General features: G+C 33.2%; 1 protein-coding gene across 2 annotated transcripts; it reads right to left on the bottom strand.

Moving 5' to 3' along the window:
* Positions 1 to 16,681: 16,681 nt before the first annotated feature.
* LOC148596459 (SMAD family member 3-like) lies at positions 16,682 to 61,806 on the bottom strand. Of its 2 annotated transcripts, none has more exons than XM_088564505.1 (9): positions 61,461 to 61,806; positions 47,078 to 47,271; positions 44,985 to 45,116; positions 26,412 to 26,471; positions 25,339 to 25,371; positions 24,034 to 24,246; positions 22,109 to 22,246; positions 20,714 to 20,858; positions 16,682 to 19,535 (listed from the first exon to the last, which is right to left on the bottom strand). In XM_088564505.1, the coding sequence occupies exons 1-9, from the start codon at positions 61,664 to 61,666 to the stop codon at positions 19,412 to 19,414; spliced, it is 1,245 nt and encodes a 414-aa protein (XP_088420631.1). In that variant the 5' UTR covers positions 61,667 to 61,806; the 3' UTR covers positions 16,682 to 19,411. The 2 variants fall into 2 exon arrangements, with proteins under 2 accessions (XP_088420631.1, XP_088420632.1); XM_088564506.1 differs by lacking the exon at positions 61,461 to 61,806 and adding an exon at positions 49,561 to 49,708.
* Positions 61,807 to 72,089: the final 10,283 nt, after the last annotated feature.

Here is a 72,089-nt window from a genome sequence, read left to right as displayed (position 1 = left end):
ATCACATGTCAAAAATCCTAAATCTTTAAATTTTCACAAAAGGTGATATAGTTGGCTTTAAATTTGTAAATACAGTGTTTTCACATTAGAACATGACCAGTAAAGGGCACCTAAAGCAAAAAAAGTGCTCAATAATGGATTTTCCATGTTGCCATAGGGGAATGCTTATATGGCCTTAACCGCAGTAATGAAAGTGAGTTTTTCCTCATTTCTAACCTAATTTTTGCTCAAATCTACACAAAACTTGATTTCAAGTGCTTATTACTACCATATTTAGGTAAATATAGCCCTCAAAGTTTAATATTTGATATTTTTACTAAATTTTCTACACTTTTTACAAGATAGGACATAAAAATCAGCCAAAAAGACCAATTTTCCATAATTTGGACCTATAACTTAAAAAAATGCATATTTTGAAGGATTTTTGTAGTGTATTCCTCTCATGGCAAAGTTAACAAGATCTTCAAGTAGTTTAAAGCTATTTCAAGAAACTTTTCATTTTGCCATGGCTTCAGCTTAAGGCTAAAAACCACTAATTCCACTTCCCATAGGCTTCTATGCTAATTTCACAATATTCAATGGCTTCTCTGGACTTTACCTTAACTTTAACCTGCAGATGACTATATATCAGCATGATTCTACATATGTCAGCTCACAATCCTCAGAATGGCATGTGGGGTTAGCAGACTTGCAGTGCAGTACTGGTCACCGGAAGTGAAGGGTCTATAAATAGCATGGGAAATCCCAGTGTTTTCACAAGATAGGGGTATATTTAAAAATCATTATGGAGATTAGGCTTCACATCACAAGAAGCAAAATGCACCTATAAAATGTACAGAAATGTTTTTCCTTTCAGAAACTGTTTGAATTTTTTAAATAAGATGAGAACTTTTTTCACAGCACTATGAGGAACAGGGGTAATTTCTGCGTAGGACTATTTTTGCGTACGTTCCAAATGCTCATTGGTTGAATTGGTGGTCTGTAACCTGAAGAGTCACTTTTTGTCTTAGAAAAAATAAATAACTATACAGGTATCTTCCTACACACATACTGAATGCATTTGCAAAGTTTCAGTGAAATGTGACAAGCACTTTTTTAAATATTTAATTTTTAAATATAGGGTAACCAAGTTGTGCGAGCAAAAAAGTGAAAATATTCTACCATACTGAAATGCATTAAATATTTGCAAAGAACTTTTTCTGACTTTTCAAATAAAAAATATCAATCACAACTTGTTTTTTAACAATATTAATGAAGAAATAGTTTTAAAAGTAATCATTTTCTGAGAAATTGGTCTATTTTTAAAAATTTATTTCTGACATGCCTCCCCCTTTTTCTTGATCACATGTCAAAAATCCTAAATCTTTAAATTTTCACAAAAGGTGATATAGTTGGCTTTAAATTTGTAAATACAGTGTTTTCACATTAGAACATGACCAGTAAAGGGCACCTAAAGCAAAAAAAGTGCTCAATAATGGATTTTCCATGTTGCCATAGGGGAATGCTTATATGGCCTTAACCGCAGTAATGAAAGTGAGTTTTTCCTCATTTCTAACCTAATTTTTGCTCAAATCTACACAAAACTTGATTTCAAGTGCTTATTACTACCATATTTAGGTAAATATAGCCCTCAAAGTTTAATATTTGATATTTTTACTAAATTTTCTACACTTTTTACAAGATAGGACATAAAAATCAGCCAAAAAGACCAATTTTCCATAATTTGGACCTATAACTTAAAAAAATGCATATTTTGAAGGATTTTTGTAGTGTATTCCTCTCATGGCAAAGTTAACAAGATCTTCAAGTAGTTTAAAGCTATTTCAAGAAACTTTTCATTTTGCCATGGCTTCAGCTTAAGGCTAAAAACCACTAATTCCACTTCCCATAGGCTTCTATGCTAATTTCACAATATTCAATGGCTTCTCTGGACTTTACCTTAACTTTAACCTGCAGATGACTATATATCAGCATGATTCTACATATGTCAGCTCACAATCCTCAGAATGGCATGTGGGGTTAGCAGACTTGCAGTGCAGTACTGGTCACCGGAAGTGAAGGGTCTATAAATAGCATGGGAAATCCCAGTGTTTTCACAAGATAGGGGTATATTTAAAAATCATTATGGAGATTAGGCTTCACATCACAAGAAGCAAAATGCACCTATAAAATGTACAGAAATGTTTTTCCTTTCAGAAACTGTTTGAATTTTTTAAATAAGATGAGAACTTTTTTCACAGCACTATGAGGAACAGGGGTAATTTCTGCGTAGGACTATTTTTGCGTACGTTCCAAATGCTCATTGGTTGAATTGGTGGTCTGTAACCTGAAGAGTCACTTTTTGTCTTAGAAAAAATAAATAACTATACAGGTATCTTCCTACACACATACTGAATGCATTTGCAAAGTTTCAGTGAAATGTGACAAGCACTTTTTTAAATATTTAATTTTTAAATATAGGGTAACCAAGTTGTGCGAGCAAAAAAGTGAAAATATTCTACCATACTGAAATGCATTAAATATTTGCAAAGAACTTTTTCTGACTTTTCAAATAAAAAATATCAATCACAACTTGTTTTTTAACAATATTAATGAAGAAATAGTTTTAAAAGTAATCATTTTCTGAGAAATTGGTCTATTTTTAAAAATTTATTTCTGACATGCCTCCCCCTTTTTCTTGATCACATGTCAAAAATCCTAAATCTTTAAATTTTCACAAAAGGTGATATAGTTGGCTTTAAATTTGTAAATACAGTGTTGTCACATTAGAACATGACCAGTAAAGGGCACCTAAAGCAAAAAAAGTGCTCAATAATGGATTTTCCATGTTGCCATAGGGGAATGCTTATATGGCCTTAACCGCAGTAATGAAAGTGAGTTTTTCCTCATTTCTAACCTAATTTTTGCTCAAATCTACACAAAACTTGATTTCAAGTGCTTATTACTACCATATTTAGGTAAATATAGCCCTCAAAGTTTAATATTTGATATTTTTACTAAATTTTCTACACTTTTTACAAGATAGGACATAAAAATCAGCCAAAAAGACCAATTTTCCATAATTTGGACCTATAACTTAAAAAAATGCATATTTTGAAGGATTTTTGTAGTGTATTCCTCTCATGGCAAAGTTAACAAGATCTTCAAGTAGTTTAAAGCTATTTCAAGAAACTTTTCATTTTGCCATGGCTTCAGCTTAAGGCTAAAAACCACTAATTCCACTTCCCATAGGCTTCTATGCTAATTTCACAATATTCAATGGCTTCTCTGGACTTTACCTTAACTTTAACCTGCAGATGACTATATATCAGCATGATTCTACATATGTCAGCTCACAATCCTCAGAATGGCATGTGGGGTTAGCAGACTTGCAGTGCAGTACTGGTCACCGGAAGTGAAGGGTCTATAAATAGCATGGGAAATCCCAGTGTTTTCACAAGATAGGGGTATATTTAAAAATCATTATGGAGATTAGGCTTCACATCACAAGAAGCAAAATGCACCTATAAAATGTACAGAAATGTTTTTCCTTTCAGAAACTGTTTGAATTTTTTAAATAAGATGAGAACTTTTTTCACAGCACTATGAGGAACAGGGGTAATTTCTGCGTAGGACTATTTTTGCGTACGTTCCAAATGCTCATTGGTTGAATTGGTGGTCTGTAACCTGAAGAGTCACTTTTTGTCTTAGAAAAAATAAATAACTATACAGGTATCTTCCTACACACATACTGAATGCATTTGCAAAGTTTCAGTGAAATGTGACAAGCACTTTTTTAAATATTTAATTTTTAAATATAGGGTAACCAAGTTGTGCGAGCAAAAAAGTGAAAATATTCTACCATACTGAAATGCATTAAATATTTGCAAAGAACTTTTTCTGACTTTTCAAATAAAAAATATCAATCACAACTTGTTTTTTAACAATATTAATGAAGAAATAGTTTTAAAAGTAATCATTTTCTGAGAAATTGGTCTATTTTTAAAAATTTATTTCTGACATGCCTCCCCCTTTTTCTTGATCACATGTCAAAAATCCTAAATCTTTAAATTTTCACAAAAGGTGATATAGTTGGCTTTAAATTTGTAAATACAGTGTTGTCACATTAGAACATGACCAGTAAAGGGCACCTAAAGCAAAAAAAGTGCTCAATAATGGATTTTCCATGTTGCCATAGGGGAATGCTTATATGGCCTTAACCGCAGTAATGAAAGTGAGTTTTTCCTCATTTCTAACCTAATTTTTGCTCAAATCTACACAAAACTTGATTTCAAGTGCTTATTACTACCATATTTAGGTAAATATAGCCCTCAAAGTTTAATATTTGATATTTTTACTAAATTTTCTACACTTTTTACAAGATAGGACATAAAAATCAGCCAAAAAGACCAATTTTCCATAATTTGGACCTATAACTTAAAAAAATGCATATTTTGAAGGATTTTTGTAGTGTATTCCTCTCATGGCAAAGTTAACAAGATCTTCAAGTAGTTTAAAGCTATTTCAAGAAACTTTTCATTTTGCCATGGCTTCAGCTTAAGGCTAAAAACCACTAATTCCACTTCCCATAGGCTTCTATGCTAATTTCACAATATTCAATGGCTTCTCTGGACTTTACCTTAACTTTAACCTGCAGATGACTATATATCAGCATGATTCTACATATGTCAGCTCACAATCCTCAGAATGGCATGTGGGGTTAGCAGACTTGCAGTGCAGTACTGGTCACCGGAAGTGAAGGGTCTATAAATAGCATGGGAAATCCCAGTGTTTTCACAAGATAGGGGTATATTTAAAAATCATTATGGAGATTAGGCTTCACATCACAAGAAGCAAAATGCACCTATAAAATGTACAGAAATGTTTTTCCTTTCAGAAACTGTTTGAATTTTTTAAATAAGATGAGAACTTTTTTCACAGCACTATGAGGAACAGGGGTAATTTCTGCGTAGGACTATTTTTGCGTACGTTCCAAATGCTCATTGGTTGAATTGGTGGTCTGTAACCTGAAGAGTCACTTTTTGTCTTAGAAAAAATAAATAACTATACAGGTATCTTCCTACACACATACTGAATGCATTTGCAAAGTTTCAGTGAAATGTGACAAGCACTTTTTTAAATATTTAATTTTTAAATATAGGGTAACCAAGTTGTGCGAGCAAAAAAGTGAAAATATTCTACCATACTGAAATGCATTAAATATTTGCAAAGAACTTTTTCTGACTTTTCAAATAAAAAATATCAATCACAACTTGTTTTTTAACAATATTAATGAAGAAATAGTTTTAAAAGTAATCATTTTCTGAGAAATTGGTCTATTTTTAAAAATTTATTTCTGACATGCCTCCCCCTTTTTCTTGATCACATGTCAAAAATCCTAAATCTTTAAATTTTCACAAAAGGTGATATAGTTGGCTTTAAATTTGTAAATACAGTGTTTTCACATTAGAACATGACCAGTAAAGGGCACCTAAAGCAAAAAAAGTGCTCAATAATGGATTTTCCATGTTGCCATAGGGGAATGCTTATATGGCCTTAACCGCAGTAATGAAAGTGAGTTTTTCCTCATTTCTAACCTAATTTTTGCTCAAATCTACACAAAACTTGATTTCAAGTGCTTATTACTACCATATTTAGGTAAATATAGCCCTCAAAGTTTAATATTTGATATTTTTACTAAATTTTCTACACTTTTTACAAGATAGGACATAAAAATCAGCCAAAAAGACCAATTTTCCATAATTTGGACCTATAACTTAAAAAAATGCATATTTTGAAGGATTTTTGTAGTGTATTCCTCTCATGGCAAAGTTAACAAGATCTTCAAGTAGTTTAAAGCTATTTCAAGAAACTTTTCATTTTGCCATGGCTTCAGCTTAAGGCTAAAAACCACTAATTCCACTTCCCATAGGCTTCTATGCTAATTTCACAATATTCAATGGCTTCTCTGGACTTTACCTTAACTTTAACCTGCAGATGACTATATATCAGCATGATTCTACATATGTCAGCTCACAATCCTCAGAATGGCATGTGGGGTTAGCAGACTTGCAGTGCAGTACTGGTCACCGGAAGTGAAGGGTCTATAAATAGCATGGGAAATCCCAGTGTTTTCACAAGATAGGGGTATATTTAAAAATCATTATGGAGATTAGGCTTCACATCACAAGAAGCAAAATGCACCTATAAAATGTACAGAAATGTTTTTCCTTTCAGAAACTGTTTGAATTTTTTAAATAAGATGAGAACTTTTTTCACAGCACTATGAGGAACAGGGGTAATTTCTGCGTAGGACTATTTTTGCGTACGTTCCAAATGCTCATTGGTTGAATTGGTGGTCTGTAACCTGAAGAGTCACTTTTTGTCTTAGAAAAAATAAATAACTATACAGGTATCTTCCTACACACATACTGAATGCATTTGCAAAGTTTCAGTGAAATGTGACAAGCACTTTTTTAAATATTTAATTTTTAAATATAGGGTAACCAAGTTGTGCGAGCAAAAAAGTGAAAATATTCTACCATACTGAAATGCATTAAATATTTGCAAAGAACTTTTTCTGACTTTTCAAATAAAAAATATCAATCACAACTTGTTTTTTAACAATATTAATGAAGAAATAGTTTTAAAAGTAATCATTTTCTGAGAAATTGGTCTATTTTTAAAAATTTATTTCTGACATGCCTCCCCCTTTTTCTTGATCACATGTCAAAAATCCTAAATCTTTAAATTTTCACAAAAGGTGATATAGTTGGCTTTAAATTTGTAAATACAGTGTTTTCACATTAGAACATGACCAGTAAAGGGCACCTAAAGCAAAAAAAGTGCTCAATAATGGATTTTCCATGTTGCCATAGGGGAATGCTTATATGGCCTTAACCGCAGTAATGAAAGTGAGTTTTTCCTCATTTCTAACCTAATTTTTGCTCAAATCTACACAAAACTTGATTTCAAGTGCTTATTACTACCATATTTAGGTAAATATAGCCCTCAAAGTTTAATATTTGATATTTTTACTAAATTTTCTACACTTTTTACAAGATAGGACATAAAAATCAGCCAAAAAGACCAATTTTCCATAATTTGGACCTATAACTTAAAAAAATGCATATTTTGAAGGATTTTTGTAGTGTATTCCTCTCATGGCAAAGTTAACAAGATCTTCAAGTAGTTTAAAGCTATTTCAAGAAACTTTTCATTTTGCCATGGCTTCAGCTTAAGGCTAAAAACCACTAATTCCACTTCCCATAGGCTTCTATGCTAATTTCACAATATTCAATGGCTTCTCTGGACTTTACCTTAACTTTAACCTGCAGATGACTATATATCAGCATGATTCTACATATGTCAGCTCACAATCCTCAGAATGGCATGTGGGGTTAGCAGACTTGCAGTGCAGTACTGGTCACCGGAAGTGAAGGGTCTATAAATAGCATGGGAAATCCCAGTGTTTTCACAAGATAGGGGTATATTTAAAAATCATTATGGAGATTAGGCTTCACATCACAAGAAGCAAAATGCACCTATAAAATGTACAGAAATGTTTTTCCTTTCAGAAACTGTTTGAATTTTTTAAATAAGATGAGAACTTTTTTCACAGCACTATGAGGAACAGGGGTAATTTCTGCGTAGGACTATTTTTGCGTACGTTCCAAATGCTCATTGGTTGAATTGGTGGTCTGTAACCTTAAATACATGTAAGAAATGACCTTGATATTGATAAAAGTGATACTTTAGAATGGAGCGACTAAAAGAAAAGTGATTGTAATGGTCATCTTTTTGTTCGCAAGGACAAATTCAACGGCTGATTCGGCAGGTAAAACGGTACTTGACAATTTTGACTTGCTGCATGCATATGTTTTCATAATTATCATGTATTCTTCTGAATTAATATCATTACTATCAAATACAGCTGCAGTACGGAGAGTTTCTCTAAACCAATGACATTGTAGCTATTAATTGACTTATTTCCAGTTATATACAGTAAGTGTATATATATTCATTCTCCTAACAAAAATGTGAGAAAAGTCTTAGCTAAACCGTTTAGCAATATTTTGCAGTCGTACATGGATAATATTATGGCGCAGTCGTCGTCGTAGGTGGACACTTCGCTTCCGTGTGATAACTTAAGTTGTTGTGGTCCAATTGTTATTAAATTTTGATGTGGTTTTACTAACCACTGGCAGACACTTTATATTATGACCAGGCTGGTGATGGAACCAATACCCTCCCGTACTCGACGTGTGTTCGCTATGATAAGACCACCAATGCGGTAAGATGAACACAGGGCGAGTTGTTTGTTTCCCCATAACTAACCGCTGTAGATAAGCCTTTCGAAATCCTCTGATATTATTCAAATCAAACGTCCTTGGACAATCGGATAATGTCGTGCAAAATCATTCCCACGGATCTCGTAATTGACCGAGTATATATGAGAAAGCTTTTCCGAAAACCTAGATCTCTCGCTGTTTCGGAGCTTACCAATGTGATTGTAAAGTCGACGAAAAGAAAATTTGCGTGACATTTTCCCGAAAGAAGGTATACTTTGTATTTATTTACTCTATACACTCAAAAGGATGAGTAGTCTTTCCGATCTGCAATTGAAAGTATAGAGATTAATGCACAGTTCTAAATTAATTAATTTTAAAACCAGATTTTATTTACAAAATATTCAGAATAGGTAAATCTTCATTCAAAAGGAAAGGGAACACACCCCAATTCTCACAACGTGGTGGGGGATCTAAGGGGAGGGTACAGGGGGTTTGGTACTCCTCCATTTTATTGGACAATTGATAATTTTCTTGTGTAAAATTGACAAAAATGGCATATAATGTTCTGACAACCCCTTTTCCTGAGGAAACCCCGATGGCACCCCTCCTTTTCTAAGTGCCTGCAACGCATGTACCTCTCTTTTACTTGAGTAAAAGCTGGGGTGGTATTAAGACATATCATTTAAAAGTAATAAATACCATTTTTCTATTAAGAATGGATATTAAATAATTCATTTATAACCTAAAATCCATTTGACATTTCAAGTTTATAAAATTCTATCAAAACTCGAAATGATAATGGGTTTCATGCGCCGGTAATGACTAAATTGACCCTCAATGAATGTCATTCGAAAGAATACAGCTATTATTTAAGAGTTTGAAAATTTTGAATTTTTGACAATTCAAAACTACTTAAATATTATTTAATAAAAAGTTTTGACAATTTAAATTACAAGGCACGAGGTCATATCGATCATGTAAGAGTTCCATTGTTGTATGATATACTGAGTTTAACATCGAAGTATTCTTTGCGGTTGGTGACCGACCGACCATTCCTCCATTGGAACTGGTCCCGACTATCCCCCTTTTTTCTTTGAGTTTTTTCGGTTTACCAATGTTTAAAGTTTATTTAAACTACTTACATGTACTAAGGGACAAAAACTGCAGTGGTTTATACAGATTCCGTTTTTTTTCAGGGTCCAAACTGATCTGTATTTTTTTCAAAAGCGTTCGGTTTAACTAGGTTTAAAATATCTAAAGTAATACATGTACAAAAGGACTTAAAAAAGCCCGGTTTAGACGAATTTTTGTTTATTTAGGGTTCAGACGTTTTATTTTCGAATGAAGTAAATCACAGTTAAAGCAATCTTAACTGAATCATGAACAACCCCAAAACCTGTCTATACCAGACATTTTTTAGTTCCTTTATAAATATCATGTCTTGTACGTTTAACTTTTTTTTAACCGAACACGTGCTTAAACCAAATGAAAATCCAAACTTGATTCGGTTAATACAGATCTGAATGTTTTACATGAACGGCCGTCGGAATATAATTTACATAACACATGTAACTCATGATCATTGACAGAAGGGTTATCGTTTCGCTTGAAAATAAAGAAAATAAGAAAAGAACTTCACAAAAGAGTTCAAGTGACATGTTGTTTTCTGTTTGTTTATCAACAACCCCATTTATTCACTTCCCGAGTCAAGAAATCGAAGAAATCAATAACTGTTTCACCAATTTAAACTGACCACAATGGGCAGGTGGCTTTTCCCACATTTGACATTTAATTAATTAACTTTACTTTAACAGGTATACACACATGCTGGGAGGTATTGACACTCTGTTATTTGATGTTTCTACAGAGATGGAACTAGTTTTTAGGCTTTTATGGGTAGCGTTTGTAGAGCCCCCTCCCTCCCCCGAACACCATGTAGGATATCCCAGAAAATAAAGAAAGTGGTGAATTAAGAATCTGCGAAAGTTTCACCAAAATCCATTCAGCGGCTTCCAAAGTGTTTCGAAGTAGAACAGAACGGATGAATAACACCATAAATACATCTCGCTTTTCAAGCCGACGCAGTTAATAAATAGGACTGAAAAAATGTTCGCGAAACGCTTTTGTACGCTAAGAACGATAACTCGATTTACGCTTACAGTAGACTGTAACAGAACGCCAGCTTTAATGAACAGTATACATGTAAATAATATATATTCATTTGTTGACTTTGCAAAATTGTTTTGTCTATTTCTAAATAAATTAATTTGAGATAAATACTATATTCTGATTGGTTAAAATAATTTTGTTATATCTCAATGGATAAAAAAAATATTGACACGCCCCTATTCAGTCAAATTCAGAGCTACTTTTCTCATGGTTTATAGATAAAAATGTTTTGAAATTAATTTATAAGAATTGGCTATGATAAAAATTTTGTATATTGAAAAATAACATAAATTTTCCATGTGCATATTTTGTTTATTGCACTTCGCGCAATAAACAATATGCACATGGAAAATTTATGTTATTTTTCAATAGACAAAATTTTTATTGTCAATTCTTAACTAATATTCATATATTGAAATGTAATGACCGACAAAATTCATTGTAAATGTGTTTGTTCATGCACTATTTAGTTCATGTATTGTATCATTACTGGGCGGATCCAGACACTTGTCTCTGGAAAGATGGGGTTCCAGCCAGGTTCCAACAGAAAGCGGGAGGGAGTGGGGTGGGGGTGGGGGTCATTATGTGCCATTGAAAATGATATTTTTTTTTCAATAAAAAGGAGGAGTGCTTACTGCTAGGATCCGCCACTGCGTTATGTCTCATATGAGGCCTTTAGTGTTTTATAAAACTAAAAAATTTTCAGCGGTAGCATTTCTGCATGACGGAGGTTGATAAACATTTCTTTTCTTTTGTTTATTTTTAAAACTGCAAGTAATTTTGAACTGGAATTTTAAGTAAATTCATGTATGTATCTAATTTTCTATTTTCATTTATAAAAGCAACGACAAGACCAAGTTGACAAGTACAGACCATCAAAATTAAAGTAGAAAGCATACATCAAAATGCAAGTAGAAAGAACAAACCATCAAAGTGGAAGTAGGCAGCGCACAGCAAAGTGAAAGTAGAAAGCACACATCGAAGTATAAATAGAAAACATGGGACTTCATGTGCGGATGCAGACACTTTGGAAAGGAAGGGCGTAAGCCGGGGTTCACCAGAAAATTGGGGTGCTAAGACATTATTACCATTTTTTTCTATTTTACATGAAAACGACAAATTTTCCAATAAAACGGAGGGGTGCCAACCTCCTACACACCTTCTAGATCCGCTACTGCACTTTGACTTCAAGGATAGTAATTAAACTTAACAGTAACTGAATCAAGCCAAATACAAAAGAAAAACCGTGGATAGTTTTGAGTATAGCTATGCTGTTTTTTTTTGTACATATATTTTTTCTGTATTTTTAGGCCATGCCTATAACTCTTTAAATCTGGAATTCCCCGTGCATCCGAACCAATTTGGTGAGCCACAATAAGGATGCATTTTGATTAACAAAGAATGGTTCAGTAAGGGCAAAAGAGTAATCAAGGGAACCAAGGTTATAGCGGTAATCAAAAGAATGCAATCCAGGGACAAAGACCAGACATGGAAAACAGACATACACAACAAAGAACATAAAGTAACTAAAATCATACATACAAAGTAACAAAAGTAAATGAGCAACTCGGACTCCACTAAAAACTGGGAGCATGGACCAGGTGCACCGGTAGGGTAAGCGTCCTCTGCTTTTCTAGAAACACCCGCTGAGTTGCTCATAAAAGTCAAGTCCGGGGTAGACAAACGAGGAAAGGAAAACTATGAACCGTTGAATAAATCAGTTTTCATGGTGCAGATGGATACACCATAACGATCCACGATTTCAAGATGATGACCATAAAACTTCTGTAGTGATGACTTCAATCTTGTAGCAACATAACCCTGTTCCAGAAGCCTATTTGTTAGAGTTCTAGCGCAATACAAAAAGTCTGCGTAGGCAAGCTCTGGCTTAACGTATGAATTGTGATATGAAAACTCCATACGCAGGTGCTGAAGGGATGTTGCCACAGATGAAAGGAAAGTTGACAATTCTGAATGAAAAGTCATCACGTTTGTCGTAAAGTTTGGTCAATAGTTTTCCTTTACCATCGATTTTCTAAGTGTAGGTCAAGATATGAGGCTGACCTTACAGTGTCTATAGTATCCTTTTTCTCAAGTTCTTTAGGGTAGATGCGATGTATCAAATCCCCGAAATTAGGATTGTTTAAATATAAAACATCATCTATATAGAGGAAACTGAGATTAAAGGATTTAGCCAAACGATATTCTTTCTTTTGGATCAAATCAGCTATAAAGTAAGCCTCATAAGAGTGAAGGAATAAGTCAGCAAGTGAAGGAGCACAATTGTTCCCATTGGAATGCCGACCGTTTGTTGAAAAACGCGTCCACCACACTGGACAAATATGTTGTCAATTAAAAATTCCAGCATTTTGTAAACATCTTCCTTTGTATGTTTGGAAGATAATTTGGAATTATTTCTTACAAAGTATGAGGAATCTCTACCAAGAACTATATATTTGTATCCAGGTGTACCATCTTGTTTGAAAAAAAAAACAACGATATAAAATGTTTTTAAGTCGGGATTTTAACTGAGTATGGGGAATAGAAGTATACGGTGTTGAAAAATCATAGGTTTTAATGCTGTTATATTCAGATAACAGTCTTGAACCGATTGTCTCCAAAAGATCTTTCGGATTTTCAGGATCCACATTGAATTAATACCACTACGGGAGTAACAAGCGTTGTGGTAGGACTGCAGACTCTCTTTGACAGTTGTGAGGCCTCGTGCAGATCCGGGTGTTAAAAGAATAGGCCTGCAGCAGCGCTAAGCTTGTCGTATAAGGCGACTAAAGAGTGCTCAGAAACCTAGCCGGGGACTAGGCGCTCTGCTCACAGAGCAACTGGGATGTGTGCCCCAGGTGGTGGAATGGGGTACCCCTGGCGTGTTACATGCTGGGGTTGTCAGGCTATAATACGGAAAACCTGACCGCAAACCATAGTGGTGCACCGTGTTGGGAAAGATGCCACGTTCCTCGCACGTTAAAGAACCCTGCTGTGGTATTCGATAGGAGTAGGAACCTTTGCGCTCCGCCACAGGAGGCTAAATTGCCCGACCTTACCCATCCCCCCTTTTTCCAGTGGCAATCAAAATTTGTCGAGCCTATTATCCTTGTGACCCATCCTTTTTTTTCATTTCATGTTCATTTTATCATCCATTTCATTTTCATTGTCTGAATATAGCTGAAATATTGCTGCTCGGACGTTAAACCCCAATAAACAAAGACAGTTGTGAGTATAAAAGTTAAAGGTTTTGAAAGAGGTTTAGTGGTACATTTTTCAGATCCAGCTATGAAACGTTGTTTGTATGGATTCTTGTGGAGTTTAGGAATCCAGTACATAGACGATAAATCACAATCATCGTCCTTGGTAGAGAGACCAAAAGAGGATAGCACAGATTTATGGTTTTCCACAATCTCTTCTTTGGAGAGTGTGGTAGCAGTATATGTCTTATAACTGCTATTATTTTCTACGTCTACCTCTGATAGTAAACATTTGATGTAAAACATTTTGCAGACAAAAACAATGTTGTTTTGGGCTTTGTCTGCTGGTACGACAACATACTTGTCATGTATAGTAGATAATGTTTTTGCTACATCGGGGTCTTTGAAAACTGATGTAGCTTTGGCACTCATTGACCTACTTAAAACTTCCGTTCGTTTCAAAATTAAAGACCTCACGGCATTTAACCACTCAATCAATCAACAATGTCTTCTCTTGTTCTCGTTTTATCCATTTTCTTACATAGTCCTCGACGGCATCCATAAGAACTTTAAAGTTATAATTCCAATTTATGGAGCGTGGTTGACGGTACTTGGGACCTTTAGAAAGAATATTACCCAGAGATTTGTTTTCGATTATGGTTAAATCTCTCGTAACGACGTGACCAGATGGACCATATTTGAATGGAGAGTTTTTGCAAGAACAGTCAGGTGGTTTAGCCTTGAAGTCCTCAGTCTCGAGGTTCTACAATAGCCTTTTATAATTGAAAATTTTGGATGCAATGGATGAAGTATAGGAATATGAAATAATTGGTGTGGATTTGTTTTTGAAATATGGGGGATCTTTGTTGGTGACGTTTTTGTGATGGAGGATGTTAGCCAAATTAATTGTATCTATACCTTTGTTGACAAACGGCAGTGGAAGAAATGATCGTTTTTCTTCATCTTGACTTTTCACACAAACTGGTTTAAAGAGTCTGTGGAAACCAATATCCAAAATGATGGCAACAAGTCTGTATAATGATGAGGTGGGATCAGAAACAGGTGTGTCAAAATTTGGCCTCAAAAACGAAGTCTACATAAAGAAAATTTGATGTTGTTTTTTCAGCTCTTTAACTTGGCTGAGATTGGGAAAATATATTTAAAAGGCTGGAAGACACAAAATTTATGCAGTTTTTCTTTCATTTAAAAAAGGCCACATGTGTGTTGACTCTCGTGCTTCATATATTTTTGTATATAATTGTCAGTTACAACTCATGTTAAAATATTTTGAGGCAACAGATGTGTGGCAACTTCCGTTCCACGCAAAAAGCATCTCAAAAACATCTTACATCCAGTGTTTGTGACCATTTTGTTGTACTTTTACTACCTAGAAATCAGCTTTCATCAAATTTTCAAAAATTCCCAAATTACATGTATGTGGCCAAAAGGGGTCCTTATCGAACTTTCTCCTTTCGTGTAACGCTGTTTATTGATGTTGGGGTATGTACTCCTCATTTTACACAGTCCATTAGCATCATACAAACTGGTAAAGCTTGTTGTCTTTTGCCCTGTTTATAAAGGTGTTTGTATTCTGTATTCCAATCTCGAGTGAAATCCGAATTCGACAGATTTTTATAGTTCGTTTTTATTTTCCCAGCACTGCCCAAAGTTAGGGGAAGGTTGAGCGCTCACAAACATATTTAACCCCCCTACGTACTTTATGTGCCCGTCCCGAGCTAGTTAAGAACCTGTAGTCCAGTGGTTGTTGTCGCTTTTTCATGTTCATTGTTATTCGTTTAACGTTTTTTCTATAGGTTATGTCCATTTTCATCTTCGGTGAATAGTTTCACATCATTTATTTTGCGGCCTTTTACAGCTTGCTTTATGCTATGTGTTAAGCCCATCATTGAAAACGTGTGTTGACCTGAAGTTGAATTGCTCGTTGCTTAGCATTTGGTTGACGACTATCTCATTAGCAAATTATACAACATCCATACATGTACCTGTTATCCTTTTGAATGCTTAAATGAGGAGATCTTCCTCTTCTCAGCTTTTATAAAAGGGAGATTTAGCGTGACGAACCTCTACAAAATAAGAGGCTCCCAAGAGCCGGAATCGCTCACCTGGTTTAATTTTGTCTTTCCAAGGGCAATAAAGTTAACAATGAGTTGACCAGAAATTTTGACTAAAGAAGACTTTGATATGACTTATCATAAGGATCAATTCAGCAATTGAAAATTTCTATCTATCATAGTTTACATGATATTGGCTGAAACTAAAAAAAAAAAAAAAAACGCCATTTTTCATCTTACAAGGGCAGTAACACTTATAAGGAGATGTCCGATAACTTTGATCCCTTAAGACTTGTGTATGCCTTATAATAAGAGTCATTTCAGCAATTAAAATTGGGCAAAACTTAACGGTTTTTGGAGATATATATGCTGAAAACTACTGTCTGACCCCTATGTTCTATTTTTAGTATCAGCGGCCATGTTTTTCGACTGATTAAAAATCCCCATACCAGTTCTATGCAAGATACCCCAAGGAACATTCTTATCAAGTTTGGTTTCAATTGGTCAAGTATTGTCAGAGGAGAAGAGTTTTGAAAGACAGTTTGAAAAACGACGACCACGGAGGCCAAGTAATGGAAATAGTTCACATGGCCTTTAGCAAGGTGAGCTAAAAAAGGATTGTTTTACTAAAAATCCAAGTACAATGATAAGACAAAGGTATAAACTCTCGTTAATCTAATTCTACTGAAAGTTTCTAATCTACATTTGAGTACTTAGTTCAACAAACGGATTACTTGTAGATTGTTTCTCAATAATTATTGTTACATAAACAAAATGTAAAAATCAATTTAATATGCTAATTAGAACAGACTTTATGCAATATCTCTGCAAAGAGGGATGTTTTTTTGGCGGGGGGATTTGTGAAAGAGGAAGATTTTGTTTATTGTCTGTATTTCTCAACAATACATTAATATTGTTAAAGTCAACACCATCATCAAAGAATTAATTTGAAGGATATAAAAACCAACTCTTTGCTCAGCACAGATACATTTATTGGGTAATTAATGATAATAAATGTACAAAGATAGCACAGGTAATGTGAACTATATATATTAACAATGTTAAAGGTCATCACAATGATGAAGGTCAACTCCATAGTAACAACTAAACAATAAAAATTTAAGATAAAAGACATGATGAAAAGGGGCTTGCTGAAAATGTTTTTTTTTCAACAAAAAAATTACAAAAGATTACTTTATTTCCAATCCAAATTATCTTGCTCTTCTGTAAATGAATGTACTAAAATCTCTTATTTAAAATATGTTAATTAAAATCACCTAGAAAATTTAATTATTAAGAATTTCACTACAAATAAAGAAATTTGTTAGAGAATATTTAACATTGTACTAAAAAAACAGCGGCAATCCAGAAAAGGGGGAGTTCTGAGGATCAATCCTCTTTTATTAGGATTTTTTTTCAAATTTTGGGCAAAATATAAGCAAAATGAGAAAATAATATCCTTGACCTCTTAATACTGATTTCTGGATTTGAACCCTCATTTTCTATTAATTTCTGGATCCAAAGTCTTGTATTGTTTGTATAAATTAAAGATTAAATCCACTGGGAAAAAAAGGGGGGCATTGGACTAAAAAAAGTGCAATATTCAATTATTGTAATTTAAGAAGTGACAAGGTTGGGTTATAAATCCCCTCTCCTCTTGGGGTTGTCCTGTCTTGATACAGAAAAAAGGCTTAAAACATGATATTCTATCACACTGGCATAATATAGAACTGGTCCTTTTGTACAACCCCCCACCCCACACACCATTCCAAGCTCTCTGGATCCCGGTCTTGAGCATGAATTCTCAGCACACTAACATGAATGGTACACCATCCCTTTCAAGGAAAACAAGATGAAACTTGGTTTTCCACGTGTCTATTCAAAATACTCAATTCTAAAAATAAATATAATGAAACTGGTCTAAACTGAATCCTAAATAATTCCAAAACCTGTCTAAACCAGACACTTTTTTAAATATATTTTGAACTTGGGTAAATTTAACATTTCAAAAATTTTCTATCAAGGAACATAACATGCAGAATTTTTCAAAATCAAGGGAAACAACTCTACTGTCACCGGTTTATCTTACATTCTGAGGCACTTTAAAAAACTTTTTAGAGTTATCTCCCTTTAAAAATTTTAAGCAGAAGCAAATTTACAGCAGCAATCCGATACGTAAATGAACATTATGAGATTTTCCCCAATGTAATGAAAGTTGTTTTATATGCATGCAATATTTGACCACTAGACAGTTTAAAAATTTCTACACATTACATGTACTCCCACCAATAGTTTCTTTTCCTGACTTATCTACAAAAACATTTCAACTCTTGATAATTGATATTATATATTAAACAAGCTTGCTAGGCTTGCATATTAATAAACTCTTGGTAATTAAAGTCAAATTTCAACAAGCAGGCTAAAACTAATTTGATAGTTAAATTTAGATTTTAACACACTCACTAAGGCTTGCATATTGAAATCTAAACACAAAGAGCAAATGGACAATAAAAAATGCTCACAACTTCAACAGTATTACTGACAAAATAACAGTGTAATCAGACTGTACCAGAAATCTACTGTAAGTTTTAATGTATATACAGAACACCCCTTGTTCCACCTGTAGGGGGACATGCACCATTTATCATGCTCCAGTTGAAAATGTACCATATAATTAATATCATTAACAATGGATGTTAAAGAATGGCACATTATCAAAATTATAATCCCAATTTTCCATTAAGTAGAAAAATATTCACTGTGAAAAAACAAAACAATACTTGTACATGTATCTCAATGGATTGATTGATTGATTGTTGGGGTTTAACCTCCGAGTAGCAATATCTCAGCTATATTCAGACGAGTATCTCAATGGAAACAATTATTTTCAGGTTAGGAGGTCTTCTGTTACAATTAAAAAAAATATATTTTACTCTACTCTTTATATATATTATGGTGTAAGTCGGGAATTTCTTGAGCATATTTACTCGAAATTTTGGCATTGTGGTGACATTATTATTCAGAAAATACTGTTTTTATCTTGATGCAGATACAAAGTACTAAATATGATTAGATTTGTCAGTGTAAAGTTAAGGGAACAGACATACAGACAGTAGATTTTCTAATAAGCCCAACACAGAGACACTGACAGAAGGGTACAAAAAAAGAAAATTAATGGAATATTAAGTGACACCCCACCATGTAACTGGTGAAAAAAGGGGAGTGGCAAATAATCATATCGGCCGTACTCAAAACTGCACTCTGAATTTTGCAGAAAGTTGAAATTCATTCTGTATTTTATGGTACTGAGAAACTTTGCAAAGTTAAAAAAGAAATAAACTTAACACCAGTGCAAAGTTTCGAAAAAAAAAATTTGATCTGTTGGGGGACAGACAAGACGGACGAATGGACATACAATTTTTCAGGGGTAGCACATAATACCTTGCCACTTTGTGTGGTAAGGTATAAAAACACAGAGTGATGTACGACACAATTACAAGTGTATGGGGCTAAAAATAATCACATTCAAAGCACAAATACTACTCCTACCTCCAATTAAGGAGAGCTAAAATAACAAGTCTATCTTCTTTACAAAAGTTCACACTACAACCCTTATCGTTACCATGACTTCGTCAATAACAATATAACAATGCCACTTCTCAGTTCATTAAATGACTATTTTGACCTCTTGACCTTTAACCTATGACATGCTAGAACACGGAAGACCTGGCGACCCCATCTGACACAAGACTCTATCCAGCCACTGAAGGGGCCCATTCAAGTGAATTTCAATCCAACAGGGTGTGCTGGTTACTGTCTGTCGTCTGTAAAAAAAAAACCAAAAACGAATTGATTGATTTGTTGTGGTTTAACATCCAATAGAATCAATTGTCATGGTTCTTGTACATTATATACTTTTTGTGATTAACTCAGCAGGTGTTTCTAGAAAAGAAGAGGACACTTGTCCTACCGGTGCACGTGGTAGTGGAGTAGTTGCTCATTTACTTTTTTTGCTCTGTACGTACCATTTTGGTTATTTTATGTTCTATTTTGTGTGTGTGTGTGTCTTTTCCATATCTGGTCTTTGTCCCTGGATTATATTTGGTATCGGGTCTTTGTTCCTGGATTATATTTGGTATCTGGTCTTTGTCCCTGGATTATATTTGGTATCGGGTCTTTGTTCCTGGATTATATTCCATATCTGGTCTTTGTCCCTGGATTATATTTGGTATCTGGTCTTTGTCCCTGGATTATATTTGGTATCTGGTCTTTGTCCCTGGATTATATTTGGTATCGGGTCTTTGTCCCTGGATTATATTCCATATCTGGTCTTTGTCTCTGGATTATATTTGGTATTGGGTCGTTGTCCCTGGATTATATTCCTTGTTTCTTGATTATTCTTTAACAATCTTCCTATGCCTAAACTTTTGCTGAAGAAAATATTTTTTTCCTCTCTTGCAGGATTTAAAGAGGCACTTTTTGCATTCTTTCAAGAGACAGAGCATTTTTCCTCTTTTCCAAGAGGTAAGAGGCACATTTTCTCTCTCTTCTAAGTGTTAGAGAAGTACTTTTTTTCTCCATCTAAAATAAATATCGTAGTTTGATAGTGCCAACCCAGTCTGTTTATACCAATATTCTCCACCACCAGCCTTTTTATACTAATATTCTGCACCACAAGCCTTTTAATACCAATATTCTACACCCCAGCCCTTTTTATACCTGTATGCTGCACCCCAGCCTTTTTATACCTATGTTTTGCACACCAGCATTTATACCTATATTCTGCACCCAGCCTTTTTATACCTATATTTTGCACCCAAGCCTTTTTATACCTGTATTTTGCAGCCCTGCTTTTTTATACCTGTATTCTGCAGCCAGCCTTTTTATACCTATATTTTGCACTCAGCCATTTTATACCTGTATTATGCACCCTAGCTTCTTTTTACCTAAATTCTGCACCCAGTCTTTCTATACTTGTAAGCCGCACCCAGCCTATTTATACCTGTATTCTGCACCCCAGCCTTTTACAAAACTCATGCGAATAGTGCACATCCTGGTTAACTGGTATACAGAATCAAATCCTTGATTGACTGACTGGGCAAGTAACGCAGCAAATTCCTGATTGTTGAAAATCTTCAAGTTACAACCTAAAAAGATAGAAAATAGCTATAGCACATTCCCTTAGGGCATGTTTGATTCATGCATTTTGTGAAGCTCTGGTCTTAAGGGCTTGCTTGATTTTGTCAACCGTACAGCTTTGGTACTAAAAGTGCATGCTTTATTTGTAAACTATGTATAGTTTTTTCTTCACATACTTATTTTTATACAAAAAGTGTTTACAGAATGCATGCTTGATTTGTACGCTAAGAGAAGTTTGAAGTTTTCACTGAAGGCATGCTTGATTTGTAAAAAATGTTCAGTATTTACTGAGGGCATGCTTGATTTGTACAATATAAGGTTTCACTGAGCTGAGGGCATGCTTGATTTGTAAACTATAAGAAGTTTTTACTGAGGGCATGCTTGATTTGCACAATATAAGAAGGTTTTACTGAGGGCATACTTGATTTGTAAACTATAAGAAGTTTTTACAGAGGTCAAATTTGATTTGTACACTATGTGAAATTTTTACTGAGGGCATGCTTGATTAATATTTTAAAAGAAGGTCTTAAACTTAAGGCATTATGAATTTAAGCAATAGGGAGATATCCAGTTTACTTATAGGCTTCATACTGAGTGAAATTTAAAATCACAAAATAACAACTCAAATCATTTTCATTTCAATATCACAGTAAATGAGCCTCGACAATGGTGTTAGGTGTACAACATTAGAAACATCACAACGTTGCTTTCAACCAGTCAGAAAATGATACACGATCACACAACAATCATTAGTAACCGTTTGTACCATCCACTGTATGATTATACAAATATTTAGCCACCCAAGAAGTAGATATAAAAACCAAATCATAAAGAAAATATCATATATCAGACCTAAAAAAAAATAGAGACTTTCATTTTTGTAAGGTTTCTAAACATACCGAACTTTGAATTATGAAAGGTTTCAGGATATTCTGACTTTATTATTATCTATGAAACCGAGCCAAGAATTCTTCATTTGCACATCTTCAAGTCCCCTTGAAGAATCCAACTGTTTCAAGGGTTGATGTTATGTGAACTTTGACCTCTTGGACAAGTTCATGAAACTTTAACTAGCTTGTCATTCTATTAATGTTGAAAAGTAAACAAAATTAAGTTTGGTCAGACAAGTGTAATTCGTCTTGTACTAGTCCAAAATTGCAATTTTACATGTCCCAGGCAATAAGACAGACTCATAAGTACCAGTAAGACCTTTGTATTTATTTTCTTTATTTTTGGCCAAAGAGAGATAACTCCATACCTGGGGGTATTTTACACACTGTAGCCGGATGCCATCCATATCTTTGGTTGCAGTTTGGGCTCTGTACAAAAACAGCGCTTTCACTGAGACATTCTGCAAACACTTCACCTCCAATATAATACAGTCTCACTCCCTTTCCTAAAAAATGGGGCAATAATGGAACACTAAGTGATACTCTGTTAAGCTATGGTGAAAAAAAAAGGAGATGGCAAAATTAGGCTTTCAAGTGACTTTTTGTAAAAAATAAGGGCTATTTTTAGGACCAAATTCTTAAAAAATAAGGGCTAAATTTAGGATTTTTTAGGGCTTTTAACACAAAAATAAGAGATGACATATTTTCTTTTTCAATTATAATACTAAAAGAAAGTTACTTACCACTGGCTAAAGACAACAATATATAAGCTATTTACCAACCCAGAAGATCATGTCAGTGGCTATCAACAGTTATATTCAGCATTCCATTAGAAGTTGAACTAGTATGGGTCCAAAGAATGCTGTAAACTGCTAATGACCACCAAAATGTCTTCTGATGTGTTTATTTGATCATAATATTCATTTTCTGACAGTATACTAAGCTAGATACCATTAATACAAACAATATAAAGGGATTTACTATTTAAAAATTTCAAAATTCAAAAAATAAGAAATTTCTCAACAAAAATATGGCTTTCTTAAAATTCTTCTGTTTTTATTAGGAGAATTAGGAAAATAAGGACCTGCTTGAAAGCCTGCAAAATGTTCAAAATGACATAACTCCAATACTATTTGCTGAAAATTATCTGTACATTGATGATACTTAACAAATGTGAAAAGTTTCAAATTCATTTATTTTTTCTTAACTTATCATCTGGAAACCATTGGGGATGGCCAGACAGACAGACACTCAACTTTTTTGAAAGGCATCACATAATACCTCACCACTTTCTGTGGCAGGGTAAATATCAATGATAGCTACAAACAACAACTAATCAAATTATACTGAATTTATTCTTGTAAAATTCATGTGATTTTTATTTTTTATAGAAAAATAAGTTTCTCCCTCTAGTAAAATAAAATATCACATCTGTTGAAATTTTACAATTTCAGCAAGTATGGACTTCATGCTAAGAATTTTAAATGATTTTCACTTTAGAGGCTTGAGGAGTTCATCTGGATGGCATAGACCATAGATAACCCCAAAAGGTTTGAACCCTTTACTATGAGCTATGCACCCCACCCCACATTGGTTTTTGCCCTGTTTGTACCACTTCTGAAAGCCCAATTCCTTAGAAACTACAACACCAAATTTCGTGAACCCTGTACACAGGCAAATATTTTTCACGTGAAATTCATGTGAAATTCACATGAAGGCTCTATTCACCCCAACTTCCAGTGAACTCTGTCACTTACTTTATTTGCTCAATTCAGGTGAAAATCATGTGAAATAATTTTGCCTGTGTAGGTAAGCTAGGACATGATATGCAATAGTGTATATTACCAGGAATATTTGGTGTACTAAATTTGTGGGAGTTATTTCCCTTTGAACTCTGTAATGAGTGGAACATATATTTTTATCTGATAAGAATAACACAGATACTCCTCGCATTCTAAATTTTGGATGTGGAACTTGAATTTTAAGTTATTTTTTACCATTCAGGAGTGGATGTCTTCACAAATGCATACATGCAGCGTTTTAGGATTTTTCAAAATTCTAGGTTTCCACAGGAAAACTCTAAACGAAGATTAACTTTCCCAAAGTCAAAGCCAGCTTTCATAACCTTAAATTTCCTTTAAAAAAAATCAAATTTTCTACTTGCCAATTGGCAATTGGAGTATAAAAAACATCATTCCCTCACCATAGTGACAGTTGCCCTGGGTGACAGGAAAGAGAAATCTTAGAACAGTTGCCAGGCTTGAGAAAGTTACAAGTGGAAATAACTTCTTACCAATATGCCGTCTCGTCATTTCAACTTGTTGAGTCCTGTTGATGTTTGAAAGAAGACCAAGACAAAATCTCTCAGAGTTTGACGGATCTGTAAATCCATCTACAGTCAATGAGGGCATAGAAGCATGAAATGTCTCGCCCACACGATTGTTCAGCTCGTAGTAAGCAATAGAGCACCAGAAAGCTGGTTCCTTGTATGTGACTGGTTCCGCATCTGAAGTTGAAAGGTCAAATGAATGCTCCAGTTTTATGTCAGTTGTTAGCACAAGTCTCAGTAAGAATCTGGCATAATTGGAAAAATCAAAAACATGCATGTCAAGTACCCACTGATCTGATATCTCTGTATCTCTGTTAGTAAAGTTTTCATCAGAGTTTTAGAAGTAATTGATTCACATGCTGATAATTTCAATGAAATTTTATGTCATTTTCTCCCATTCTAAGCTGGTGATTAAAAATGCAAGAACTTTCAAACAAGGGGTAGAAATAGTCTGAAAACCTGTCTAAACTGAACCCTGAATAATCACAAAACCTGTCTAAATGAGACCCTGAATAATTTGAAAACCTGTCTAAACAGAACCATGAATTGGAAAACCTGTCTAAACTAAACCCTGAATGGTCTGAAAACCTTTCTAAAGTAAACCCTGAATAATCAGAAAACATGTCTAAACTTAATCCTGAATATTTTGAAAACCTGTCTAAACTAAACCCTGAATAATTTGAAAACCTGTCTACAGTAAACCATGAATAATTTGAAAGCCCTTTTTAAACTGAACCATTAAACTAAGAAAACCTGTCTAAATTGAACCCAGAATAATCACAAACCTGTTTAAACAGAACCCTGAATAATGTGAAAATCTGTCTAAACTAAACACTGACTAATTTGAAAACCGGTCTAAACTGAACCATGAATAATATGAAAATCTGTCTAAGTCCCTTTGTATCAGTATAAATGTATTTTTAACCTTTGAAAATCAGACACCATCTACATCGAACCAAATCTTCACATGATTGTCATGTGTTTTCAAGCCAAAATTAACATATGAGAATCATATAATTAACATATGACTATCAAATGTTAATTATCATGTGACCCATATATTTTTGTTCTTATATTGTTCATGTATCTTTCAAACAGCAGCAAACATCCTTAGTTTGCAGTATTTGGAAAAGAAGACACGATTTTCTTCTTCTTTTCAGCGGAAATCACTTATTCAAATTTGGGATTTTAATATTAACCTTTGAAAATAAACTGAACCAGTCCAAAAGGGGTTCAGTTTCGACAAGTTTCACCTGTAGAAGAACTTACCAAGCGGGGAACTTGGTGAAACATCAACGCCATCTGGAAGTAAACAAATACAAATAAACAGAAATCTCAAAGTAAACAAATCACTGTAATGTAAAAAAATTACTCTGGTCTTGACATTTGACCTTAACAATCAAGTAAGGTAAGGATTACTACATGCCCTGTGTTAACATTCACTTCATGTTAACAAATCTAAGCCCCGTGTTAACATTCTGATTCCCCTTTTTACAGACCAGTTTTCTATGAGCAAACCTATGCCATGTGTTAACATACTGATTCCCCTTCTTACAAACCAGTCTTCTATATTAAGAAACCTATGCCTTGTGTTGAATATACATCCCCTGTTGACAAATGTATATATTGTTTTAATTTGTCCATCCCTTTTAACATACCAATCTGCCAAATTTAGAAAGTAGACCTAGAGTAAGGGACACAACTCTTACATATCATTGGAGCGTTTGTATAAATTTAAAATCATCTCATGTAAGCATCAAAGCAAGTTGGACTGATTTCATTCTGTTTCAAAGGAAAGCTTGAAAGGCTTTGTTGAAATTGAATATGATACAAACATATCCCTGACTTAAAGAGTTTTGTTCCTTACCCAAAGTCTACCTCCTTAACAAACCTTTTCCAATCCTTTTAAATACCAACTCCCTATTTAACAAATTCCATCTTCTATGTTAACAAACCTATGCCCTGTGTTAACCTAAATATCCCCTCTTGGCAAACCTATGCCCTGTGTTAGCATAACTATCCCCTCTTGGCAAACCTATGCCCTGTGTTAGCATAACCATTCCCTCTTGGCAAACCTAAGCTCTGTGTTAACATAACCATCCCCTCTTGGCAAACCTAAGCCCTGTGTTAACTTAACCATCCCTTCCTGGCAAACCTATGCCCTGTGTTAACATACACAATGTAACCATCCCATCTTGACAGACCTATGCCCTGTGTTAACATAACCATCACATCTTGACAAACCTATGTTCTGTGTGAACATACCTATCCCATAACATATTCCCTGTGTTAACATACCAACCCACTTAATAACAAATTCAACCTGCATTGTGTTAACATACCCATGCCCTGTGTGTCTGTATTATCACCATCTTCACTCATGTACCCTGGGGGTGGTGTATCTAAAATAGAAAAACATATTGATGTTTGATCAATAGCATCTTCACTTATTTGTCTGGGTTGGGGGTCAACGGTCGGGACTTGTGGTGTATCTTATTTGCCTGGGTTGGGGTCAAGGGTCGGGACTTGTGGTGTATCTAAAGAAAGAATTGAATAACACACTAGTGTTAGCATAAGTTTTCCCTAAGTTAACTATGAAAGCAAAAATAAGTTTTGTACTTATGTACATTTGTACTTCTCTGCCTAAGAATCTGGCAAAATGTGTATAAGGTGTGGCACAGAGATTTTACTGTATTACCCCAGTATTCATACCTCATAACATCAAGAAATTACTGTCAAAGTGTTTGTAAAGTTTCCTTTTTTAAGATATTTATAGTTCAAATTTAGTTAAAATGCACTATGGAAAAATGGCGGGAAAATATAAGAAGTGAAAAAAATATCTATGTCACCAATGCTTCAGGATAAATTTAAATAGCTTTTCAGTTTTTTCTAGATGAATATATTTGAGGCAAAAAAGACCAAATTGAGAAAAATGGTGTGGCACTCATTCCCTAGTTTTTACACAGAATGGTACTTAAAAACCAAGAAAAATTAATCCTTACAATTAATATTCTAATTAATTCCAGTCCAAATTAATATCTGATTATTAATCAAAATGTAATTTGCATTTCAGATTACCTGACGTTGATGTTAATGATGTCACAATACCAAATTAGTTTCTATAAAATAAGCTAAGCAGATCTAAGAGAATAAACCAATCAGACGGTTAATTATAGTATTATTGCACTAGGTTTTCCATATCGGTTTAGTTAGTGGTCCGAGGCAAGGCATGTTGGACTAAGGCATTGCCAAGAACCAATAACTCCGCCAATATAGTAGACCTTACGCAATTATACCTCTGACTAGCTAGTCCAATGCATCATACTGGCCAAGGCCAATATGGATTTTACCTTGGTCAATATGATGTATTAGATGGGTAAAATCTGTATTGGACGAATAAATCCCATATTGGACAGCTAAATCTCGTATTGGATGACTAAATTCCATGTTGAATGGCTAAATCCCGTATTGGGGCACTTCTGTATTTTGTACTGTATTGGCAGTTTTGATCCTATTTAGGCAAATATTAGAACTTTAGTCAATAATACAGTGTATGCACCATGTATATATAGATTGGGACATTTTAAATACACTGAACCCTGTCTTAACCAAACGCAGAACAAACCAGTAACCTGTCAAAATCAGTCATATCATTTCAATTCATTTTGAACCAGTGTAAACCAAAAAAGTTCTGCCTTATGGCCAAAAGAAGACAAATTATTCACTGAAAATAAATTCCAGTCTTTCCTTTAATTTTTGATGCTCAAAATATTGTCTGTACACAAAATGTTCACAGATCACCATGGTGACAGTATGATGCCATTATACAACCAATATTTTTTTCAGTGGTATAAAAATAAGAAACATTCCTTAAATACTGAAAAGAATGAAACAAAATTTCTTGAATGTACTTCATAGTTTTGTTAGGCTTCTAATGAGGCTTACTGATCAAGCTGCTCTTTTGTTGCAGAGGAAGTCATAAAGCGAAATAAAAAAAAAATATGTGCTTCTAGTCACTGCTTTGAATAAAATAGGGTCAAAGGTTGGAAAATAAAATTTTATATTTAATTTTTTAAAGACAATTTTCGCAAGGTTGGCTTGAAATGTTACTAAATTCAAAAATATGAATGCCTGAGGTGTTCAACAATAACATTATTACGACAACCAATCACTAGAAAATCATCACGAACAGGAATGAAACATCAACAGGCGTTCAGTTGTTTCTCGTGGCCGTGGCTTCAAGCATGTTTGCAGCCATTGTAGTTTACCATTGTAAATACTGAATTTGGTCCATACAACCAGAAAAAAAATTGAATTACATGATGTGGGTAGGGTTCATTGTTTTTTTCTTATTTTACTTGTCATTTTGGCAAAAACAAACTCTAGGGTCCGTCGGGTGTCTGGAACCACACATATTTTTTTATTTGGCAGAAGTAGAGATGTAAACTTACATGGATGTAATTGAGTGGGGATGACTTGGACCATGATTGAACTTGGAGTAGGAGGGGGTTACTGATATGATTGAGGCAAGACAAGGATGACAGCGACCAGAAGGGGGAGGCATTTATAGTACCTTCCAGACTAATGTCCTTTGAGTAAGACTGTGAGACATGCATATTCTCTCTACACAGGGATCATAGGGACCACATGAATGTACTTTGAGTTGTGGGGGGGGGGGTTTACTGATATATGGTTGAGGCAATACTGGAATGACAGCCACTAAAAGTGTACACAGACTTATGCCCATAGAGCAAGATTGTGAGAAGTATAAATTCTCTCCATACAGGGATGACAGGAACCCTGAATGTACTTTGAATTGGGGGGGGGGGTAACTGATATGGTTGAGGCAAGACAGGTATGATAGTGACCAGGGGTGTACAAGTGGGGGGGGCATTTTCTCTTACTCCCCCACAAAAAAAAAATAAATAAATAAAAGGTATATAAGGTGTTAACTATTTCCTGCTTTACAAAAGATCAATAAATACAAAGGGAAGTTCAAACTAACTGTGTTGATCTATATATACAACCCTTCAGAGAATTCTTTTGATTAATTAAAAATCATGGCATTCAATAAAATCTAGTCTTCATTGAAAAACATGGATAGCCAGACTGGCCCCAGTGCCACAAAACCCAAAAAGTTACTTAAAGTCTAAGAAAATTCTTAACTGTTCGTGACTTCGTCACTTTCAAAGACTTTTAATGGAGTTACCATGGAGTTACCATGGAAGTTAAGAATATTCTTATACTGAAACTTACATATTTTTTTCATTGAGCCTGGACTCATGTACAATGTAAAGCCTGGTCAAACATAAAAATAAAACAATCTTTAAATAATATCAATCAAATGGTGTGCACTAAAAAACCTACTACCAAGGTTATTTTCAAGTGTGCACCATGGGCATTGAGGTTATTTCAAATAGACAGAAAAAATATAACAGACATCCAAATAATTTAATTTTAGTATCAAAATCCAATGACTGAAGAATCATCTAAAAGGGTTGATGAACAATATTTTTTTCCCAATCTGTGAGTGTAAGAAAGCTTGTTACTTCTGAAAGTAAATGTTTACCAAAGATACTAAGAGGCAGGGGGAGGAATAGTTTGGACTGGAGTCAGGGAAATGTGTCCGTCTGTCTGAGTGACATTTAACTTCAGAAATTTTTACTTTACTGAAAATTAACAGTCACAGAATTTAGGTTTCTTGAGTTACATCTGGACATTACCTAATATTACATATAGAATTCCATTAGCAAATTTTAGCAAGTGGAAATAATTTCTACTAGCAAAATTAAATTTCAACTTGCATTTAGCAAGTATTACTTCCCTAAAAAATAAAATTATTGTTAATATAAGGAGGTAGACCTAAGGTAAGGGACACAACTCTTACAAATCATTGGAACATTTGTCTTCAACATTTTACATGAATCTCATCTAAGTAACTTTGACTGATTTCATGCTGTTTCAAAGGAAAGCTTGAAAGGCCTTGTTGAAATTGAATATGATACAAACATATCACTGATTTCAAGAGTTATGTCCCTTTCCCTAGGTCAACCTCAAGCCTATGCTCAGTGGGGCAGCCTTATTATAAAGCAGGTTCTATACTTATCCTGAAGTGGATGATGAGAACATATTCACTGATCATCTTCAACAAAATGAATCATTTCAACCAGTCCATGATTTACAGAATGCCTTATGTCTATGGAGAGTTGATTGGGTTTTCAGACAGATCAATAGAATGTAAGTGAAATCAGGTTAAAAGCATCATAAAGTAAACTTAACCAAAACCAGGGGTGGATAAAGTACAGTGTACACCTAAAAAAACAAGGGGTGGGTTCAGGGAGGAGGATTCAAATCCCACCTTCCCTTTTGTTGGAAATTTTCGCAATCTAGTTAAGCAATAACCATATTTATCATGAAGGGCTTGGAATCTGATTTTTAAGCCAGATAAGAATTTCATATGAAATTAATGTTATTTTTATGTGAAATTCACTTAACACAAATTTCATGTGAAGGCTCAATTCACCCTAACTTCATGTGAAGTCTTTCACAACGTTTATTTGTTCAATTCAGGTGAAAATTGTGTGAAATTTGTGTGAAAATCATGTGCTATAATTCTGTTTGTGTAACATTTTCATCAAAATTAATTTAGTACATTTTTTCTGCAGTGGTTAAATTTGATAAAAGAAGCTAAATATAAATTTCAACCACATCTTCCATGGGTAACAATATTACATCACCCTGTATAAAAAACACCTGTCAATAGCAAACCAAGAATACAAACCTGTATTATCCAAACCTTGGATACACAAAATATCTGTATAATAACAACCACAATTTAACAAGATGACACCTCTGTGTATAATCAGAACATCTGTCAATATCAAACCCTGATTACACAGAACACCTGTCTAATCCACACTTATGTTACACATAATACCTGAGTCCTTAATTAACAGGATTAGAACACCCTGTATAATAAGACACTGGTCAATACGAAACTGATTGTGTAATTTCAACCTAATTCTTGTTAAACAAAGAATCCTTAACATTTTTGTGCGAAATAAAATTTCAATTCTTTTAAAAATCCTTAAAATTCAAAGCACATCAAAACTTCAACAGAGTTCTTCAAGAAATACTTAAAATCAACAATTTCAGGCAACAAAAAAAACTAATTTACACAGCAATTTTTTTATTTGATTTTCTTGAAGCTGCTAGTGGACGGCACTTGGAGCATATGATTCCTTTTCCAGCCTTATTATCCATGTTATCAAGGTTAGGATATTTTTCCATTAAAAACACTCTAATCACAATTTTTAAGACAGTTGATTCGGGAAGCCAATTGATTTTTTTCTCCTCTCTACTTTTAATCTTATTTGAAAGACGTATTTTTAATATAGACCAGTAAGAATTTATAGCTAGTAATGGCACATGTTAGAACAGCTGATTCAGACTACATCGCTGTTACAATGAATATTCCCTTAAGTGATATTCTTTGTAAGAATCAGGCAGAGGGTGAATAGAGTGGAAAACAAAGTCATATTAGTCCTTCTTTAAAATCTTATTCAAAATTTTCATCTGAAAATCCAAAAAAAGCATTCATTTCTATTATATTAATTGTCAGTAATTTGAGGTTTAAATTATATGAAATCTGCATCCTCTGATATTTTTAAGGCAAATAAACTGTCAGTTTGTCTTAAATACATTTGTCGACCATGAATTATGTGCCAACATTGTCAAATTTGCATGGTTTCTTTTATGAATATAATTAATCATTTTTTTTAAAAATAATTCTGCCTAATTCTTACAGATTCCATCACTTTAAAATACCAGTTTATTAAAAACTCATTACTAACAGTAAGGTGATTCATGGTACAGAACACCTCCCCCCCCAAAAAAAATCCAAACAAACAAACAATGTTCGCATATTCTATAAATTTTTTTCACTATTAATGGTCCTTCCTGGTAATACAATGCAAATCTGGATTATTTTTTTTTTTATAAACATACATTCTGTAACTAAAATTCCTGCCAGTCCCATGCACCATATATTTAATTAGACGAACTGTCAATTTATTCCTATATAAGTATCAGATTGCTATGCATTTTATATTATTTCTATCTCAAAAGTGCAACAACCAAAGTGACAAACTAAGACTGATTCTGTGACCTGTAATTGTTTCTACTGAGTGTACTATTTTTTTTTTTTTTTTTTTTTTTTTACATTTATGGCTCACCTCTTGTCTGATTTTCATAAAGACTGCTACTTAATCACCTAACCATTTATTGGATTTTCCTTTAATCTACATAGGAACCCAACAAAAAATAATGAGTGAAAAACAACCTACTAAGTTTCATGAAATTTGGTGCATTTTTTTCCAAGGAATTGCACTTACAGACAGACAGACGGGGCAAAAACAAAATATCTCCTGAATACACTTGAGATAGGTAAAACCAAGATTTTTAACATGCAAGCCTTGGCAAAAATGTTGAAAACGTAGATTTTAACTATTGGGAGTGTAAAATTCTTTTAATCCATGAGAAACTGAAGGAATATCTGTTTTTCCATTTTAAGTGTCAGTCTCTGTAAGAACCAGGCAGCGGGTGAAACATAATATGAAAAAAACACCATTTTGAAAGTTTAATTTGACTAGTTGGACCATCAGAATCAAGGAAAACAGACATATCATGTTAGTGCATTGATTTATAATTTCATTGAAATGCAATGAAAACGAACATTTCAAGGGCAGATAATTGTCAAAAAACTTATTTTTCTAAGATTCTATTGAAAAATTTCTGAGCGAATCCAATGATGCAGAGATCACAGATCTGTTTATACTACTTGATGAACAAAGGTCCTATGGAGATATTCACAATCCGTAGAGTGTAATTTGCTGTCAAAATTCGAAGAAAATACAGGAAATCCGTATTATTAAACAGCTCTAAGATCAAATAAAGATCTTTTGAAATAGAGAAAGCATTCTTGAGTGATATTTTACTGTCAGATTGGTGGGGTTTTGACATTTTCTGATCTTTCCCATTTTGCCTGATTCTTACAAAAACTTACACTTCTAACAATTTCATTGTTTTTCCCATTGAGTACCCCATTCACAATTCCCTATGCCACAATTGTTCTTTTTGACACGTGAACATTGTATAATTTTTCACAATATTTCCCCCAAAACAATAATAAATAATGTTCTTCAAAAACATTTTCACAATAGTTTTATTTTTTAAATGCCCCCATATGAGACCCCTAAAATAGCAAAAACAAAACTGCCATGAAAATTTCATAGTTACAATAATTGTAAATCACATACAGAATTTGAAATAAATCTATATATTGGGTGCTGAGATTATAATTCTACAAAGGTTCAGGTACATTTACAAGTCATACTGGCCCCCTTATTTTCCTGCAAATTGATGTTTGAGTTTGAGCAAACTTTTACTTGCCACACAGTACTCATCAATATCTGTAATTAATCAGTACTGCACATCATAACCATTGATCAAAATGATTTTCTTCAATTTTACAAAACCAGGAAGTAAATTACCCATTCTACTTGAAACACAAGTATCAGCCCGGTGTAGACTTAAGTGTAACATCTTGATACTCTGATAGTTTATTTTATCAGAATTCCTGAAGATTGGTAGGGTCTACACTGGTGCAGGCATTGTAAATTTGAAAAAAAATGTTCAACATTTTAGATATTTTTGCAACAACTTAAGATTTTAATTATGTTTAACTTGTCATATCTCAACCAGAACTAACTAAGATTTTCTGGTGTAATGACAAAAAATGCAGATTGGTAACATTCTATTACAATGTTTAGAAATTTAGATTAGTATGGGCCAAAAACATCCCATAATGTACCTAATCCTTTGTACAGACAAAATGTTTTGGTTTAGGCAAGTTTAAATGTATTTAAAAATAACCATGAAGACACAAGAAATTAGGAAATAATAGCCAATGGAAATGGAGGAAGAAGAAAAAGAAACAGGATACCAATATTTCTATGGGAAAACACTTGCATATTAATTTGACTGGAGAGGACCATTACAAGAAAGACAGAAAAAAAAAGGGTCAAAGATAGAAATAGCCAAATTTCGTTAAATACGAAGTAGATGTCTGACAGGCTTGAAAACAAATCCCACAATATGGGACCAGTACCTGATATGAAATACCATATATTAAGAGGCTGCTACATGTATAAGTAGTTGCTGAGAAAAGTGTTACAAAATTAATTCCCCCCCACCCGACTTTATTTGCCATACTATAACCTGATGTGAAATTCAGCCAAATACACACGAAGACATATGGCAAGAACCCATAGAACACAAACCAGCATTTCAGATAACATTTTGAATAAGATTTCATCTTTTTTTTTCCACCATGATTCACCCACCTCCAGAATCTTACAGAGAGTAACACTTTAAGTCTACTTTCTTAACCTTGCCAGTCTAGACAGAAATTTGAACTTTTGTCTTGCAATATGGAAAGTGGAACTTAAAAAAAAACTCATTCCAAAAACTGAAATTACCCCAAAATCTGTGAAATCCTAGAACATTAAAGTGTACTATCCCCCTCTCCCAGCATGGCCCACCAAAATGGGAGCATTAATGCATCCTACAAAGTGAAAATTGTCATGAACTCTTTTTTTTCGTAACCAAATACATGCATACACTTTAATTTTCAAACCATTTTCATTTGACTATCAGAATCAACATAAAGGACAAGATTTTAAATATTATTTTGGTAAGTTGAGCAATAATTTCATTGAAATGCACTGAAAATGAACATTTTAAGGACAGATAACTTTGTCAAATACTTAATTTATCTTACATTAGATTAAACAAAATCTGAGCAAATATAATGATAACCAGGTCAAATAATAATTCAATGGTCAGTTTCTGTACGAATCAGGCAGTGGGTGAAACATGGTATGAAAAAAAGTACCATTTTGATAGTTAAATTTGACTCTTTTCACCATCAGAATCAAGGAAAACAGACAAGATTTTCAATATCATGCTAAACCATTGAGTTATAATTTCATTGAAATGCACTGAAGATGAACATGGCAAGGGCAGATAAATCTGTCAAAACTTAATTTTTCTACGATTCTATTGAAAAATTTACGAGCAAATCCAATGTTGCAGAGATCAATTAATGTTCTTTTCAAGTAGTGAAAGCATCCTGGAATGAAATTATACAGAACAGTTTGACATGCATGTTACTAATTTTCCCCATTTTGCCTGATCCTTACAAAATATATTGAGAATAGGTATGGTGAATATGTCAAAGAGACATCAACCCCAACAGGATGAAAATGTCACCCCAAGGCCACCCACTGGTCTTCAATGAACAACAAGGGAACCCTCACATCATAGGGTAGGATGCAGCTGGCCCCAAAGCATCAATATACAAAGGTACAGTGAAAGATATGACCCTATAAATTAAAGTAACATAAAAATAAATTTAATGTGAAAACGAAGCAAGTCATTCAGAGGTCAGAAATTCCTGATTTGATAAAAAAAAAAAAAAATATTGGTGAGTTTAAGTACTTTAGCTTGATCACAACCCTCCCCCCCTTTAACATCTGGCCACTGTGGAAAAAATATTACACAATTAAACACACCTAAAAATCAGATCAAAAATGTCCGAGTCTCTTGTTACAACAGAAATAAAGAAACTGAATATAAATTACACAAATGTACACCATCAGTCCAAATAAGAAAAAATCAACTCAAATTTACAAAAAGAATAAAAATAATAACAAAAAATAACAAAAAAAAAAAAAAAAAAAAATTAAAAACAGACATGGAAAGCATTCTTACTTGCTCTTTCAAACAGTGTTTACCATATGTTTGGTGGTAGCTAATTAAATATCACAGTTGAAAATAAATAATTTCCATTAAGTTATGGGGCAGGTTTCATTAAAATTATTACTAAGCATGACACAACCTTACCATAAGTACTGAAAATTTGGCCAAAAAGGTGCATAATCCAAGTTCATTAAAATCCAGCTTTGAGGATAAATAAATTATACTTTTCCAGGGACCTCAAGTTTTGGCGAAGATTTAAAAAATAACATGTCATGACCTTACCACTTGTACTGCTGCAGACATGCTCACAGAGGGGCATTGCCTTGTTACGCTCTCCGCTATAAGTCAACAAGTTTGAACGAGATAATCCGCCAAAATTTTGATGAATCGCCATCAGACAATACCCTCCATTGAATTTTTTAACACCGCCTCGTCAAAATAAGTAGATCTTAGGTCACCCAAACGTTTTCTAATAAGCCAACACAGTATTGAAACCAATCGAACTGTATTTGGTTTGAAGAAGCAGTGGATAAAAAAATCTATACATACTATGGCTAAAAATAGAAATAACTAGAATATAAGTAATCAAGTGGTAAAAAACCTTCCACAGTCTGCGACAAGAATTTGTCTGTTAAAGGAAACTATCGAGAATTGAATGGAAGTTTTTATAAGAATCAGGTAAAATGGGAAAAATTAGAAACATGATGTCACAACACAAACAATCTGATAAATAATTTCAATCAAATTCTACATTTGAAAAGACCATTCATCAAAAAAAAATCTTTAAGTTTTGTTCAATGATAAAGAAAAGTAAATCCTAATCGATAAAAAAAACTTTTAAACACATACTCATTTTAAAGAATATCAAAATATATTCAGCTGCGTCCTCTAACAAGTTACAACTGCCTCGTATTACTTGCTACTTTCTCACTTGCTGTCACTACAGAGCCCAAAATCTCAAATTTTGTGGTTAAGTTTTTTTTTAATGTTAAAAAAAATTGGGTTTTTGAGAGTTATCTACCCCTGAAATATTTATTTACAGTGCATTTCAATGAAAATAAAACTCAATTGACCAAAGTGATATAGAAAATCTTGTCTTTTTCCTTGTTTCTGATAGTTCAAATAGTCAAGATAAACTTTAAGAATGGTGGTTCTTTTTATATCATGCTTCACCCACTGCCTAATTCTTATTGAGACTGACACTTAAACTAGACAAGATTTTACAGGGCTACAAGCTTACAGGATAAGATTCACAACCATTAGTTTCAGGCCTATTATTTTGCTGTAATTTCAATTTACTTTCTGAAATTTCATATTTGCGTATCTAAGTACTGTATCAGTCCTTATTAAAGTCAGACAGAAGGTGATTTCATGATGTACGTCAAAAAAAAAAAAAAAAACACTTTACTTTTATTTCCTATTCAGAATCAGTTACAGACCACATAATCAGTATTGGTTTTTCATTTGGGTGAAAATTTATATATATTGTACATGAAATCAACATTTTGCAAGAGTTATCTTTCTTGACTTGCTTTGATTTGGTTAATTTTAGTGTATTACTAAAGTATGATTTTCTAAAAAGTGCAGATCTGAAAAAAAAAAAAAAAAAAAAAAAAAAAAAATCTACCTAAAATACAGCACTTGAAGCCCAAGAAAAACATTGGCCACTGGGATTTTTTTACATCATCAATCTCCTGTAACATAGACAGTGTCTGAACTTTTAATTGACTTCTACTCAAGTATAAGTATATGTTAGAATCAGGCAAAATGAGAAAAAATTTGAAACATGCATGTCAAAACCCCTCCGATATGACAATAAAATATCACTCAAGGATGCTTTCTCTATCTGGAAAAAAACACAACATTATTTGATCTCTTCATCATTGGAAGTTTTTATACAGAATCTTAGACAAGAGGCTCCCAGGATGTCTAAATCGCTCACCTGGTTGAATTTTGCCTTTCAAGGGCAATAAATTAAACAAGAAGTTGTCCAACAATTATGACACAAGAAAACTTTGATAGGACTTATCATCAGGATCATTTCAGTAAATGAAAGTCGAAATCTATCATAGTTTTCAAGACATTGGCTGAAAACTGCAAAAAAAAAAAAAAAAAAAACCTGTCATTTTCCCCTGTCAAGGGCAATAACTCTTATAAGAAGCATCTGACAACTTTTATGCCTGAAGACTTTTTTAGTCCTAAAAAAAAGGATCATTTCAGGTATTGGAAGAATTTGGCTTAACTTAACAATTTTGGAGATATATACGAAAAACTACTGTCTGACCCCTATGTTCTATTTTTAGAAACAGTGGCCATGTTTTTCGACGGATCACAAAACCCCACTTCAATTCTATGCAGGATATCCAAAGGAACACTTATACCAAGTTTTGTTTCAATTGGTAAAATAGTGTCAGAGGAGAAGATTTTTGAAAGAAATAACAAAAATAGCAAAATAGCAAAAAACTTTGAAAAAGGGCAATAACTCTAACATGGCTTAATAGATTACAATGAAAATTTGACCACAGATAGATCTCATCATGCTGAACACTTTTACCTCTTTCGAAATGGGCTAAACCTAACCGTTTTGGAGATATATGCGAAAAACTACTGTCTGACCCCTATGTTCTTTTTTTAGTAACAGCGACCACATCAGTTCCATGCATGATATCCCAAGGAACATTCATACCAAGTTTGGTTCCAATTGGTCAAGTAGTGACAGAGGAGAAGACTTTTGAAAGAAATAACATCAAAAATAGCAAACTGTCGAAAAAGGGCAATAACTCAAACGTGGCTGAACAGATTAAATTGAAAATTTGACCGCAGATAGATCTCATCATGCTGAACACTTTTACCCAGTCAGAATTGGGCTTGACCTAACCGTTTTAGAGATATATGCAAAAAAACTATAGTGTCTGACCCCATGTTCTATTTTTAGTAAGAGTGGCCATGTTTTTCGACGGATCAAAAATCTCCACATCATTTCTATGCAGAATACCCCAAGGAACATTTATACAAAGTTTGGTTCCAATTGTTTGAGTAGTTTCATAGAAGAGTTTTGAAAAATTGTTAAAGACAATGGACGCCAAGTGATGGCAATAGCTCACATGGCCTCCAACCAGGTGAGCTAAACAATGAAGTTTTTTCACAGTTATCTACCCTTGAATTGTTCATTTTCAGTGCATTTCAACGAGACTGAAACTCAATTATGGTCCAGCATGAAATGGAAAATTCTGTCTGTTTTTCTTGATTCTGATAGTGCAAATAGTAAAATTACACTTTTTGTAACTTATACATAATTATACTTTAGTGACATCTTGATTGTAGATCATTTAAAATAAATGTTGCAACTTTATTTTACAGTTGCAATTTTCTTTGGATCCTCATTTTATTAAGGCATTTGTTTTTTTGTTTTATGTTTAAACTGTGAATTGTGCACAGGAACTTGATCTTGTTATGGCATGGGGTCAGTCTACTCTAGTTGAAAGATGACTATTTACACACTCATTATCAGCGATTCAGATTCACTTAATTAGGTGTTTGTGACTACATCAGAGTTAGACCTAGTCACAGTGGGGGTCGGTCTAGCTGATAGATGTTTATACAGTAACAGAAGCCAAATCTATTAAAACTAATGTTTAAGTAGCACTCCAGCTAAGGATCATGCAAAATGTGATTCATGGGTAAAAAGCCTACATATTTTTATTTTTGATATTTTGTTTGAAATGTCATAGTAAACAGAAATTAACGTGTGGTTTTTCATACAACCCATCCTCTTAGGAGATAAAAATTATATAGAATGCACTGCAAATTTCAAAATTTAGGGAGATAACTCTGTAAATGGCGCTCAAATACAATAGAATCTACTGGATTTTCAATGTGGATTATCTCCTATGAGCAGAAGATTTGAATGAATAATTACACATTTCATAGTATAAACCCATAAAACAACTTAATTACAAAAATAAAAATATGTAGCCTTTTTTGGGGTGTATTGCATTTTTCAGATTTTGCATGATTCTTACAAAGACAGCTACTTAAAGTCCAATTTTGAATTATTTGAGGAAAAAAAAGATGCAATGTTTTGTTGAAACATTTCTTCTCTTCCTATTGAAAGGAAAAGATTATTAATATATACTGCAGGGCAATGACAAGGAGAAGTTTTGATAAGTTCTGTTTGAAAAATAACAAAATTAACATATTTTTCTATGTAATCTATTACAAAAACTTCTCCCTTTCAAAGTCCAATGGGAGAAGTCAGCACAAACAAGGAGAAGTCTTTGCTCATGTCTCCATCTAGATTAGGCCCTGATACTGATCAATGTATCGTCTTTAATGAAGTTTATTTTTACTTTAACTTTAATATACATTGTACATGTTTTAAGATAAATTAAGTGTGAAAAAAAAATGTAGCCCAACATACAAATCAACATAGCAGAAAGCCAGTGATTTAGCTACCGCTTGTCATTTTCGCTATGATAATTTCAAACACTGAATAAAAATATTTCTGTTGGAGGTCAAGACAATGGAGATAGAAAGGTCAAGTCAAACTGGCCTAAGAGACCACCTGTATTATGGTAAATAAAAAAAAAATGTTTCTTTTTTCTTGCTACTGTATATTTGTGACATGTTTGTTATTATATGAGTATGTTTTCTAATAAAAAAAAAAACAACATTAATTTGATTTGTAACATGGTTTCTGATTGGCTGACTCTTTGGAGCTAACCGGTTTATTTTGTATGTATTTTTTTTTTGGTACAGTGACATTATCAACATCAACTCCCAAACAAAAGATATTGTTTCACCTAAAAATCCTTTTAACATTTGGACTGTACACAATTAGAATTAGAAATTTAAGGAATGACATTTTTTTTAGTTTTATATGTGTAAACTGGTCATAAACTGTTTATTTCATATAACCTGTTCAAAAATTAGAAATATTACTTAAAAGAAAAAGTACTATTGTTCGTGGGATACCAATTTTTGTGGTTTTCATGGGAAGGTCAAACCATGAAATTTGGTTCCCATCGAAAAGGATATTTCAATTGATATGTATATTGAAAACCTAAAAAACCACAAATTCAAGAATCCACGAACTTGTGTTTCTTCCCTAATCTACGAAAATTGGTATCCATGAATTAAAGTACTTTCAAAGTAGGCCAACAATAATAAAAGTTAGTTTTCTTGCTACCAGCAAGATACTAAAATAGTGTAAATGAAGGTAAGAAAACTGTGTTACGTTTCAAAAACATTTTACATTGAGCTAATGAGGAAACAATCTACACTGTAACAGTGGCCATATAATGTTTAGGGGTAGACACAAAAACCTAATGTAGATAGGGACCTTAAGTAGGAAACAAACATTTTTATATTTTTTTGACCTAACCTGTCTGTAAGAAACTGTGGCAAATATATTCCTATGTAGTGTATTCCTTATAAAATTAACCTTTACAAAAAGACCACCTGTTTTATGTGACTTTGCTTTCCCTTGGAAGGCCACCTAAGGATATTTGATGGTTCAGCCATTTTAGTCAGATTCCTCTGGTTTTATTAATTTCATGCCATTTATATTTTTTGCACAGTGACTTTTCTTTTCTTAATTACATTAAACACACCTTAAAATGTTTGAGAAGTTTTTATGATCAATGGAATGTTTTTATTTACCATTTTACATCAATGTCCTGTAAGCATGAAAGTAACTTGGACTGATTTTATTCTGTTTCAAATGAAAGCTTGATAGAATTTGGTGAAATTGAATATGATGCAAATATATCACTGATTTTAAGAGTTATGCCCTTTACCCTAGGTATACCTCCTTAAATACATCTTAAACTGTTGGAGAAGTTTATATGAAAACCTTTTTTTAATAGCTAAAACAAAACCTATAGAAAATCTAGAGAAATCCTTTTCAAGCCAAAATTTCAAATGCTTTTTTCTCAAAAACCAGCAGGCTAATCTATCTTTTTGTCTTCTTATATTGTTCTAGCTTTGAAATATTATAAAAGACACAACCATTGTTATTCTTAAATAGAACAGTGAACATCCTTCAGTTTAAGTGTAGGTACATTTGTTTTTGCTCCAAAATCATTTCACGCCTGAACTTTTTATTTTGAAAAAATAATATAAAGATGTGTGTATTACAGTAGTACAGTGGATTGTAAGAATCAGGCATACTAGGAAAAGCAGAAACAAGCATGTCAAGAACTCGCTGAAGAGACAATATAATGTCACTCAAAGGATGCTTTCTACATTTGAAAAGATCATTATTTGATCTCTGCATCAATGGTCAGAAATTTTTAAATAGAATGATGAGTTATCTGCACTTGAAATTTTCATGTTCAGTGCTTTGCAAAAAGTAAAATTAAAATAAATAAATAAAAAAATATTTCCAATCTAATTCATGAAGAAAAAAAAACTAAGAACAAATTCCTCTTAATTGCATAATTTAAAAAATAAAAATTCCTGAAAAATGCAAAAATGTATCCAAATAGGTAAAACATCAATACATCATTAGTGAAATCCCTCAGTTTTCATAACAACTTTCCCTTTGACTTTATCTATAAGACAGGCTTTCAAGTACCAATCCATATAAAATTCAGACATGGCCAATAGTAAAGTGATTCATGGTGTAGAAAACCTACCAAACAATGCTTTTTCAGTCTACACAGTGTCCTATTTGCCGTGAAATTTGGGTCGGGGAAAGTTAGGTACTTAGTTATACTTTCCTGTGGCAAGTTGAAAACTTCATATGCTGTAAGAATTTGCTTAGTTAGGAAAGCAGTCATTGACTGTGGGAAAGTTGATTTTATATGGATTTTTCCCGAGGAAACCTCAATTTCTGAAAAATCCTAGAACACTGAATAATATACCCTATATTTTTACAAAACAAAAATTCATTCATAAATCAAAAATTCATCTCCCACTAAAATCAACCAAATCTAACCAAATCAAGAACAATAACTCTTGCAAAGTTCCAATGTATGCACTCCTATAACATCTACATTGTAAAAAAATTGTCTTTAAAATGTACTCAAATCATTTATAAAGTAATTTTTATCAGTTTTCCAAAATCAAAACAAGTTTTGCCTGAATTTAGAAAAGAACTGAATGAATGATTTGAGTACATTTTGTATACAATGTCTTTTTAGATTTTCAACTTCATATTAGTATTTCTTCTAATGCTGATGAGAGGTTACTCTTTGAAACACGTGAATAATACATGTAATAGAAGTGGTTTATATGTGACATTTTTCATGCCAAAGATTATATATTTGTTTTCAATGAGTTAAAAAAAGTCTTCACTTACAAATGATTTGATTTGTTAATGTTTGAATTAAAGAAGGATTTGAGGATAATCTTAATTTTAGATTTTTAATGGAAGTGGGCCCTAGACCTGTGCTAATTTGAACCCATCAATATTAAATTCAATATTGCCTAAACTTCAAAGAGACTTGTATTTAAAAATCTTAAATCTAGAAGCATAAGAATCATTTAAACAATATATTCACACAGACAAAACTCTGTCGTTTGTTTTGTCTTTTACAAAATCAATATTCTTCCCAGACAAAACTGCCACAGACTAAAAAATAAGCTTATCAAATTACCAACAGCTTTATTGTTAGAATTTTTAAGGCCTGGCAATAAATAAAGAAGTACTCAGAAACTATGTGCTGTTATTACACAGGCAACATTTTTTAACATAATTTACACACTGAATTTAACATAATTTTGAACTGAATTGAGAAAATAAAATGTGAGAGAGAAAATCCTACAAATAATTAATTGATGCTACAAATGATTCACATGATTATATGTTACATGAATTACGTATGAAAAACACTTAAGTTTAATGTGAAGTTCACATGAATTTCAGTGAAGCTCAAATCAAAATGACATGGACAATGTGTGAACTATATTTACTCCAGTATACAAAGCATCCCAATAGCAGATCATGGATTTCAGATATGGCAAAAAAAAATAAATAAAAAATTAAAAAAAAAAAAAAATAAAAATAAAAAATTAATACACAAAATAAAATAACAGTTTTGTGTCCTGCTACTTTTCAACCAATGTAACCCTAAGCAGACACAGAAACAAATTCATATCAACTGAAAAGGGAGATAATTCTTCCTATATACTGCAAAGGGAGATAACTACTAACAGTTCATAGGTATGGTCTCAGGTCTCGTATTCTTTACCCCATAGGCTATAGTATACCTTAAAGTTTCATGACTTTTTTTTTAAATATAGACAAGGAGTTTCAATATAACTTTTGACCATGTTTTTCCATTAAGGAAATGTCAAAATAATTTTTAGGTCCTATTTAGAAAAATAAGGCATTAACTTTGGTACACCAGAATAGGTTGAACTAAAAATATACTTCTACTTTCACTTTCATTTTAAATTCATAATAAAGTCCCCTTTTCTGAAGCATTATTTTTCATGAAAATACTGATTTTCCTCAAAAACAAGTTTTTTTGTGTAATAGCTTGATATTAAAACCTTGCACGTTTGACTAAAACTGATAATCATTTGCCAAGAAGCAAAAACAGGAAAAGGCAAAAAGAAAGCTCACTATATTTTTTAGCCTCCATGTTTTAACATACACCCACTCAGGAAAGGTAATACAAGACTGACACCATATGGCATCTTGTGATACAATACAAACAGATCCATTTACTTATAATTTAATGAGATTAATTATAAGCTTTTTCCTTGATTTTTTTGTTGTTGTTGCTACATCGTTGATTGATCTGCAGTCCACAAAAAACAAGAAGTCTGTGAGCAATGGCTAATTAACAATACCTATGCTTTCAATCATAATATCAGGAACATGAAAAAAGTCCTCAGCAGACAGGAAGTTGTGGTTAAAATTTGTCCAAAAATGGATCCCACCATGGGGCATACCAACAGGTTTAAATTTCAAAACGCTGAGAGAAGTGTGAGGAAAATTTCAACGTTCAAAAATATGAAGTTAAAAAAATTAACAATGTCTTCTGTATGGCAGTCAACCATATTCAATCGAAATATTTATCAGTTGAAAAAGAAGTATGGAATTAAATATATCCTAGACACTGAGTAGTCTCTAAACTTCTTACCTGGTATGTTGAACACTTCACTATTGCTGCTGGGGAAGTCAGTATTTTCTGGCACCGTCATGGCATAGTTTTCCAACTGCGGCAGATTATCTGGGATATCATTATGTCTTGGTACTAAAACTGGTGGTAACACTGCAAAAGAAAAGAAACTGTTGATCATATTTGGTAGTTTCTATGGTAACTGGCATCCTGACAAAATCAGGGATCTAACAGTTTTGACCCAAGAAGTCTTTGGTAAGACTAATCATAAGGACCATTTCAGCAAGTGAAAGTTTCTTTCTATCTATTAATTTTTTTCAAGATATTGGCTGAAAACTGTACATCTTTCAAGGGAAATAACTCTTACAAGCAGTTGTCTGACAACTTAGGTCTTTGGAGACTTTTGTAGGCCTTATAATAAGGATCATTTCAGCAATAGAAAGAACTGAGCTAAATCTAACAATTTTGGAGATCCACATGTATAGGTAATATGCGAAAAACTACTGTTTGAATCCTATGTTCTATTTTTAGGAACAGCAGCCATATTTTTCAACGGATCAAAAATCCCAACATCAGCTCTATGCAGGATAGCAAAAGGACATTCGTACCAAGGTTGGTTCCAACTGGTTTAGTAGTGTCAGAGGAGAAGAGTTCTGAAAAACTGTTAAGGAAGACCATGATGACAACGACTGGACGACAAGTGATGGCAATAGCTCACACGGCCTTCAGCAGGTCAGCTAAAAAAGCAGATGTCATCGCTCTGTTGGTATAGGAAATCTATTTGTGAAATTTGATTGATGTCCTGGAAATTTACACCTTGCCCAAGGCCTGAGAAGGAAAAATTATTTTTGTGCTAGTAAAATCACTGATTCATAAGAAAGTCAGTTACATGTAAAATAGGCTTATGCTGAATACATGTGGTAACCTAAGACAGGTTTGACAATACAGGCTAACTTATAGCTGTTTTAGCTCTTCCACTTCTGGTTGGGGCGTACCATTAGTCCATCACAAATTCAGCAATCTTCAGCTTCTGTAAATGTATCTTGCTAATGATATTTTATCTCCTGATTTGTTTGGCTTTTAATTGAAATTACACTGAATTAAAACAAAATGATATGATACCTGTAACAGACCCGTTTACCTCATTTTATGACAGGGAGTAGTTTGAAGCCTTGTCAAGGAGTAGTTCTGATGTTTTAGGGGTAGATTTGTAAATTAGGACTGAAACCATGTTTTGGTGGTGCATCTTTGGTTATATATGCTTCATGTTTTAGCATGAATGGAACTCTCTGACTTTGTTATACCAAGAAAGAAATTATCTTAATCTTAGTTTAATGTGTTACTGTTCTTATCCTTCCCTTTCAGTGATGCAGATGACATGAGTCTGAGTCTGTATATATATTCTATAGCTTAATGTTGAGTTCCTGGTAACTTTTGATTGCAGAACAGTTTTATTCACACATGTATCAGACGCTCCGGGTGCGTCCTCATCATCCTGTTTTTCTTTTTGACATATTTCAATCACCACTACACGCTCTACGTGTAACTAACGATTGGCAAAGTCACTTCAGCATTTACAACAATCCTCGGTATACGAGCCAAATCAAATCTAGGAAATTAACCGGATATCCACTTGGGATTCTCTAGTGTTTTTGTTTACTATTACCGATCGGCCACGAGAGGTTTGAAACGCAGTTCGCGAGAATCATATTTTAATGACAAAAATCGCATTTTTATTTTTTGTACCTGTTTTTCTTTGTAAAGCGTAGGAAACCTTAATGAAAGCGTTTGCCGTATTTTTAAGCCAAAAATAGTAGAAAATACGCAAAAAGCGTAGGGGTAAACAGGTCTGCTGTAATTAAAACAATCTGGTAACTGCGATTGAGACTATTTGGTACGTGTGATTGAGACAATCTGGTACTTGAGATTGAGACAATAACGACCATTATTGTAATGCAAGTCATTAAAAGCCAAATTTAGTAGAAAAAAAAAAAAAATAATAATAATAATAATTTCCGATTTAAGTGGTAATGAATAAAATTTTTTAAAAAACAATACCTTAGGAAATATCTCACTTTTTTTCAGATATTTGGAGGAGGAAACCTCCTGCTTACCTGGGGCCTCAATTCTTGTGTAATGGTAAGGATTGACACAGACCTCGTCTTTTTTAAGGTGGAAGGCGTATTCGCAAGACTCTATTGCCCGTAGTTCTTGATGATTGGTCAGATCTGGCCAACGCCACAAACGGCAATAAATCACATGGGGCAGACCTTTTCGATGGGAAACCTGAAGACGGCCATCCAAAGATCTGAAATAAAAAGGAATGATTATTGATTATGGTATTTCATGCATTTCACGACTTAAAACAACTGACCAATAAAACAGACCCTGCTCAGTACTTGTCCAATCAAACAGACCCTGCTATGTACTTAAATCAAACAGACCCTCCTATGTACTAGACCAATCAAACAGGCCCTGCTCTGAACTTATCCGATCAAACAGACCCTGCTCTGTACTAAACCAATCAAACAGACCCTGCTCTGTACTAATCCAATATGCTGAGTTGGATCTCTCTTGTGCTAGATCACTGAAACAACAGTCTATTAGTCTATTGGTGGGCATGTCAGCAGTCTAGTAGTCTACATGTCAACCCACTCTGAGCTAACCACTACTCTTTCCGCTAAATACTTTGTCCTTGACAGAGAAGCAGTGGGTACCAATTTTAAAGTCTCTGTCTCGGCTGAGGATTGAACACAGCCTCTGACACTTGAGGTAAGCATGCTATGTATCCCAAAGAAAACCAAGGTGGTTAAAACAAACAATTAATGCAATGTTTGGGCAAAACTTTTCAATTCTCTGCCATTTAAAAATGTTTGTATTTTGTTACATGTAGTGCTTACTTGTACCAAGACTTATAGTAAGTATGGTTCTTTCTAAAAATCAGGCAGGAGGTGATTTATCATATCTCAAGAAAATCACTGAAACTCTACAAAATACATTTGTTTAGTCTGAAAAACATCTCTTTCTACACGTATGTTCATTTCCTCTGATCTGCTATATATTGCGAAATAATTTTTGACTGGTTACATTGTAAAAATTTCAGCAGGAAATTTCCCCTTACTAATCTGTAGTAGAATGTAACCCAATTTTAAGTGTTAATCAGTGTTCTAAGATTCCACTTTTCTGACACCCAAGGCAAGTGCAAATTTGGTGTAGAAAAGTTGATTATTTAATGCCACACTAAATTCCCTTTAGCAAGAAGAAAGCTTGAAATTAAAAAAAAAATTGTTAAGAATAGAAGCAAACTTCAAGTGTGGGAAAGTTAATCTTCATTTAGAGTTTTCCCTTTAAAATCCTACAAAACTGTTTCTATGAGGCCTACCAAAGGATATCCAATCACAAAATATTTGGGATTAGGAAATGCATGAATCGCTAATCACAATCTTCTGGCTGGTTTCTAGGCAGAGCTGTACTTAAAACAACACATATAACGGGATTCAATGACATATTACAAAGTAGTGTAATGTGCTCAGGACAATTTAGCTGACTACAAGGATGAGATGAACTAAAGGTGAGGGACAACAACTCTTACAAATCATCGGAATGTTTGTATTCAGCATTTTACATCAATCTCATGTAAGCATCAAAGTAACTTGGACTGATTTTATTCTGTTTCAAATGAAAATTTGAAAGACTTTGGTAAAATTGAATATGATAAAAACATATTACTGGTTTCAAGAGTTATGTCCCTTACCCCAGGTCTACCTCCTTAACAAAAGCTGAAGGTCAGAAGATACCTTTTACATGTGGGTAGTAAGCAATTTTAGCTGTTGTTTTTTAAATGAATTTTCCAAAATATTAATTCCCATTGAATGAAAATTCATTTCCAACCTTACCTTCCTCCCACAGTAAAGTAACAATGATTCCTTCATAATCACAACAAACCCTACCTGTCCCCTCCTACAATAAAGTTACAATGATTCCTCCCATTCTCATTACAACCCCTCCCCGTCCCCTCCCACAGTAAAGTTACAATGATTCCTCCCTTCTAATTGCAAACCCTCCCTGCCCTCTCCCACAATAAAGTTACCATGACTCCTTTCTTCTCAATACCAACCCTACTTTATAGGATAACATAACCCTCCCTACACTACGCTCCCTATCTAAAACCCTACCTGCCCCCTCCAACAATAAAGCTGCAATGAATCCTCCTGAACTCATGATTTCTCCCTTTTCACTGCCCCCTCATACAATTAAGCTATAATGGTCCCCCCCCCTCACTACAAACCCTACCTGACTAATGGTTTTACTTCCTGACCCCACTATTAACTTGGGGTCAAAATTGGGGAATGTTAGTACTTTAACACAATGTCCTACAGAAGGTCCATTAGTACAATGATATCATATCATAATGTCAAATATCATCAGATATGGACAAAACTACTTTTTATTTCTCTTTCTAACAAATATTTCTAGTTTCTGAGCAATGTATATATTTTCCAATATTATGTTTGTGTACAGATTAGAAAATAAATTACCAGCCAAGTTCCCTTTTGGTTGGCCTCAAAACAATTCTGACCCAGACAGTTTGACCTACCTTTTTGTGACCTTGTTTACTAAGCCAATACACAAACAGGTGCCCTTTCTAATCAAAACAAAGTATTGATTTTTTTTTATCTCTACACAGGAGAGTTTTTGTTGCATAGACATCAATAATCAGTGATTGGATGGAATACATATAGATCTATTTTAAGACTTGATACTTACTTCTATATTGGGAACTCATATATACATGTAAATTAATGACAAGACAACAGATAAGATTATTTCAGCTATAGAAGGGGGAATGTTGATGCATATTGCTTACATATACATGTACATGTACTCCTATACATACATGTATATTTGGCACAAACGTTTTACAGTGTACATGTACATGTACACATTGTTCATGTATTTCCTCATGGATCACTTTATATTTAATGAGTGTTCACGAAAAATTACATGAAATTAACAAAATTTTCTGATGGGGGGGGGGGGGGGACCCCTCATTTAGATTACATCATAAGTGTTTACAAAATTCAACATAATAAAAAACTAAGAAATTTTCTAACTTACCATAAATGAGGGTTACCCCAGTAGCCCCTCCTTTTCAATAACATCATCTTTTATAAGAGTTTAAAGAATTAATATGAAATTAACATTTTTTTTTCTAAATGAAGGGGGGTTTCCAACTGGTTACCCCAGGAGCCCCTCCCCTGAAACCATCACTTTGACTCACCATCATTCAAAAAACTTATACATGTACATCAAATTCAATACAGGCAGCTGGGAATGTTAATAAAGAAATATTTTAAATGTTTTCAAAACTTCTAAATTTTCCTAGCTGCCAATTTCTATTGATTCTGCATGTTTACTTTAATTGTAAATTAGAAAGTCCCAAACTTTTTCAAGTTTCAAAATTATGGACAAATCATAAAGGTTGGCATCTCCAATACTCCACCTATATAACAAGGTAAATCCAATTATACTGTATAATACACCACCGACATCTCATCTCTCACCCTATTTTTAGCCTTTTAAATTGTAGATGGACAGCTGAAAAAAAAATCCTCCAAAAATGTTTGGTTGCATCAGTGTGGAAACAGAATAGTAGTTCATTTTCATGCATTAGAACCTTTTTTACAAGGAGAAGGGGTGATTAAGGCTATTACTGGCCATTTAGATACAACTGAAAATTGTCTCCTAAAAGCAGACAGATCAAATGTAACTCAATAACAAAAATAAAAATGTGTAGCCTTTTTGGGGGTGTATCACATGTTACTGAACTTGCATGATTCTTATAAAGACTGCTACTTAACATGGCCATCTGGAATTTACTTTCACAGATACTTACATATATAAACGTACAGCTGAAAAAAAAAATCCCCAAAAAATGTTTGGTTGCATCAGTGTAGAAACAGAATAATACTTATTTTCATGTACATGTATTAGAACTTGTTAACAAAGACAATTAGATACGACTGAAAATTAAGCATCAAGTATTGAAAGTGTTAATTGTGAATCCATAACAAAGAGGCAATCATAATTGGCTTCAGGAGGTAGACACCGGTCTTGAAATCAGCAGACCCATCGAAACCTGCCAGACCGTCGGACCTGTCCGGTAAAATTGTCCCGGGTCCGGTAAATACACGTTGCTTGTCGGCCCGGGTGTCCGATGTTTTTTTCTTACGTTAAAGAAAATTTTCTCAAAACTGAAGTGTTTTTTTGTGAATAATAAAACTAGAACGTTTTAATAATTACGTGAATTAGTCTACAGTCTAGCGAGATAGTCAATCAATTTGATTGTAAACAATAATATGTAACTTCCGGTTCATTCGCTACACGTCATTTCGTCCTTTGATATATCGTCCCTTCCGTTGTCTCGCTACTCGTTTACATGTGAAACATGCGGTTATTATATTGTCAAAATAATAATGAAAAAAATAAAATGAAACACAAAATACTGTTGATGTTATAATGACTAATGATGCAGATGTTGAAATACTTGATGAGGAAAAGAATGATATTGATAATGTACAAGTTGAAGTTAACTCAACACTTAACATTGTGGAGAGCCTTTGTGACAAAGACAATGATGATGATTATGAAGACAGTGAATGTTTTGACTATCAAGATGAAATGTTGAATTTTGAAATGATTATGTTTTATGCCAGAGATTGAGAATAGATTTTATAATTTAATAACAATACTTTATTTCAAATTTAAAAAATCAACAATACAAAGAACTCAAAACAAAGTACACGTTTCGTTTATGAAGACTCATCAGATACACTCTAGCCAAAATGAATAATGGTGACAAATTAACAAATTCAAGAGCCCATACCCAGTAGTTTTAAAATCAGCTTGATAATAAAATGTACTTGGAGATTCCCACCCCCCATCAAAAATGTTAGCGTGTCGATAAATTGTTCAGAGTTTTTTCGGTCAGACAAATTGTCGTTCGGTCAGACAAGTCATCACCTTGTGTCTGACCGAATGTCAGATGTGCTTAAAAAAATTTCGATGGGTCTGAATCAGTGATACCAAAATATTCATTTTCACTATGAAAGTCTATCAAGATTTCATTTGAAACAGAATGAAATCGATCCAAGTTACTTTGTCGCTTAAATGAGATTGATGTACAATGCTGAATACAAATGTTCCAATGAGTTGTAAGAGTTGTGTCCCTTGCAGTACCCTAAGTCTACCTCCTTGAGAAAATTACTGCATCAAAAGGACAACCGAACTATTTGAAGTTTACCAAAATTCAGATATTCTATCAATTTCGCACTTTTTAACGACATCATTACAATGAATGAATACTGTACCACCATTATCAAGTCATTACAATGAACTAATGCCACAGTCAGAACATTTATTATCCTAATAGTGTTTTGAATACATTTTACATTATTTCAACAAACTTGATATTTTAGGGCCATATTCATAACATAATGCACGTATTCCTTTGTTCTAGCATGCTATAACAATGTACATGTATGTAGGTACAGACAATAAACAGAAGAAATGTGGAAAGGGAGTTAACTAGAAGAAAACAATCTATACCATTATTGCAGTGATATTGTTTGCCTTCAATTACCCCCAAAATAAGTCTGTGTTTCCCCTTGATGAAAGTTTCCCAAACTGTGTCAAAAATGCCTGAAAAATAACCCCAAAAAAGATTAATTGGTACCCACAGTGTAGGGTGTGGTGACATTGTTACCCACAGTGTAGGGTGTGGTGTCATTGTTACCCACAGTGTAGGGTGTGGTGTCATTGTTACCCACAGTGTAGGGTGTGGTTACCAACAGTGTAGGGTGACATCCTCTATTACGTTTATTAAAATTCAAGGTTTTAAAAATAAATAAATGATCCATACAATGTATTATTCCCAATAGAAAGGATGTCACAAGTACATGTAGTATAAGTATATATAGTTTTGAAAAGGCTAATAAAATCACTGTACAATGACCAATTCTATATTTTCTTTATTAACATACATGTACAGGTATGGAGAGCTGTACTGTAATAAAAACTCCCCTTTACACTGTACATACATGTACATGTATACAAATGAGTATTTTTTCGTCCTTTTTCCAATTCAGTTTTTTTGGCAACTGAATATGAATTTTGCCTCCAACAGCTCTAAGTATATTCGTAGGCAGCTAATACATTATTACATGTACATGTACAATTAAACATGTTATAAGGTGTTTTGATTACTTAAAACAGTCAGAAATTAAAGATCTTACTTTCTTTATGTTTACAATCAAAGTCCTGGGTTGGTTTTAAAATTTGTCAAATTGCCTGCACAAGGGAAGATATACATTTTTATCAGCAATTTACAAGGGAGATTAAAAAACACATACACACATACACACCAGAAGTCATAATGCATTGTAGCAGTGCTCCAGTTTGTGTTTAATTCAAGTTCAATGTCGGTTAACATGGAACAACTAGATAAATGAACATACTGCATAATTTAACTACAAACTTATAGTTGTGATTTCCCATTCTATAAATTTTCAAGTTGAAATTAAATTTATCGATCTCCAGATCTTATAGCTGTGGCCAAGGAGTGGCAGATATGTAGAAAAATTACTTTGTATTTTCAACAAGTACACTACACTCGCAACTTGTGTTTCTATAACACTCAAGTCAGAGTTTTAAATCCATATTAGTCGGTGAAACAGGGTGTCAGTCGGATGTTTTCACGGTGAAATGTGAGTGTTTCACCCAGTTGGGACATTGTATATTCCAGTTGTTAATTGAGTACGGAGAACCACCAACCTGGGTGAAAAATCACCCATCACAGTGAAGTTAATCTCATTGCTCATTGATCTTCGCTGACAATACGGACGTTAGTACCCAAGCTCCCAGGTCACTGATCTCCAAAATTCATTTCAGACCCAGAAAATCACAAGAAGGGAGTCTGAAGGACATGTGAAAATTCTTAGTCCAATTGCCGAAATTGATACTGAGAGTCCTGATTGAGGGGGGGGGGTTCTCATCTCGATTCTAAATCTTGATTTTTTTGTCAATGATTACTCACAGAAAATAAATTTCCATGATCACGGATCACGAAAATATAAAAAGAATATCCCCAATCAATCTCTATAATAGAGATTCAGAAGCTGGTTGTTTGTGTTGTAGATTGGTTCAATTAAGTACAATCAAATATGTTACTGGCTCATTACTTGTTTACGTGTTGAATTCTCCCAGGTTCTAAATTAAATCATGCTACTTCAACTTTTTAAGCCAAGAAAGACAACTTAATGGAACTCTTTATTTCCGTAATGAAAAAAAAAATCACGAGAACAAAATATATGTCTCAATCACGAAGAACAAACATAAAACTCCAACGAAAACGATTCACAAACAATGCTTTCATCACGAATCACTAAAAATAAATCTGTAGTAAAAAGGATCATGATGGTGAAAATGCGCCTGGTTGATTTGTCAAGCTAAATTAATCCAAGGCATCGGTACAATAAAACAGCGGCTGAGACGATTAACATGTGGTACGAAAGATTGAGAAATAAAATGTGACAATCGTAAAAAAAGACATTTATTGTTGATACATACTCAGTGTGGAAAACCACCGCTCGCCAGCTCGCCAAATATGAGTAGATGTGTAATTTGGCGAGTTCTCATTAGCTTACACTCGTCAATTTGGCGACTGTCATTTGATTGGCGAGTTCCAAGGAAAGTTAACCAGCCAACAGGTTATTTAGTTAAACATCCCTTAACATCATACATTAAAAATAAGTTCCCTACATATTAAGAAGTATAGCTTGAATATATATAAGTGAATTTTGCACGATTTTATTGACTTCTAAAGCATTGTTTACGATCTGCCACTTTAATTTCCAGTTAATAGGATGTGCCAAAATCTATGTGACGGTCCCGTTATCGTATTAGTAGTCAAAGGAAATTATCTTGGTAATTTATGAAATGTTGCCTTGCAAATTAGTTGTTTAATGTCACAATAAAAATGAACAAGAAGCAAATGATAAACATTTTCTTGTTTCATGATGATGAATCTGTTGAAATATGAGTTCAGAAATGGAGTACTTATTTTGTTACTGTAAAGTACATGAAAAACTTCAATGGCAGGAAATATTTAAAAATGGAAAAGTTTTTGATTAATTTAGAAACAAATGAAAAGATAGTTGAAGAAAGAAAAAGAAAGGCAGAAGATAGTCAAATCCAAGAGAAAACAGATGATAGTACAGACAATACACCCAAAAAAAAATTTTTGCTAGTTGAATTTCTATTTGGCTAGCAAGATCAATATTTCACTAGCCAGTATGGCAAGTTGGGAAAAAAATGGTTTCCCACACTGATACTTCATGACTGTCCTGTATTGAGTAATTAAAATTAATTGCAGTCCATGTGATGACCAGACACAAATCGTTAATGTGTTAATTTAAATTTCTAAAAACAGACAACTGTACATGTACGAGGTTCGTTGAGGGATTATTTTTATTTGGGAGTAAACATCAGTCAGCATCAATGAAAGTTCGGAACCATTTAACAAAACTTATTATTGAAACAAAAATATATGTAGGTTGTATTTGAAACATAGTTTAAATAAGAAATTTCTCAGGGTTAACTTGAAGCATTTTATCGGTCGAGAACAACTGGCTGAGGATGCCATCTCATCCTCACTTGGACAAGGTCTTGCAACTTATGTAATTATTACTGACAATGTTCCCAGTCCTGATTAAGGACTTCTTCTTTACAATTCTCAAGTACTTATTATCTTGGGACCTGTAATTAGTTTCTTTTATTTCTAGAAAAGTTGTTTAATTATTAAAAACTACCAGAAACTACATGTAAAAGCATCACCAGACTGTTTTTACAAGTCTGTCACTCGAATCAAATTACAAAATCAATATTTTCAAAGTGTTTTATTTATATTTATAAATAGTGATTATCAATTAACAAATGCAAAATTAAAATTTCAAAAGATTTAATTATTACTTGATCAAAATATGAAATAATACATGTATTTCTACATGATATCTTCCACTCATTGGACGTAGCTGTAAATGAAAAAAAAAAAAAAAAACAACACATCAACAAATGATAAACATGTACAAAATAAAAAAAAAAACAAAGTGATGCCGAATTTTTAATGACTAATTTTTTTTTACCTTAACTGCTCCAAATTACCTGCAGAAAAGGATGGGACACAAGGATAACTGGGTCGTCAAATTTTGATTGCCAATAGAAAAAGGGGGGATGGGTAGGGTTGGGCAATTTAGCCTCCTGTGGCAGAGCGCAAAGGTTCCTACTCCTATCTAATACCACAGCAGGGTTCTTTAACGTGCGAGGAACGTGACATCTTTCCCAACACGGTGCACAACTATGGTTTGCAGCCAGGTTTTCTGTATCATACCCTGACAACCCCTGCATGTAACATGCCAGGGGTACCCATTCCACCACCTGAGGCACACATCCCAGTTGCTCTGTGGGCAGAGTGCCTATCCCCCAGCTAGGTTTCTGACACTATTTAGTCAACTTTTACAAGCTTAGCACTGCTGCAGGCCTATTCTTTTAACACCCGGACCTGCACGGGGCTTAAAATATAGGAGAGTTCGCCAATCTCATTAGTGATGTCATATTCACTAATTTGCATATCATTTAGTGTCAAATTGGTTGGCAAATAAACTACATAAACAATTGACAATTTCATGATTAGAATCCCAATTTTCAAAACTTTATAGCTTTGTTATTTGATATCTAATTTAGATTCTGTAAAATGTTTCATTTAGATAAAATAATTCATATTTTTATGTGAATCTTTTACTCTTTTACTTAAAAAATAAACTTGAAATGATATTTATATGTAAACTTCTATTTTCATTAAAAATTATTTTCAGATTTTTATGCTCACAGACCCATCGAAACCTGCCGGACCGTCGGACCTGTCCGGTAAAATTGTCCCGGGTCCGGTAAATACACGTTGCTTGTCGGCCCGGGTGTCCGATGTTTTTTTCTTACGTTAAAGATTTTCTCAAAACTGAAGTGGTTTTTGTGAATAATAAAACTAGAACGTTTTAATAATTACGTGAATTAGTCTACAGTCTAGCGAGATAGTCAATCAATTCGATTGTAAACAATAATATGTAACTTCCGGTTCATTGGCTACACGTCATTTCGTCCTTTGATATATCGTCCCTTCCGTTGTCTCGCTACTCGTTTACATGTGAAACATGCGGTCATTATATTGTCAAAATAATAATGAAAAAAATAATAAAGTATATTTCTTTTACATCGAAATTGATAAAGATTAATAATTGAACATCTGATAAAACAAATTTTCATTTGACAATGATGATGATTATGAAGACAGTGAATGTTTTGACTATCAAGATGAAATGTTGAATTTTGAAATGATTATGTTTTATGCCAGAGATTGAGAATAGATTTTATAATTTAATAACAATACTTTATTTCAAATTTAAAAAATCAACAATATATAATACAAAGAACTCAAAACAAAGTACACATGTTTCGTTTATGAAGACTCATCAGATACACTCTAGCCAAAATGAATAATGGTGACAAATTAACAAATTCAAGAGCCCATACCCAGTAGTTTTAAAATCAGCTTGATAATAAAATGTACTTGGAGATTCCCACCCCCCATCAAAAATGTTAGCGTGTCGATAAATTGTTCAGAGTTTTTTCGGTCAGACAAATTGTCATTCGGTCAGACAAGTCATCACCTTGTGTCTGACCGAATGTCAGATGTGCTTAAAAAAATTTCGATGGGTCTGTGCTCACATAGTCTAATTACTGAATATCTATTTTACAATTCCGTGGATAAAAAGAGTATTATTTGCAGTGTAGTGAACCAAAAGAATTTTTCAATTATCTTAAAAAACGAAAAAGTCATGATGATTTAAAGTTGATGCCCCATGCCACTAAAGGGATTTTTTGCCAACCAAATCCAAATCACAGGTAAGTGATGACATCACAAAGAACTCTCTTATAGTTTTATAAAAGAAAATGATGTAAAGTACCTTCTACAAAAGAAAAGGTACCTTAATTGCAAAAAATTAACGAAACCCCCTGAACATTTAAACTATTTTGCCTTTGATTAGTTTTGGCATTTTGATATAAAAACTGAATTGTACTATTGCATGTATGTGACAATTTATATATTTATCATTTTAAAATATTTTGAAAATTTGTTTGCAGTTCATTTAATTATTATGAAAATCATAATTAAGAAATTATATTTTGTTTTGTTTTTTTTAAATTTTTACAAACACACATTTCTCTGCTTTATGATTTAATATCAGAATTTATTTGATATGTAGTTAAATAAAGATTTAATTAATTACAGACACCTGGATATTTGATTGTAAATTAAAATAACAACAGCAAAAAATGAAAGTAAAAAAATATATTTTACAATGGAAATCTTCATATATAACAGCACATAAGATTCCCATATTAAAAGCGACCAAAACGTTTTCATTTACATTTTTTAAAGTTACATTTAACATTGACTATACAATTGATGATCATACAAACCTTTAAGTTGCTACATGTAATTACAACTTGATTTCAATTAAAATCTAATTATCCTGGATATTGTCATCTTCTGGTATGTGGCCTCCCCCTTTTTCCAAAAAATGCATGAATAAAGAAACTAATTGGATTCCATGCCAATGAAAAAATAATTAGTTATTTTATTTCACATTTCATTCCTTTTATTATATAATTTTTTTTATGAAAATGAAACTTTCAAATTTTCAGTCATGTATGCAAATTACATGCAATATAAAATTATTTAATTTCAGTATTAAATGATATAAAATGAATGATAAAAAAATACAAATTTTTATCTTTTAACATTTTCCATAAAAGCTCCAAACAAACTTCATATTTTCTGTGACTAATTTTTCCCTACATTTTGTTTTTACTGACACACCTACATTATGTACAAGTAATCATAATGAAAAAAAAAATTATTCGTAATTTTAGGCGGTCAATATAACTCAACTGAAATTCCCTTTTAAAATTAAATTTAAGTCTGATTTTTATTTTGAAAATTAATACCATTTTTCTTCTATTGGCATGTCAGGATAGAACACCAGAAACTTTAAATTTTATGTATTCTTTTAACTTTGGAATAAATTTATTTGAAATTGAAATAGAAAATACATGTACACATGTACATGTACACATGTACATGTATTTCAGTTAAAATTCATCAGTTTAATTGATCATTTCATGTCAATAACAAATTATATTAATTTTATACACACTATTATGTGTTTTCAAACACTAATTAAAAATCAGTTTTACCTTACAGGTAAATTACTTTTTCTACTATCAACTGTCATTGCGGACAGATAAATTTTTCCTGAGACACCAGAATATATTTATCAATTAGAGAGTTGTACAAATGTACATATGTATATTTCAAATAACATAATCAATTTCAAATGATTCATACCTGGCATACCAGGTATTGGAGGTACACCATGGTATTTATCAGACTATGCTGGGAGCTGTACTGTACAAACAGTCCATGTTGGCTAGATGGAATCCGGGTGGCAAACACTCAAAATGTCGGTGGAACACCGAGTTTCATTCAGGTCGAACTTGAGTGTTAGAGAAACAAATGTTGTTGAATGTAGTGTAATAATGCAATCTCAGTCTTTCCAAAGGTCCAAGGACCGTCGGATATCACTGGTAAAATTGTGACAGGACCAGTAAAAAAAATCTGGAATGCCAGACCAGAAATCAAAATTTCTGATATTAGTCATTCTTGATTCTGGTCAAAATGGACAGCAAAACTTGGTTCGGTCCTGAAAAAAGTATGTCATCACAGGACCAAATGTCGTGAAAAAAAAACCGGAACCTTTGGAAAGACAGCAATCTTTTCATATTTTAATTCTGTACTTTTAAATTGATAATTACTATAATAATTATAAATAATACACTTTGAAAGTATTGATTGTTGTACCAACAAGTTTGAATCAAGTGACAGACTTGTTAAAACAGTCTGGTGATGCTTTTTGTTTCTAATAGTTTTAATAATTGAATGGCTTTTCCACAAATAATAGAAACTACTTACATGTACAGGTCCCAAGAATTGCAAAGTAGAAGCCATTAATGTATTACTATTTGTAAAGATTTCTGCAATTGGACTGAGAATTTTCAAAAGTCCCCTGGCCTCTGCAGTTGTAATTTTTAGGGGTCCTAAATTAATTTTGGAGGTCAGAGACCTGGGAGCTCAACGTCCATATCGTTGGCGTAGATCAATGAGATTAATTCACCATGCTGGTTGAATTTCAGGTCAGTGATTCTCTGTACACAACTAACAACCAGAATATACCATGTTCCAATTGGGTGGGTTTAACACTCACATTTACTTGAGAAAAAAATTGACTTACAGGTGTTTCACTGACTAACATGGATTTAAAACTCTGACTTCAGTATTGGAGAAACAAGCGTCACTGAGTGCACTGTAAGTTCATCATTGCTTTTGTTTACCAGTGGTCTAATTATTAAAATCATACAAAAAATATTGATTACCTCGTTGTTATCTTTCATTATAAATGTGTGTCTTAAAACTACTTTTGTGCCATACACATGTATCAGACCTGATAATGATTTTACGAGGTCAAAAAAGTAGAAATTGGCAAAATCTAAAGTAAATAAACATTAAAATCAAAAACTAAAGTCTTCAAAGTCATCAAATATTCAGTCTCACTGATTACATACATTTAAGAATAACAGATCATTTTATCTTTCAATGTGAACTTCTTGTTTAATACAAGCAAAAACCATGCATAGACATGTGAATGATATTTTTTTAAAAAAGGTACCTTGTAGGGATCTTTGAGTTGCTTATGATATTGACCAGGGAACCAGATTATGCAGCTGGCCATGAATATTCATAAATATTGGGGCGTGCTAATGTATTTGATCTATATAGTCTTTTCGAGGTTTAGTGCCTGAATTGGCAACTGGGTAATGTTCAAAGCCAACCGATCATTTCAAGTAAACTTCCCGTTCTCATACTAGCAAGAAATACATGTAGAACCTGTGTTTGATACTAAAGAGGAACGCTTTTATCTCGTATGAAGATAGAAGCATGATGCTAATGAGGTAAACACGGAAAGGATCTGCTGCATTATGTGGCCTATAACTACATATTTAAGCAAATCCTATGCCAACATTAAGTACTGAAATTACAAGTGCAAAAAGTCCCTAACAATATTAGCAACTTTAAAAAAAGAGTCATGGGGGTAAAATTCGAATCTGGAAAAGCAGAATTCCCATTTACAGAGAAAGAAATCAGGTTAACCTTTTGACATGTACAATAATGTATCACCCAGGAGGGCCCCAAACATTAGACAAAAAAACTCAAGTGTATTTCTTGTATTTTAGTTGCTAAAATCGAACAAGTTATTATGGTCTCACCTAGGAATAGTAATGCACTTCGTAGATTCTTCTTGCCTAGTTATCGCTTTCTCTAATTCGTCTAATCCACCGGTCTTCTTAAGTTTTTTCACTAAGCTTTTCACAGCTTTTTCGCTCCATTTATCGTCGCGATCAGAAGTGTCTCCTTTTTTCCACCCCAACAACCGTTTAACGATAGGAGGGGTAAAAGGAGACAAAGCTGTCATCTTTACACAAAACAGAAACTATTAAGTGTTCAAACTTTTCCTTTTAAAACTGAAAAAAAGAGAATCATATCGAAAATTACAAAAAAAAATGCTAGACGGAAGTTGATAATTACAACACATGCGCAGCCGGAGGTAGTTTCATACCAAAGAACCACCTCGCCACAAAGCAAAATGGGCCTTTAAAAAAAAGATGCAGACGACATTAGAAGGACATTCGGTTGGAGTTCCTCGTGAGGTGACAATGTTGATGAGTTGGTCAGGTTGGTTAAAATGTTCATATTTGATAGAAAAAAATCAATTATAATTTATAAAGAGACAGAGCTGTGGCGGATCCAGAGCCAGAGGGGCTTTTATTGGAAAATTTGTCATTTTCATGTGTAAAATTGACAAAAATGTTAAATATTGTCCTAGCACCCCCTTTTTCTGAATAACCTCGGCTGTAACCCCCTTTCCAAAGTGTCTGGATCCGACTCTGCAGAATCTGGTGAAGACTGGTTCCGACATCTGGTAGAAACTCATCATAAGTTCCCTTGATAAGTTAAGATTTGAAAAATGGTCAAACTGATACGCTCCCGAAAAAAGCTACTTCATCCAATCGCAGGTACTTAATAAGAGGGGTGATCTAGATTTTAGAAAGGGGGTTGGATGAGAGTAAAACACACATTTGCCACAACAATTAACAATGACTATAAAAAATAGCCGACGCATTTTCTTGCTTTGTTCATTCCAAATCCGATTTAGATTTTATTTGGTGAACTGTGTTAAATTGTGCTATGTTTTGTATTTCAACTATTTAATCGGACCACCAAGTAATTAAGCTATTTCCAATTATTTAATATATAAAGATTATTCATAATTCAATATATAAATTCCGGACAACAATGCCCTTAATGGAACCTTGAACTTCATTGTTGCTTTCACTTTTGTCCAGTGAAATGCGAGGTTGTAATTATAGTTACGTTGCCATGGTTAAGCATCATAGGTGTCATATCATGTCAAAGCGAACTCAATACAGACTGCGTCGGAACTAGGCGTTACAGCCAGCGAGCCTCTCATAAATTTCATGAATCTTTCGGAGTCGAGAACAAGTGAAAGCATATAATTATTGTAAAACGCCGTTTAATTTGAATAATGTCCGATAATTAATTTCGAGTGGCCTGTCTGCAACGGTTAGCTAATCAGGAAACGATCGACTGCCACTTGAAATCATTGCTTGACACTTGTGTACTGCTGTTCAACCCTGACGAAGGCAGTAAGGTCGAACGAAGAATGATTGGACCTTTCTTTCCTCCTTCTTTGTATTTTATTTGTATTAAGTTTCTTTAAGTTCCATGGTGATTACTTTTTACTTTTTTATTGTTCATCTTTCAGATGGTCCCGGTTACTATTTGTGGCGGGTGCTGTTGTGTATTAAATTAATGCACTGCAGTGCTCTACTTATTTTCACAAGTATCTGTGTTCTTTTAACATCAAATAGTGCATATATGTGAATAATGAATAATTAACAGGGTAAATCATCTATAAACATTAAATCATTCTTCGTTTACCCCGGACTTGACCTTTATTAGCAACTCGGTGGGTGTTTCTAGAAAAGCAGAGGACGCTTACCCTACCGGTGCACCTGGTCCATACTCCCAGTTTTTTAGTGGAGTCGAGTTGCTCATTTGCTTTTGTTACTTCGTATGTACGATTTTATTTACTCTATGTTCCTTGTTGTGTAAGTCTGTTCTCCATGTCTGGTCTTTGTCCCTGGATTTCATTCTTTTGATTATCGCTATAACCTTGGTTCCCTTGATTACTCTTTCGAAAGAATCAGGCATTGGATGGCACATCATTTTCTCTACTGAAACTTTTTTGCATATCGATAACAACCAAACCGATCTTTTCCATAGCGCATTTTAATTAAATTTGACTTATCAATACCTGACAATGGGCAAACTTTACAAAGAGTTAGATGTTGCTTAGGAGATAATGACGTATAAAAACTTGCAACTGGATAATGCGATACAATCAGTGCATTTTGGTTCTTTATGTGCCTTGCCTTATGCGCATTTTTCCTGATTCTTAGACAGAAAAGTACTTAACACAAAGTCAATACTTTACTGCACTAAGACTTCATCTTATGAGGTCACGTGAGTTGATGGATTGTTCTAAACAAACTGTACTACTTCAAATAAATGTTTGGCAGACTTTGTCTAAATTAAATATATAACAACCAAATCAGTGATACACAAGAGGTATCTCCTAGGTCTACCTCCCGAATACAAACCATTTCAGCCAATTCAGGTAGTGAAAATTGGATGCAAATATCATGGACTTCATTACATTAGAACCAAACTTTATTCTATACCTCTTACTCTACAACACTCCATTTACAAAACTAGTCTTGACACTCCTGTTTCTGACCCCACCTCATCATTATACAGACTTGTTGCCATCATTTTGGATATTGGTTTCCACAGACTCTTTAAACCAGTTTGTGTGAAAAGTCAAGATGAAGAAAAACGATCATTTCTTCCACTACTGTTTGTGAGCAAAGGTATAGATGCAATTAATTTGGCTAACTTCCTCCATCACAAAAACGTTACCAACAAAATTTCTCCATATTTCAAAAACAAATCCATACCAATTATTTAATATTCCCATACTTCACCCATTACATCCAAATTTTCAATTACAAAAGGCTATTGCAGAACCTCGAGATTGAGGACTTCAAGGCTAAACCACCTGACTGTTCTTGCAAAAACTCTCCATTCAAATATGGTCCTTCTGGTCACGTCGTTACGGGAGATTTAACCATTATCGAAAACGAATTTCTGCCTAATATCCTTTCTAAAGGTCCCAAGTACTGTGACCCATGTTCAATAAATTGGAATTATAACTTTAAAGTTCTTATGGATGTCTTCAGCACCTGCGTATGGAGTGTTCATATCAAAACTCATACGTTATGCCAGAGCTTGCCGAAACTACGCAGACTTTTTGTATCGCGCTAGAACTCTTAACAAATAGGTTTCTGAAACAGGGTTATGTTGTTACAAGATTGAAGTCATCACTACAGAAGTTTTATGGTCGTCATCATGAACTCGTGGATCGTTATGATGTATCCATCTGCACCATGAAAACTGATTTATTCAACGGGTCATAGTTTGCCTTTCCTCGTTTGTCTACCCCGGACTTGACTTTTTATGAGCAACTCGGCGGGTGTTTCTAGAAAAGCAGAGGACGCTTACCCTACCGGTGCACCTGGTCCATGCTCCCAGTTTTTGGTAGAGTCCGAGTTGCTCATTTATTTTTGTTACTTTGTATGTATGATTTTAGTTGCTTTATGTTCTTTGTTGTGTGTGTCTGTTTTCCATGTCTGGTCTTTGTCCCTGGATTACGTTATTTTGATTACCACTATAACCTTGGTTCCCTTGATTACTCTTCTATAATTGTATACGACTGCTGTGATAGTCAAATCATATACATGTACTTTCTGTGGCATGTGCATCTAGATAGAGATCGCAGGACCAATGTAATTGATTAAGAGTGGATATATATGATTTCACACCCTTTGATTGATTTCATTTTTGTAACATTTTATACAACACTTTAATTGAAGATTGCTTTCTTTGTTTAAGATGATAAATGTAGTAAACGATATATAAACACATACAACGAAGCACATTATCAAACGGGAACCAGTTCGTAATAGTAGACATGTGTTAAAAAAAGATCAGAACAACTAATAATTTTTTAATCGAATGAGATAACCCTGTGCACCCCAAGCAATAATCAAAAAAATATAATTTCAGCTTCCCTTATATCTCCCATTTTCGAATCTTATTTTTCTCTTAATAAACTAAAGCTACTTACAAAGTAAATTGACATATGCAGGTATCAAAATGTAGTCCAATGTCTCGGTTTTACAATGGTATCAGGGATGTTTCGGTAATACTAAGGCTTTATGACATAGAACACTGGAAAATATACCCCAAACACAACGAAAAATCGCTTAAATTGACATGTCTTGTAATTTCAAATCCCCTTAGTAAAATGTACTTATTAGGTATTTACTTTTAGTATTTTCCCGTGAAATGTCGTAGCATAAATCGTACTCTACAAATCCTTGCTCAACTAAAACGTCTCAATTTGGTATCGTTTGGTCGATAATTTAATAGTCAAGGAATAATTAAAAAAAACAATTAAAATATTACCCTTATCCCATAGAACATTGGTCTAAATATCAAACAGAATCCTCATTCAAAGCAAAACTCATATTTAGGCATTTATAATTAAGAGAATAATGTTCCCAAAATGTCAGAGAATGATTTCGAATCATAAAATTAAATCTCAAAATAATAATTTTATGATTGACAAGGATAAGCTTTATTTACTTTTACAATTTCTTTATTCTGGTCTTTTTAACGAATCTGTATCTAAGTTTTTTCGGATAAAGAGAAGTTTATATCAAATAAGTGTCAAATTTTAATTATTTTAATTGTTTTAGGTCAAAAACTATGTTTGTAAAATTGGACGTTACAACACATTGTTCGATTAGAGTTTCCCCATTCACATCCGAAAGAAAATCAAACATCATAACAACAACAATGCTTCATGTTTAAACGACTTACTGAAAATTATTGTTTATTAGTATTTGTTTTCAATTTAAAACTATGTATGTTGATAAAGGTTTGTGATGGCCAATCAAAAACGTAGTTGTTATGGTCGAATCTATATATATACAATGAAACAATGATCACAATGATAACTTAGTATTAAGAGAATAGGTGTATTGTCTACGAAATTTGTCTGTAGTTTATGTTTAACTGGTAATGAATTTGATGAAAGTTCAATGGTAAAAAAAACCACATTTCATGGTTTTGTAGACTATTTTTATGAAATAAGGCTTAACATACGAATTATTATAGAAAACGCATCCAGATAGTATTATGTGGATTTTGTAATTGTCTACCTATCCGGTCAAGAAATTTTTGAGTAAGCAAAATAATAAAATAAGAAATTTAACAATCGAGGGACAAAAGGATACAGTACTTTTTAATCTAAAATGGAAACACGTTTAAGAATGTTACTTTTACAAATAATTGGTACATTTGTACAAAAAATATTTAGGTTATGCCTCAAGTAATCATCTAAGTAATTATTGATTAATTTCATTTTTCTTCAAATGAATATTTGGCAGGCTTTGATTAAACTGAATATATTACATACATATAATTGAGTTACACTCCTTAACCTAGGTCTATCGTCTTAATGAAACCTATTTAAATTAAGTCAAGTAGTGAGAGTTGGATTCGAATATCATCAAAATATAAAATACTCATACATTTTTTAAAAATTGCTATACAATTTTTGCTTGTATTTTAGATTAAACAGAGTTAAATCGACTTCTTGTAACATGGATCAGCGGACATTGAACAAAGTAATTATTCTATTTTGTGTGTTAGTAAATCTTGAATTCGTTTTATATGCACTGTGATAAATGTAAGGTTATATTCAGCTTTCATTAGTATTACGTTTCACATTTAAATGACCACAGAACAAACAAAAACATTGCTAAAATCATTTCATTTTTCCCTTTTTTCTCTTTAGGTTTCATAATATCTCCTATCAGTTTCCTGTAGACTGCAATATTTCGGTCAGTTTCAGTTGGATTCTATGATGTCTCTCTTTAGTTTTCTTTATGTTTTATTTTTCCTATGAAATGTAAGAATCAAACCAATGACTATAGAGGATTTATACAATGAACAAACATAATAAGCAATATATTATTGTACATGTACTGTAAAACAATACCATACTGTACCTGTTCTGTAAAACAATACCTCACTGTACCTGTTCTGTAAAACAAAACCTTCCTGTACCTGGTCTGTAAAACAATACTTGACTGTACCTGTTTTGTAAAACAAAACCATATTGTACCTGCTCTGTAAAACAATACCTATTGTACCTGTTCTGTAAAACAATACCTATTGTACCTGTTGTGTAAAAAAATACCTATTGTACCTGTTCTGTAAAACAAAACCTTATTGTACCCTTTCTGTAAATAATACCTTACTGTACCTGTTCTGTAAACCAATACCTTATTGTACCTGTTCCGTAAAACAGTACTTTATTTTACTTGTTCTGTAAAACAACACATTACTGTACCTGTTCTGTAAAACAACACCTTACTGTACCTGTTCTGTAAAACAATACCTTATTGTACATATTCTGTAACAAGTATCTTATTGCACCTGTTCTGTAAAACAAAACCTTACCATACCTGTTCTCTAAAAGAATATCTTTTTGTACATGTTCTGTAAAACAAAACTCATTGTATCTGTGCGGTAAAACAGTACCTTAATGTACCTGTTCTTTAAAACGAAACCTTACTGTACCTGTTCTGTAAAACAAAACCTCATTGTACCAGTTCTGTAAAACAAAATCTTACTGTACCTGTTATGTAAAACAATATCTAACTGTACCTGTTCTGTAAAACAATACGTAATTATACCTCTTCTGTAAAAGAAAACCTTACTATACATGTTCTGTAAAACAATACGTAATTGTACCTGTTCTGTAATACAAAACCTTATTGTACCTGTTCTGTAAAACAGAACCATATTGTACCTGTTCTGTAAAACAAAACCATATTGTGCCTGTTCAGTAAAACAATATCTTACTGTACCCGTTCTATAATACAAAACCTTTTTGTCCCTGTTCTGTAAAACAAAGCCATATTGTACCTGTTCAGTGAAACAATATCTTACTGTACCTGTTCTGTAAATCAATACCTTATTTTACCTGTTCTGTAAAAGAAAGCCTTACTCTATCTTTTCTGTAACACAACACCTTACTGTACCTGTTCTGTAAAACAATATCTTACCGTACCTGTTCTCTAAAACAAAACCATTTCGTATCTGCTCTGTAAAACAATATCTTACTGTACGTGCTCTATAAATCAATACCTTATTGTACCTGTTCTGTCAAAGAAAACTTTACTGTACCTTTTCTGTAAAACAACACCTTACTGTACCTGTTCTGTAAAACAAAACCATTTTGTATCTGCTCTGTAAAACCAAACCATTTTGTATCTTCTCTGTAAAACTATATCTTACTGTACGTGTTTTGTAAATCAATTCCTTATTGTACATGTTCTGACAAAGAAAACTTTACTGTACCTGTTCTGTAAAACAATATCTTACTGTACCTGTTCTGTAAAAAAACCTTACCGTACATGTTCTGTAACACAAAACCTTACTGTACCTGTTCTATAAAACAAAACCTTATTGTACATGTTCTGTAAAATAAAATCTTATTGTATCAGTTCTGTAGAGAAATAACTGATTATGGTAAAACCAGTTTTTAGAGCAATATTTTATTGTACCAGTTCTATTTACCAAATCTTTATTGTACCAGTTCAATAAAACAAAGCCTTATTATACCAGTTATATGTATCAAACATAATCATACCAGTTCTGTACAACAAATCCCTATTGTACCAGTTCTGTAGAATAGAACCTTTTTTTACCAGTTCTGTACAACAAAACATTATTGTACCAGTTATGTACAATAAAAGCTTATTGTTCCAGTTCGTTATGACAAAGCATTATTGTACCAGTTGTGTACAATGAAACCGTATTTACCAGTTCTGTACGACAAATTCTTATTGTACATGTTTTACATAGCAAAACCTTATTGAACAAATGCTATATATCAAATCCTTATTGTACCAGTTCTGTAAAACAAAATATTATTGTACCATTTCAGTACAACAAAACCTTATTGTACCAGTTCTATATGACAAAACCTTACTGTACATATTCTATATGAAAAACTTTATTGTACCAGTTCTTTAGAACAAAACCTTATCGTACCATTTCTATATGTACAATTTTGGTTGAATTGACCGATTAAAAAAATTCAACTTCCGTCCTATTGAGCAATGTTGCACTGTCGCAGCTTACTCATAAAATGCGTCTTGTTTAGGACACACTACCAATGCAAACGTTATACATACCATATTTGGAATTTTATATAGCACTAATAAGTTAGTTACATAGCAAACAACATAAATATCCACGAAACATCTGGACTTCATCCGTGTACCTGTTTTTATATCACGACAATGTTCCGGATTTTGATACTAAGTAGTATACATACAGTATACATATAGTACAGCATACATGAAAATTACCGTTTAAAATACTCCATCTAAGTACAGTTGATTGTAGACCAAGCATAACCAGTTAATGCGTGTCAAAAGGTTTCTTAAAATTCATATAAGGTGCATGCTGATGATTTCATTAGGGTGTTCAAAAAATTAATCTTTAGAAGTTAACAGTGATTCTACTTTTGCTTTTACTTTTGCGATAAGTTCTCCCCTTCACTATCATGATCACTTAGTGTACCTTTCTAGACTGACATCTTATATCATCAGATAGTTTTGTCGCTTCACACAAAGGGAAGAACGTCTGTCAGATTATGATTGAAATTTAATTTCGGAGATTAAAATTACTGGGCAGGCTATCAGTGCATTTATTAGACAATTAGCTAGAACAGGATCATTTGTTCGTGCTTACATCAATAACAGTCCAACGATGATTTCATTTACCGTTTACTATTGGCAATCAAATAGTACAGGACAGGGACATTTTGGAACGATTATCAAGCTTTAGTTAAACTATTATATCTTGTACAATCAAGGTCGGATTCAGGATTTCAGGTTGGCGGACGATAATAAAATAAAAGCCAAACGAAGCAATCAGAGATTATCTTCTTTTTTAATTTCTAGGCAGTTAATTACAATACACACATTGATTTTTGATAATCAATAGACGAGAAAAAATAAACCTGGACAAATACAAAACATAGCAAGCGTGAACGACATGAACTTATTTTGTAAACTTTAAATAGTCCGATTTCATTATGACCCTGCATTCCTATTGAAATATTATAAGCATCCATATTTCCTCTTCAAATTCTGCACTCCAATTGATGAAAACTGAATTGGTTGAAAGAGTTTTAAAATGTCTTGAGTTGATTTATTATTATTTTTTAGTATTCGCATCCTGATTTATACATGTACCGGTATCTCCAAATATGAATGTCATGTGATTGTTTACTGCACAAAACACCACAAAGAATCATACAAAAAATCGAAATTAAGGGCCGAATGTCTATTACAAATAAATTTTTGTTAACGCAATTAAAGCAAAACAAAGGCATCCGATTGGTCGTGTTAAACTGGTACAAAGTGTTTATCAAACATTCTCATATAGATATAAATAAAATGTCTAATCAAATAGAGGATCATTTCATATGCTTATATTTATTACCCTTTAAAACATTCCTTTTTAAATATGTCAAGCTCTAAAAATAAAATAATATTAAAATAAACATAGAACTGACCAGACCTTCAACATAACCCTGATAAATATCTGTACCCAAGCCTGTATGACTGTGATTAATAACCTATAGACAATGAAGAGTCATAGTAAAGGTCTGTGACTCACGCGTCGATAAAACTGTATAATAGGCTAAATATTGATTTAGTGACTAATTTGTTAATGAATATATCGCCTTAGACACTTTTTGCCTGCCCTTTCTGTTGGTAAATCATTTTTGCTAATAAAAAATCATCTTTTTGATGTTAGCCACACTTATGTGGTCTTAGTGCACTTTTAGACGGGCTGTATTTTTATATAATTTTAACAAAATAATATTTGTATTAACTATAGTACACTTTGTTAAATTTTTAAAACCAGCAGATTACATGTTTTCAATTTTAATTTTAAACAAAATTTATTTGAGACATGAAGACGAAGTTGTTTGAAAAAAGTGGTAAGTTTTACTCAATTTTGTATATTTTGAACTGCAATTAATAAATTCAAAGGCTGTGGTCCCTAAATATTCCATACACCACTTGAACATTTTGTTATAGCATTATCTAAGATCAAGAACAAGTTACATTATCCGAGCACAAGAACATATTCCAATTCCCGAGGACAAGAACATATTATATTATCCGAGAACAAAAACATATTCCTATCCCCGAGAACAAAAACATATTCCTATCCCCGAGAACAAGAACAGATTACATTATCTGAGAACCAAAAACATATTGCATTATCCGAGAAGAACATATTACATTACCCGAGAACAAGAACATATTCCAATTCCCGAGAATAAGAACAAATTATATTATCTGAGAACAAGGACATATTCCAATCCCCGAGAATAAGAACAGATTATACTATCCAAGAACAAGAAAAGATTACATTTTCCGGGAAAAAAACATATTCCAATCCCTGAGAACAAGAACAGTTTACATTATCCGAGAACAAAAACATATTCCAATTCCCGAGAACAAGAACAGATTACATTACCTGAGAGCCAGAACAGATTCAAATACCTGGGAATAAGAACAGATATAATTACA

This window comes from Perna viridis, chromosome 15 (assembly GCF_037379345.1).
Source record: "Perna viridis isolate PV_CMFRI_1.1 ecotype Kerala chromosome 15, ASM3737934v1, whole genome shotgun sequence".
NCBI lineage: Eukaryota > Metazoa > Mollusca > Bivalvia > Mytilida > Mytilidae > Perna > Perna viridis.
Note: the sequence above shows the minus strand (reverse complement) of the source record. Positions and strands in the feature narration are given on the sequence as shown.

What these genes read in the sequence shown, in the direction of transcription:
- LOC148596459 (XM_088564505.1), bottom strand. Translation starts at nt 61,666, where the DNA reads ATGACAGCTTTGTCTCCTTTTACCCCTCCTATCGTTAAACGGTTGTTG. An exon ending in TTCACCAAGTTCCCCGCTTG is followed by an intron (nt 24,247 to 25,338) that starts GTAAGTTCTTCT and finishes TTTCAACTTCAG; the next exon opens with ATGCGGAACCAGTCACATAC. An exon ending in AGTGTGTAAAATACCCCCAG is followed by an intron (nt 20,859 to 22,108) that starts GTATGGAGTTAT and finishes CTATCTTTTTAG; the next exon opens with GTTGTAACTTGAAGATTTTC.